The sequence below is a fragment of the Taudactylus pleione genome, unplaced genomic scaffold (assembly GCF_031769625.1).
Source record: "Taudactylus pleione unplaced genomic scaffold, aTauple2 ptg000282l, whole genome shotgun sequence".
Classification (NCBI taxonomy): domain Eukaryota; kingdom Metazoa; phylum Chordata; class Amphibia; order Anura; family Myobatrachidae; genus Taudactylus; species Taudactylus pleione.
This window is the reverse complement of record NW_028284684.1, coordinates 10,817,056-10,889,144: the sequence shown is the minus strand read 5'-3', so window position 1 is coordinate 10,889,144 and position 72,089 is coordinate 10,817,056. Positions and strand designations below refer to the sequence as shown.

The following is a 72,089-nucleotide window of genomic DNA, read 5'->3' as shown; positions in this document are numbered from 1 at the left end:
TAATATGCAAAAATGATGCAAGAGATGAGGCTTTGTTCAATATGTTGGGAATTTAGTATTCTAGCTTGTAGTTATCCGCAGGGGAAGGAACCATCTCATTATTACTACCTTGGTAGAACATTTTCAGAGCTGGAATTCACTCTTAATGAAAGTTAAAAATCAGACTCTGCTACATGTATAATATGTTAAAGATCCATTAATTTCTTACCTAATAAAATCCATCTGCTTTCAAAAGAAAATATCCCGACCTTTGTATATATTATTGTCTTTATGATGTGTTTGCTAATTGATGGTAATTAAATTGAGCAGAAGAGGTAAAGAAGAATGCAAAGTATCATATGCTTCATGAAATATGAAGTGGCTATATTACATTAGTAAATGACTCTTCCTTTTGTTTCTTGTCAGATCTTATTATACCCCATGAAGACTTTGATCAGGTTATCTAATTAGATCAACCTTTTCCCAGTAAGTAACACAAACTCTAAGGCTACAATCATCAGATAACATAGTTAATTCAAGCAATTTCATTGATCTGAAAGTTTCCTTTTAAGTATTCATTATACATTAAAAATAGATGCTTGTGTATGGTGCTGCAGCACACAGAGCACTCCACTATTAGTCTGCAAATGTATGCAGTCCCAATCTAGTTTTGTTGTTCTATCCACTCTGGGAACAGGTTGTAAAACGTGTTACACTTTTAATGAAAGCTAGCTGCCTATACTATATGGTAAAGGGGATATTCAGTACTTAGCTCTCCCCATTTTAGGTACTGATCATTGTTTTGACATTTATAGGCCGTATACTTTTGAAAGAGTCCAGAACTGTATAAGTTGCTTACAATCAATTATATCCTGACTTACAGTAAATGCCTCCCCATAAAGATGTTCGTACTAGCTGCGCATTGATTCTTGAACCAGCTCATCCATGTTCGAGCAGTGATGTCTTATTCATTTAGTTCAAACACTTTAGTTTCAACATAATGTTGATACATTTTTGTGTTTTTTAGGTGTGAATATTGAACCTGGAACACAAAATGAGTAACTCTGAAAGGAAAACTTCTAACAAATTGTATTTGAGCTACATTTTAAATCAAACACTTTAGCAAATACTGATAAATACTGTACTAGTTCAATAGCTAAAACATTTGGAATATTGACATCTTGCAAGAGGCTTTGCACCCTTCTGCCATTCCTAAAGCTGGTATTCAAGGTGGGAAGAAGAAATGGTGTAATGTAGATGTGTTAACTATCAAAGCAAAAAGACCTTATGTAATGTTCTCTTTATCAGCATAAAACTAGCTTGGCTTCACATATCTTAACCATGTTTTAGCTGAAAGTTACTCATTTGGATTATTCACCCCTTTGCATAAACAGTATATGGTGTTCTGCACCAAAGCCCTTTCTGGTTTGATGTCAGTTCTTGTTGGCTATACTGAATCTTTTCTTGTCCTAAAAGGTCATTTATTTCAGGATACACTGAGCCTATTTTGGTGAAAGTGGCTTACATAAGTACTTTGGCCCTCATTCAGAGCTGCTCGTAAGCGGTCGTACGCTCGTAGTCATCCGATGTTGTTAAACCACGCATGCGTCGGTGTAACAGTGCGCATGTGCGTACGGCTGATTGCGATCATTTTTCCAGTCGTTCGTCGAATAGCGAACAGGAAGTGACATGTCAAATGTGATTGACAGAACTCTCCGTTTTGGGGCAGTGACAGGGGTGGAGATGGGAAAACACAGGCGTGTCGAGGCGTTTTTGGGGCGTACATAAATTATCTTATGCGAACGGCCAATGTGAACGAAAAAGTGATACGTCACTGACTGTTCCCCTTTCCATTAAAACTTCTCGCTCAGCTTGTGGTCTGGTATACTCTACCGCAATGACGATGGTCTCTTCGTCCTTCCCGAGGCACATCGATGCTCTTTTGATTTATCAATTGATGCCACCAAAACAATCAGTGTTGAATTTTATAAATGCTTGTAAGGTGTTTAGCAAATTGCTTTATTTTTTGTAGCAAAAAAACTTACGCAGGTGAACTACTCAGCTGCTAATTTCTGGGTTATACAATCAATTAGCTTACAAAATTATTTAAAAATTGCGTGTTTTTGCCACATTTGTTTTTGGAATTTTTTAGGGCAACAATATTGTACGCATGTTTGTTCTTTTTCTTCATTTTTTAGGGGCAAAGAAAACAATCGTCCTTTCGTTTTTTGCTAAGCGTTAATTAAAACTCATAAATTGTTTTTAACCCTTGGCTTTTTATTGCAAAAATAATGTTTAGATTTCCGTTGTATTGTTTGTAATTTTGTTTGCGGGATCACCTTTTAACCAGTTTTTAAAAAAATGACCAATAGAATTGTGCACATTTTAAACAGTATTTATTTTATCCTCACATTTTTTTTTTTTGGTGTTTTTCCATAAATACAAACTGGATAACGTAAAAACAATAAACAAAATATTTTAGAAACACACAAACAAAAAAAGTGGCATTTGAAAAACACAAACAAACAAATTTTAAAAACAATTCACAAGAAAGTAGAGGGAGGTTTTGGGCATTAAGGAATATGGGGCAAACACAGAGAAGAATTGTGGGAAAATTAGCCAGTGCTGTCATCACCTTTTGGCCTGTTTGGCCGGGGTAGGGAGGGAGCCTGAACGGGTCCAGGATGTCCTTCTGCTTGCCTGGCCAGAGGCAGATGTTGTGTCCTCTGGACTAGGCATAGGGGTAGGCACATTTGGAGGGATGGCTGTTGTTGTGCCTGAGGTGGAGGGTCCTGATGTTCCGGCAGGAAGGGAGGCTGGCTCCAACATCTGCTGGCGAACGAGCTGCTCCAGGGCATTTGCTATTCGCACGTTGGCCCCAGTATTTTCCACCAGAGCCTTAGCAATGGTCACATTGGCCACAGCACTTTGCTCCAGGGCGTCCGCCACCCGTAGCAGACAGGCATCCAGCCTCAGCAGAATCTCGGTGTGCTGATCCGTTTTAATATTGAGATCAGTGAGGAGGCCCACTGCCTGCAAGGGGGAATGCCCTGGACTGTCTTCCACAGGGTCCCCAGCTGGATCTACTGCTTCCTCCCCTGCAGAGCCAGCAGAAATTCTGCGGCCAAAGCTCCCCTCTGGAGCAGACTCATCCGCCTGTGTCTCTGTGATAAAAAAGAGAAAAGAGTAACATTAGAATCTAGATATTATCCCAAACACATTTCTGAGTTGTTAACATTACAACATTTACCTTGGCCAACATGAGGAGCCGCAAAGTCTGGCATGTCGGTATCCATGTTCGACATGCCAAACACCTCCTCATCCTGCACACACCCCTGGGCCATCTCCTCCAAATCGTTGAGCTCCAGTGACACAGGGGTGGGACCCCCACCTGTCCCCCCTGCATGCCTAGCCCTATCAGCCAGTTTTTGCTTAAGCCAATATTTGATATAAATTGCATACTATTTAGCGCACTAATGTCTCCTTATGTAACTGTAAAAATTGCGTACTATTTAGCGCACTAATGTCTCCTTATGTAACTGTAATAATTGCGTACTATTTAGCACACTAATGTCTCCTTATGTAACTGTAAAAATTGCATACTATTTAGCGCACTAATGTCTCCTTATGTAACTGTAAAAATTGCGTACTATTTAGCGCATTAATGTGTTTTGATTTTTTCATTGTAAAATCATGTTTTCCCACTAAATGTAGCGTGCGAATTTCCGAACTAATGTGTGCTCCTTTCTCTATTTTTTACCCAAAAAAAATGTGTTTACAATCCAAGTTTTCCAAAAAAAAGCTAAAATATTTTCTACTTTTGAAATGTAGGTTGTTCGACTCATGACAAGTCCCTGGCCTGTAAGCATCTTTGGATTTCTTAGAAAAGATAAGTATATTTTTCTTAACACATTTGTCTAAAACAATAACTACCTGGCTTACCATTTCAGGTTGATGTTGGTCGTATTGTATTGGCCATGGTTCCAGAACCCGACCAACCTCAAATTCATCCCAGGCATAGGCCTCTTAGGCATGCAAGCCCCCAGATATATAGAACACGTGTCACCCTTTTTGGAATGCCAGATGATGAGGTATTAAGACGATATCGTCTTCCTCCCCAAATCATCCTAGACACTCTCTCATTAATACAGAGTGATCTTGAACAGCAAATTGACAGTCCTACAGCAATACCACCACTTACGCAATTAATGTCGGTGTTACATTTCTGTGCCTCAGGATCCTTTCAAACCACTGTGGGAATAGTTGCCGGAATCTCCCAATCCTCCTTTTCAAGGATCCTGAGGGCAGTGATGGAGGCCATTTTTAAACACCTCCATCATATTATTCAAATGCCTTTGGATATGGGTGCCCTTAGTGTGGCGAAGGCCAATTTTTACCAAATAGCTGGCTTCCCACACATCATAGGGGTTGTGGATGGCACTCACATACCACTTCAGCCTCCAGCAAGGCTGGAGGCTATTTTTAGGAACCGCAAGCACTTGAATGTAATGGTGGTATGTGATGCCTCCCTCCAGATCCTGTCCCTGAATGCAAAATTCCCCGGCAGTGCACATGATTCCTTTGTCATCTGGCAATCAGGGATTTGGCACAAATTAGACAATCTACAAGCTGGTGATGCGTGTCTTCTGGGTAAGTTGACACCTTCTGTTGCAACCAATGCAAAGCTTGTTACACAATGGTCCTGATGTTTGTTTTTTCACAGGAGACAGTGGTTACCCTTGCACGCCCTGGCTGCTCACTCCATATTTGGCTCCCACACCAGGGCCACAAAGTGAGTATAATTCTGCACTTACAGCCACCAGGCAGGTGGTGGAGCACTGTATCGGCCTTTTAAAAGGCCGATTCAGATGCCTCCACCGCTCTGGTGGCGAGCTCATGTATTTGCCGGATATGGTTTCGAAATTTGTGGTTCTGTGTGGGATATTTCACAACATCGCCATAAGGAGTGGTGTCCCAATGCAGCCAGAGGATGCCTTGCCTGAGGATGGCCCCCCCGAGGTTGGTCGGAGGTCAGTATGTGGGGGGGGCATATGCGATGATGTGGTGACCAGATTTTTAGGGAATTATTGTGAACAATTTAGTTAATTGACACAATGTAGACATGTAAGATTTTAATGGACAATTTTAATTTGTGCTTTTTTTTTTGTTTGTCGTTTATTCCATAAAATTAACTGAAAAAACGATGCCTACTACCTGATCCAAAAAATTGACTTCATGTGGCCACATTGGATATAACTTCTGGAACAATGATTTCTTCGCCTCATTTGTGGATTCATGTTTGCATGCTACTTCTTCAAACAGTTCTTGATTGTTGTTTTTATTTTGTTATTTTTGGTGTTGGTTGTATTTTTGAGTGTGTTTTCACTGTGTGAATTGATTGTGACAATTCACTTTTTATTATTTGTGTGGAATAAATTTTTGGTTAACGTTAAAAAAACATTTCCTTGGTAAATTACAAGCAAGTGTAACCTGGTCCAAAAAAGGCAAACTTGCTTAATGGCTAATCCTGTAATGTGTTAAATTGTAAAGTATTTTACCATGCTTTGTGGCTAAAAACAAACACCAAAGGTATTATGGTGAATCAGTGTGTTTTCTAATCTAGGCCTAAGCAGGTTTGATTTAATATTTACATTACCCACCAAAAAAAATAAAACAAAATTGCTGGTAATTCTACAAACCTATTGGTATTGTTAGGTGTTTAATGTGCCAGCTTACATACTTACTTGAGCTTTCTACAATCTAATTTGCATTACTTAAAAAAACATGCTCCAATAGTCGACTTATGTAAGGTTAAACAATCTAATATTTACAGACAAGGAATGAGACTTTAATAAATCAAAATATATATATATTTTTTAACAGTTTTAGGGCGAAAAAACAAAAAAATTAGTGGCGCAGGAGCGCCAACATGTGATCCAAGACCACGACCATGCCTACGACATGGCACCTCAACCTGTGCAAGCCATCCTGCATTTCTTGCATCCGCCTCTGGCCCTCTGTGGGTTAAAAAAATGTGTGGATTACTAAAATGACACCTTAATTTATATGTTACCAAACAACTTAAAAATCAGACTGTACTTTAAAAAAAGAGAAACAAAAAAGAAAAAAGTAATGTCAAACGCAAAGATTGTATAAATAAAAACTTTAAAAATTATACATAAAAATACAACAAAAAAAAAGGAGAAGTACGCAAAAATACTACATTTGTTGGTACCGTAAACAAGAAAGACACAAGTATGAGTGTTGGACATGTGTGATATGTGTAAGGGGAAGACATCCTAGACATTGTTTGGCAAAGATATATATCCAAAACATTTGAAATACTTAACAAATTGGAAATGCACAGGCAAAAGGACAACATCAACCAAAATCAAAATAATGCAAAAGCAACCATAGTTTAAAAGGGAAACATACCGGTCAAAATGATGACTGGGCCTGGAGCCCCGACATCGTCCTCGTCAGAGGTGGGCCAGTGCTGGTCGGATGGAGGAGGGGTGATTTGGCTTGATGGGGAGGGTGAGGAAAAGAGAGGGGTGGGTGGAGGGGAGGGTGAGGAAAAGAGACGGGTGGGTGGAGGGGAGGGTGATGAAAAGAGAGGGGGGGTGGAGGGGAGGGTGAATTTTGAGGGATGGGAATATTATGAGGAGGGGCATCACGGTCTGGCCGGTCTGGGGTGGAGGGGGAATTTGGGGAAGGTTGGGGAGAGGAGGTTTGGGTGGGAGTGGGGGATAGGGGATGAGGCCGACGTCGTTGATGTAGTAGACGTCGTAGTCTGCGCTCAGCCCCTAAATGATGGATAAAAATTTTTAATATTATTTTTATTTTTGGATTTATAAAAAATTTACACAACCAAAAAAAAAAAAAGCGCAATACGGAAAACATGCACACGGAGGTATGTCATAAATAAAGAAACAGGGCTAGACGGAAAACATGCACACGCAGGTATGTCATAAATAAAGAAACAGGGCTAGACGGAAAACATGCACACGCAGGTATGCCTACATTTAAAATGTTAAAAAATACACTTACTTTCGCTAATTTGCTGACGCAAATTTGCCAAAAGGCGTGGGGATCTGCGGTGGAGATCTGACCAGCACCTTTCGAGCTGGCCGATATTGCGGCAGTAGCCCAAGGTACGCAGCCGGCGCATAGGCTTGCCGCTTGCGGCGGTTAGTGATGGGGGCCGGATGCAAAGTTATTCTCCGGTCCATCACATCTGTGAGGACCAGGAGTTCTCTGCGACAAAATGCTGCGGCTCTTATGATGGCAATGATTTTTTCCACACAAAACAGTTTTAATAAAGGTCCCAGAAAAAATTTGATTGGCTAATGTACTTTGAAAATTAACAGAAAGCATTGTATTGGTTATTGTATGAGTCATGTGACCTACACCCTCACAAATATAATGTGAGTTATGATAGGCTTGATGCAGTGACATGCGTAAGCTAATTTAAATATTATTAATAAAGATGAAAAATCTGCATATAAACTAACGCAAAACAATAGTAGCATTCAAACAAACTTTAACATTTGAAAAACCATCCCCTTGGTACAAACGTATGTATTCTGCGGAAGAAATGACACACACGAACAATAATAAAGTTTATTGACATTGTAAAAAAAAATAGATTGCAAAGATGTGAATACCAATTAAGCTAATGAATATACTGATTGCTATTAATCGATTCAAGTATGTTTGCAGAATGAAATAGCAGGCAATCGAAAAATGACAGGCCCACTTCCGGATTTGACTTGTGCGAGCGTTCCCTGCAACCAAAGAGGAGATGGACGGTCGCTATTTTGAACGATCGCTAGCTAGAGGAGGGGTTGGGAGTGTATGGGGCGGAAGATTAGCTGCGAGCGAACATACGAGCGAGCGCTTGAATTTACATTTTTTCACTCGTACGCCGAACGAACGGCCACTTGCGTCCGGGTCTGAATCAGGCCCTTTGATCAGAATTCTGCTAGTGCTAATATTTTCCTAACCATTATTTATTTTTTTATTTATTAACAGTTTCTTATATAGCGCAGCATATTCCATTGCGCTTTACAATTGTAAGCATTAATAGAACAAAACTGGGTAATAACAGACAGATATATAGGTAGGAAGGCCCTGCTCGCAAGCTTACAATCTATAGGGAAATAGGCATTGATACACAAGGATAGGTGCTATATATTGCATTTTGGTCCAGCCAGATTGCACAGTTTCTTGGTTGGCTGCATGATCCAGTCACACAAGAATGTCGACCAAATGTCATGAGGATGTGAGAGAAAGACGATGTGTGAAATTGTGTGTGGACTGTAAATGGGGATGTAATTAGATATGGACACTATGAAGGTTATGTGGGAGGTTCTGGAATCTGATAAGCTTGCCTGAAGAGGTGAGCTTTCAGGGAATGCTTGAAGGATTGGAGAATAGAGGAAAGTCTTATTGTGCAAGGTAGTTCATTCCATAGAGTGGGTGCAGCGCGAAGAAAGTCCTGTAACCATGAATGGGAGCAAGTAATGCATGGGGATGAGAGACGCAGATCTTGTGCTAAGCAGAGAGGTCGGGTTGGGAGATATTTTGAGATGAGTGAAGAGATGTATGTTGGTGTGGTTTGGTTAATAGCCTTATGTGTAAGTGAAAGTATTTTGTATTGAATACGGTATAAAACCGGCAACCAATGGAGGGACTGACAGAGCGGGGCAGCAGAAGAAGAACGTTTCGCAAGGAAGATAAGCCTTGCAACTGCATTCATAATGGTAAGTTATCTTCTATATTAAAAACAGCATTTGAAGAAATTCCATGGTGCTGGCTTCACCATGCTTTCCTGCCAGTTACAACTGATTAAATCGTTCCATGTCATCATAGTCCATTATAATGTGATATACTATATTTTATAATATTATTATATTATTTGCTATATTCATAAAATACTAAGTGCATAGCACAATATGGCAACAAAACCAGGAAGGCAGAAGCTGGAAATTGCACCAAATTTTGAAAGTCCAACACTTTACGTTCAGAACCTGGGAGTTGTGTGGTGTGACTAGCCCTTGACCATGTTCTTGAGGTAAGTTTGGTTACTGTTTTGTAGCGGCAAGAGGTATGGAATGGGGAAAATAAAATAATAAAATAATAAGTAAGGAACTACAGTATAGGAAGCCAACAAGTAGAGTACAGAAACAAGGGTCTGTGAGTTATGATATGACCTCTCAGCAGCTATCTGATCCTTCTATAGCAGCACTGCCACCTGGGAGCAATATAGTGGTTTCTTTATTTTTAGCTCATAACTCTTTAGTCAGTGTTACAATGTGTTGAGTTGTCACATTGTGAATGTAACACATTTCTCAGAACTTGACAAGTCAGTTGGTTATGTTGCCAAGAAATAAAAGTGTTTTTATTTTCAATGGAAGACAGAACAAGACTTTTCTTTCAGGTAACTGAAGGGTTACTTATTTACTTTAGCTTTATACTCTCCAAGGACACTTATGTACCTTGTATCATATTGCATGGTGCGAAAAAAGAAAGCAGGCCTGAGTTAGCGAGTGGCCCCTTGGAAGCTAACAGACAGAAGAGGTAAGGGAAATCAATATGTGTGATTGCTATCCTCTATCCAGTGGAAAAGTGTTGGTGAGGGACATTATTCATCTCTGCTGGTGAAAATTGGATTATAAGTGTTGTTGAAGCAGAAAGAGGATTTTGATTGTAAAGTCTCTGTGCTCACTGTTGAGCAGACTACTGAGAGATTTTTAATTTTATACATATGGTCTTGGGCAACACAGGGTGAAGTATTTTAGCTGGAATACAAAAGAAGAACTCCTCACATAATAACCTTTGTATTGGATTTAACACAGAGCTGCAGTTTCTTTAATGATTTGCAGTAACCGTGCGATAGAGCTCTGTGTTGTATTTAATCGGATATAAATGGCTCATTGGATTTTTGTTTTACTTTTGTAAATAGAACAGCCGGGATGATAAACATGTCATGTGGGAGCTGGCTGTCGCCTATGTTTAGACAACCATAAGAAAGTGTTATAGTTTGGTCAATGTCTAGTAGCACAAGCCAGGGGTGACTTTAGAGGAAATAAAAGGTGGTAAAAGCAGTATCATATACAAGTAGGTAGTTTTATATCAGTAACAATGAGAGGCTGGCCCAGATAAGTACCCTTATGTCACTTGAATGGATAAAAATATAAGTTTTGCTCCTTTCTATTGTTACCTGTCTCTCTATATAGGTGTTTCCATAAATCTAAAACATGAATACCAAGCAAGAAAATAGTGCCAGGTCCCACTATTTTCTTTTTAAGTACTCTTATGTAATTGGGGATATAAATATCATCATTCAACATCCTAATATATATTATAATTTTTAATGTTGATAAGGAAAAACAAAATTGTCAGTCTGGTAATGTTTGTTGTAGATTGTATAATGAATAAAACAAAAGGCATAGTAATGGGCATAGAGGAAGCATAATATTGTGCATAGGATGCACTGGCATCACTTAGGGGGTGCGGGGGGTGCGGGCTGCACTGAGTGACACCATCCGAGGGGGTGACACCAAAATAGCAGAGCTGCTCTGCTATTTTGGTGTCACCACATCAGATGGTGTCACCGTGAAGCCAGGAAATTGAGAGAGGCAGGGGAGAGACTGTGGGCTGCCCCAGCAGCTGCAGGAGCACTGGGGAAGTCCACTGTGTGCAGAGAACTGGAGGCGGTAACGCCCCTAAGATCAGCATACCCAAGGGGGTGTGGCTTTGGGGGTCATAGCCATGCCCCTTCAGTGCAGCCACACCCTCTTTCGAGAGTGCGCACCTATGGCCGCACCAGGTGTCATCCAGGTAAGTGACGCCTCTGATAAGATGCAATAGGAAGGGAATATGATAGGTGTAGCAAAAAAAAAGTAAAGGGCAAGTGAAAATCAAATAAAAGTGAAAATCAAATAAATGAAGTAGAAGTAAGCAATAATACAATAAGTAGGATGGTCTTGCAAATGAAATGTTAAAAATCTAATAAAGAGGGGCAAGGTAGATACGGGGATGTAAGGAGGCTGGCATAGTGGGGGTAAATAAAGGAGAAACACTGATAGGCTTTGATGTACAAGTGAGTTTTAAGGAGTGTTTGAAGCAGTGGAGGCTGGAAGAGAGGTTGATTAGATGAGAGAGTTTGTTCCACAGGTGTGGAGCTGCAGTCTTGGAGTGGAGAATGTTTTTGTGATTATCAGTGGGGAGTTGAGGTAGTAGTTGCTGGCAAGGCAAAAATGGCAGAAAGAAATCAAGGGTTAGATGTGGTTTGAATTATTGGCTGGGGAGAGAAGGAATACCCCTTTATAGGGTTTGATTTGGATTCTTTAGGGAATGGGGAGCCAGTTTAATGATTCCCTGGGGAGTGAGGCCAGAGGAGTGGGAACATCTATGTCCCCTCATTCAGTACATTCCTATGGTGGTGAACATGGAGCATGGTCGTGGCATCTTGAGGTTAAGCCTCTCCTGCACTCTCTGGCCTCTACACAGCCCCATGTCTGTGGAAACCATACCTGTTCCCATACCTCTTGGGGCATAAGGAACAGAATAAAGTATAAAATTGCCACAGAAAGGGAGAGGCAAAGATTAGACACTCTGTTTTAGACAAGCACAACATGGTTTAGACATGTTGAGCTTTATATGACATTGGAACAACCAGGAAGTGATAGCTTGAGATACAAGAGTGTAGACAGTGATATTATTTGTTCGAGGAGAGATAGATTGTTTGCCATCAGCATAGAGGTGATAATGGAGACCAAAGGAATCTATTAATTTATGGAAGAGGTGTACAAAGAGAAGATCATATTGTCAATAACTGAGTCTTGTGGAACCAAGTGAAGAGGTGGTGCCAAAGTTGAAAGAAAGAGAAGGAGTGGTTGGACAGATACAGTCGGAGGTAAACCAAGAGAAGGTGGTTAATAGTGTTCAAAGCAAAAGAGAGGTTCAGAAGGATGAAGAGGCGTAAGACTGGGCAGAAAAAAGATAATTGATGACTTTAGTAAGGGCAGTCTATGGATCCAGTGGATGGGATGGATGCTAAATTGAAGTTGGTTGAGGAGGGAATTAGAAGATAAGTTTGTGAGGCAGTTATAGACAAGCTGTTCACCAAATATGAAGTCAAATGGGAAGTAAGAAATTGGAAAGTAATTTGAAACAGGAATAGTCAAAATTAAATTTTCTGAGGATGGGTGAAACATCAACGTGTTTAAGGGTTGAGGGGAAAATTTCAGTAGAGAGGGACAAGATGAAGAGTTGGGATATGTACAGGATGGCATAGGAAATCGGAAGTAGAGAAAGTGAGAAGGCATGGGGTCAAGGGAACAGAGAGGGTGGAGAAGGATTACAGGAGAACCCTTTGTAACATATACAGTAACCCATAGGTGTCATTAAACTGCAGTTTAAAACCCTTCGCCATTGTTATCTGTGGTTCCATTATGTCCCAGTTCTCAATGCCCTATTTTTCCACCCCAAGTCTTTCACTCAAAATCTATATTTTAAAATATTTTAAACTTTTGAGAAAATATATATTAGAATATATTCCTATAACTCTTTTACATTATTTGAGACCTAAGAAAATGGATGCATGTATGAACCAGTTTTTAATTTCAAAGTGGTGGGAACCTAAATAAACTTGTCTTGTTCACAATATCCAGACAATTACATTTAAAAAACTACTTTATGTCAGTAATTAATCAAGAGTACCATAACAAAGTATACAGGCCCTGATTCAGAGCCGGACGCTCTGAAAGAGCGCTCCCTCTGAATCAGGGCAATTTTTTTTTTTGTGGCCACCTGGCCGCTCGCATAGCTGTGGGTGACAGCTTTGCCTGTCGCTATCCGGGTCTCGCGCAAGCGCACGATGAAGCCGGCTCCGTCGTGCGCATGCACTCTGGGCCACCATCGACCTGGTTGCGAGCGCTCAGTGCTTGCGACCGGGTCTGAATCAGGCCCAGAGTCCCCTGAATGTGACAAGAAGGGGAAATATTGTCCAAAACATCCTATCATATAAAATAGTTTGGATGTAGGGTCTGATTTACTAAGGATCACAATATAGTGTAAGCACGCAGTTCAGTGCAATAATATGCTAATTCATTGCGATCACAATGCTGCTGCAGCACTACATAAGGATGCCCACTTTACCTTACATGCACATCCGTAATGGTTAGCAAGATTGCAAAAATATTGGTACAATCGAGTGCTAACGGACCCAAATGCACCGTTATGGCAGGTCAGACCTCACTCAGGAATTGCTTACTTCAGAATATGTTATGAGGCCTCAGGCTGCACATGGTATCGCAGTGGATAATTTATGCACGCCCCTGCAACGTTGTCGAAATGCACTGACACACCTGCATTTTCCCAACCACTCCGTTACCACCCATAAACGGCACTTCCTGTCAATCACTCTGTGATGAGTTCCAATCGCAGCGGCTGGTTCGTGCACTGCAATGCATACGCATGCGCAGAGCCAAACAATTGGCCGATTGCGTGCTTATTAGCAACTGCGATCCAAGCTGAATAAGGCCTGTAGTTTGTGCTCATCATAATAACATATAATGTATTTGCCAACTTTACAATAAAAAGAAGAAAAATCAAATTAACTCGGCCATGACACAAACCACACTGGCTATGCTAGTTATAATAACTTCAAGAAAAAGGACTATTGGTGTATATCAGAGTTTCCCTATCTCAACCATTACAGTGAAGGTATTAAGGATATCCATGCTTGAGCACAGGTGACTTAGGGCCTGATTCAGACCCACTCGCGAGCGGCTGTCCACTCGCAAGTGGGTCGATGGTGTGCACTGAGCATGCGCACGACGGAGGGAGCTCCGTCGTGCGCATGCGAGAGACGCGACGAGCGAAGGACTTTCCTTTGCTCATTGTGTCTGATCAAAGGGGGCTTGCTGTCGATGTTGATTGACAGCACGCCCCCTTTGGTGGGCGTGCCGGGGGCGTGCCTCCCAGACGGGGGCGTTCCCAAGGGAATGCCTACCGTCAGAAGCCGGCCCACTGACATCACTAGTGATGTCAGTGGGAGTGATTTTGGCTCTGATAGAGCCAAAATCACTCCGGGCCTTGCGGTTCAGAAACTCAACCGCAGGCTCCGGCTCGCAGTGGCGATGGTCGCGATGGTCAAGACCATCGCTACCATCAACCTGCACGCTCGTATAGGCTGTGGGTGGTGACCCACAGCTATACGAGCGTCCAGGAGGACACTCCATAATTATGGAGGTGGGCCCTGATTCAGAGCGAGCGCTCTGGTCAGAGCGTCCGGCTCTGAATCAGGGCCTTAATTAGTACCTCAGTCAATTTGATTTAACTATCTGGACTCAAGCATTGATACCCTTAAAACCTGGACTGTAATGACAGAGTTTGAGAAAACCCTGCAATAAATGATTATGGTGGCAATCTTGTTTTTGTGTACTGTTCTCTAAGGACCTGGGGCTATATTTACAAAGGTTCAATCTTGATTTCTGTTCGATTTTGAATTCGATTTTGGTTCAATTTTTTTATGAAGGGATTTACTAAAGCCCAATTCGAATGTCAAATTGAACAGAAAAATGATTTTCAAATGAGATCGAATTTCTGTAAAACATTTAAGTTTTCCCATAGAGGACTAAAGGATCCCTTCATTTACTAACATTCGCTTTGCAAATCGAATTAAAAACAAACTGCAAATCCCAAAATGAATAGAAGAGCTTCATGTTTACGTTTTCAGTATGAGCAGTTCAATTTAACACAGATACATGCATACATCAGTGAGATGCATGCATGTATCTTACTGTAAAAAGATTGTTAAGTGTTCATGTTAAAAAAAAAATTATGTGGGGTCTCCCTCTAATAATTCAACTAGACCCGGACTTTTCATAGCCGGTACTGGTTGTGTAAGTACAGGGGAAAAAATGAGTAGGGTTCCCCTGTACTTAGCACAACCAGCACCAGGCTCTGATCTGGCCCTGGTTCCGGAATTACAGGGGAAAAAATATGTAGGGTTCCCTTGTAATTTCCACAACCAGCACCAAACCCTTTTCTTGCGGGGGAGTAATGTCACAGCCAGGGAAACACTATGACCGGGTTTCCCATCCGAAACATTACTCCTGACCACTAGTTAGCCGAGGCTGGGGATACCTGGGGAGTTGGGGACCCCCAATAAAGGGGTCCTCCTCTCCAGGGCACACCAGGCCTAGGCTGATAGCCCAGGGCTATCCCTGGCACCCATGGGCATTGGGCACTGGGTTGATAGTGTAAAAGTGTAGTGTAAAAAGATAAGTGTAAACATTGTCTTTACGAGTAAAACTGCAGGTCCCAGCAAGAGTCCCCCGCATGCTGGTACTAGGAGCACTACAAGTACCAGCATGCAGGGCATTAAGGGCTTGCTGGTACATGTAGTTCACCTGTAAATAAATGTTTAAATAAAGACAATACACACACACCATGACAGTATAGGTTTAATACATACAAACACACACACTCACACATATTCACCTACATTACCTGGACCGGTCCTCTTCTCCCTGTAGGCATCCTTAGTCTTTGTAAAATAACAAAACAAATAAAACCAACCCACGAACTAGGTATCATCCTTGAAGGATGATACCTCCTGAATGAAGGGCTCAGATGCGGCTTTTCCCTTTGTATTGCTGTGTCTGAGCGTTCATTGGCTGAGAGAGGTCAGCCCCCACCTCTGTCAGCCAATGAACAGCTCCCATCATTGAAGTCAATGACAAGAGCCGCAGGGTTACTAAAGGTGATCCTGCGGTTCTCACCATTGACTGCAGTGTCTGCAGAGACTGGACTTCCGCCAGTCAAAGTTAAGATGCTTTCCGTGGCTGCTGCTGGCCACAGCTGCATAACAACAAAGGTAAGCAGCATAGTTGCTCCTGTGAGGAGGAGGAGGAGGATGGGGTGGGGTGGAGTGGGAGAAGGAATGATGAGGAGGGATGATAGGAAGGCGGTAGAGGGGCTCTAAAATGGTATATGCACTGTATATAAGGGACTCTGCCATGGCATAATGTGTATAAGGGGCTCTACTGTGGTGTAACATACTACTGTGTGATGTAAAGTGAATAATGGATACTACTGTGTGGTGTAATGTGAATAATGGACACTACTGTGTGGTGTAATGTGAATAATGGACACTACTGTGTGATATAATGTGAATAATGGACACTACTGTGTGATATAATGTGAATAATGGACACTACTGTGTGATGTAATGTGAATAATGGACACTACTGTGTGATATAATGTGATTAATGGACACTACTGTGTGGTGTAATGTGAGTAATGGACACTACTGTGTGGTGTAATGTGAATAATGGACACTACTGTGTGATGTAATGTGAATAATGGACACTACTGTGTGGTGTAATGTGAATAATGGACACTACTGTGTGATATAATGTGAATAATGGACACTACTGTGTAGTGTAATGTGACTGACTAACACTACTGTGTGGTGTAATGTAGATTGGTACTATTCTGTGGCCACGCCCCTTCCCACAAAGCCATGCCTCTATATTTTTGGTACACGCCTTTGGCGCCCACTGTCCCTATTTTGAACAGGAAAAGGGGCACCAATTCTCTTTCTGGCACAGGGCAGCAAAATGTCTAGTTACGGCTCTGGCACACTGATGTAGCTATGCATGCAACAGAGCCTCCATACGCAACTATTAATTCAGAGCAGTACACATCTCAGTCACAACAGTGGCTAAATAGGTGTAACTGGGTGGCCACGAGGCATTCTCACATACCATGTGTTCCATGGGCATTGTTGTGAGCGTGTAGATGGAATTGTGGCATATTCAGAGATACAGTAGGCATATGCAGAGAGTCCTCTAATATCAGACTGGCCACTTGCACCAAGAAGAGGGCTGGTGCAAGTACACACTGTTAGTGATGGCAGCTGTACTTACAAGCAGCTAGATAGGAATCATCTGGCCAAATAGTTGCTACCAACTCTGAATACAGGTGAAGATCCCCATTATTTGTCAAACACTCAACGTGGTCGCATTATATGCGGTGCTTTCATATGAAGTACAATGTCCTGCCATACTGTAATTCATTGAATTACTTACTATGAAACTATACACAAATCACCTTTACAAATATGGTACAGTGAAGGAATGACAGCCACGTAGTGTTCCTATTGTTCAGTCAGTGCTAAAAAATGTCTTTAACTCAACCAAGATCCACAACACCAGCATGTTAATGTGTGACTCCTACACTGTTACTGCTGGAATAGGAAATTATATGACCTCTTTACATGACAGCTTACCAGTTCCTAAGCCATCATGATACATTGACTGTTTGCTAAGGCTGGTCTTACACAGTTTCCCTCATACTTTGTAATGGAAGTCATCTTTGCCTTGGTTCTTCAATCTCCACCATTGATTTGGCTACAAGACTCTTCTGAAATGGAATAAGATTTCCCCCTGCTGGACAGAGACACAGTGACATAGTTTTAAACAGAATATTTAGTGAAATCTGCAGCCTTTCACTTATTAGAATGTGTAATTGCTGCAAGCATTATTTCCCCAATGGCATATATGTTTATATGTTAGTAAATGGCATGCTTTACTGTACATGGCAGAGATGTTTTCATACACATTCCAACATTGCTGCTTTTGTGTTATCACCATGGATCTTTCATTTAGAATTTGTAGCTAGGTGTAAGCGCAGTCACAGTACAGTATTTCTACCCAGTGTTTTTAGTAAATGATTGGCTCTAGCACCTTTATTATTCTGTTTAATTATGCAAAAATAAATAAATAAAGTACTAATTTTATTAGGGTAGCAATTCATTTAGTTTACATAAGCTTTCAAGAGTGCAACTCTCTACCTTCGGTATATTTATTTCACATTCAAACATACACCATATTAGGGCATATTTATGAAAAAAAACCATTTGTGGAAAATCTCCCGAAAACACAGGAGCTATCTGCTGTAGAAGCAGCCCCTATACATTTCTATGGGAATACTGAAATATTGAATTTACCGAGCTGCGGAACTTTGCCCCAGGAGCTAACACCATCTTTAGATAACATTAGCTATTGTAGCCTATGTGCTGCATTCCTCACAATTTACTGGGAGAGGGATCCAAAGCCTGATGACTGTACATGCACAGTAGCCGGCCAGGGAGTAAAGCGATGACGTTACTTCTGACACTTCACAGGGGTGGGATCCTATCAGAGCACCCCTCCCTTCATGTGTTTTTTAATACATTGTGGCAATCCTAAATTTGTTACTGTTACAATAAATTGCAAAAATAAATTATAATTATTTCTATATGTAAACATTTTACTCTAAGAGTAAGATTTAAAGAGCCCGGTTCTCTCTCCCCTTATTCGCTCATATGCAATTCCCATAAATGATTTCATCTTTTCCCCCACCCATGCATTACTAACTCCCTCTCTTACTCTATGCATCAACTGCCTCTATCCTAATGTGCTCACTCATCTCTCCCCATCCACATTCCAGTCTCCTTTCTTTCTCCATGCATTTCATTTGCCTGTATTGCATGTGATGCATTGAGACACCAATGGTAATTGGAAGGCACATGAACAATTAGTATCAGAGCTTCAGAATGAAGCGAAGATTGATCACCTGCAATTGTGGCCTCCATGCATCAAGCCCCAACAGGAGTCCACATATTTCAAAATGAATCAATGGGCTCGATTCTATTCAGCGCGATGTAAATAGCTCCGGGAGTTAGCTCCCGGAGCTATTCAATACACCGCGCTGACAAGTCCGACTAATGATTTCTTCTCTCATCCCTCCGGGGATGAGAGAAGAAATCCGACAAAAGTCCCGGCGCGAGGCTGTTTTCTGCCCTTAGCGCCGTGAAAACAGCCTCGCGCCGGGAAGTTAGGTCGGGGAATGCCCGTTATCGCACCTAAACACCCTGTTTAAGGCACGATAACGAGCCTTCCCCGACCTAACTGCACAATGAATTGAATAGCTCCGGGAGCTATCTCCCGGCGCTATTTACATCGCGCTGAATTGAATCGTGCCCAATGAATGTTAACCTGACATTCCTCTACAGATCTGTTAAAAAAGTATATGTTATTCCTTCCCACCACCATAACAGGACGGTAAATCATCCCACATTCTACCATTATCTTAAACAGATAAAAACATCAAAGACAAGCTGCTGTGACATCATTGCCACTGTTTATGCATCAGCCAATAGACCCTGTGCATTTCTGCAAAGCAAGTGTACCTGGCTGTCATTCACTGTCTGCTTGTTACATTAGAAATGCTCCTCGCTGATACCATTATAGCCAGATGCAGATAAGTGAAACATAGTTAAGAATAAACTATTCAGTTATTTTTTATTTACTAGATAATTAATAACCATTTAATCCACTGGCAAAAAAAAAGTATTGTTTTTTTATGTAACTGGTGCTAGTCAGCCATATGAGCTTTTTGTTACAATAGATACTGAAACAAATTCACAGCGTAATTATATTGTCTGCAAGTGAAGTACTGTAATACCCCTTTTACAGGTATACAATCAGGAAGCAGGCTGCCTTAATACCGGCAGCTGGCTTCCCGACTGTCATAGCTGTAGACGCCTGACATTTCCCCGACGCCGGGAGACCGGCGCTCGGCATCCTGATCGAAGGGATGCAGGGCGCTGTGAGCGGACAGCCGCGGGGGGGGAGAGGGTTAGGTTTAGGGCACTCGGGGGGGACAGGGTTAGGCACCCTCCTGGGAGGGTTAGGGTTAGGCTAGGGGGAGGGAGGGTTCGGGTTAGGAACCCCGGGGGGACTTAGGATTAGGAACCCCCCCTGGGGAACGATTTACTTGGCAAACCTACTCGGGTTGAGAGCAGGGTTGACAACGTGTTGGTCCCAGGTCATGCGGCAGTGTAAACGGGTGCTAGCCGGATTATTTTACCTGGCTAGCTCTGAAAGATGCTGATTGAAGCTTCTGGGGCACTGACAGATTATGTAATTTGTCAGTGCCCTGCAGAGAGAGACAGCAAATGCAGCCATCGCTTGCCTGCCTAAGCCCCTTCACCACAGCAGCCTGACCAGCAGCCACAAAAGCAGCGAGACATTGCCCGGCACAGCCAGAACTGCAGCCTGCATCACAGCCTAACCAGCAGCCACAAAAGCAGGCTGTAACACAGCCTCATCTACAGTCAAAACAGCAGCCTGCGCCACAGCCTGACTTCCAGCTTGAGTCTCACCCTCAATCTGACCTGCAGCCTGAACCTGCAGCAGCATGTGTGCTCCCTAGAACTGAACAGATGGTGAGATCCAAGAGCTACTGCTCATCAGGGCGGAGGAAGAAATTAAACGCCAGATGAATAGCACAGTTAAAGATGCGGTCGGGTACCGCAATATCGCCCAGATGCTGGAGTCCCGAGGCATAAATTGCACGCAGCAGCAAGTGGTAAATAAATTGAAAGCCATGCGTAAGCAGTTTAGTAAGGTGCACGATCAGAACCGCAAAAAAAGTAGTCCAGCACGCCAGGAGCGGGTGCATTACAAATTGTGCTACAGCGCTTTTGGAAATACAGCGCTTACAAACCCCCTAGCACTGTCCTCCTCAATCGCACCATCCTGCTCCAGTCAGCGGGAGGATAGTCAAGAGATACCGGCTACACAGGCTACCCTGCCGTACTCGCAATGCAGCCCAACCTCACCGCTCCTACTGACCGATGACCCTGGAGAAGCTAGTGGGATGGATTCATCTGCGAATGCTGACAGTATCAATACCACCATAGATGAGGTAGTTGAGGCAAGCTCGGAGACTGCACACCCCAAAAAGACTCCTCCGCTACGCGCTAAAAGTATAAAAACACACACACATTACACACACTCCATTAATTTAAATCCAAATGGTAACTGTTGAAGAGTGCTTCTAGCATGCAGGTGGATAGAAGGCCACAAGCACATGTACGCAAACAGCAATGCTATCTTTATATCGCCTCCCGCATATTATAATTTGTTTTTTGTTTCTCCCCTTTGCAGTCTACAATGTGCCACCCAAAAAGAAGAAGCTAAACAGGTGGGAGCAAGCAGCTAGAGGGATGACTTCTGTGATCGTGGAGCATCTCCGTGAATTGGATGCCGACATGCAGAGGCAGGAGGATGCTAGAATGGATCGGTTTCTAGAGTCAGAAAGGCAAATGCAGCAGTCATTTATCACGCAATTAATGGATATCAGGACAGACAATTGTATTTTCTTGAGCGCATGTTTGCTCATGGTTTTGCAAACTAAACACAGCCATTACCATAGGCCCCAGTATACCCAGAACGCACATATGGGCAGTACAATAGGGGGCCCAATTATTACAATCCTAGCACTAATACAAACCTAGAGTCACCAGAGTATACAGTGTATAGGCAATTGCCCTAAACATGCCTATCTTAAATAGTTTAGAATTGTACCAACTAGCACCTTTACTATTTTATTATTGTTTTTTATATTGTGTTGGTAAAATTATAATGTTTATTGTGTGAAGGCACTTTTCAATATTTTCATTCGTTACAAAGCAAAATTTTATAGTGTGGCCTAGGATCTCCTCTTAGACTGCTCAGACATTACTTGACACTTGTTTAATACTATTTTTAGACTGTATTTTGTACTTTTGTATAATGTCTAGATTTGTCTGCAGGGATCTGAAAGGCACTTTTTTTTATACCGGCCATACGATACTTGACATCTGTTTTATACTGTTTTTAGACTTTTGCAACATTCTGAGATTGTGTTAAAACTGTTCAATAGAAAAATCAATATATGCACATATTTAAAGTAAAAAAAAAAACACAACTTTGGAACCAAATAAACAAAAAAATTGTTTGGAAAATTAATAAGTTTGCCTTTTATTTTAAACCAATGAGGGAAGGTTTGTTGCAATGGCGACCCGGATGAGCTTGGCGCTGTCCTCATGCTCCCCCACATAGCCTGCTGCATCACTTGTAATGCCCCCCCACCTAAGTTTTCTGCACATTTCACTCTGGAAAGAAGTGGTCCTTTTGGATTTCGCAAATGTTATGAAGTATGCAGCAGGCTGCTACTACATGGGGCATGATGTTTAGGTCCACATCCTTCCTCTTCATGAGGCAGCGCCAACGTCCTTTTAAAAGGCCAAAAGCATTTTCCACATCCATCCAGGCAGAGCTGAGGGTGTGAGTGTAGGTGACCTTTTCCGGGGACAACTGTACATGTTGGGTATAATCCTTCATTAGCCAATGCTTTAAAGGATATGCCGCATCGCCAATGATGTGGACCGGGATCTCCACCCCACCTACGGTCACCGATTTCTGTTAAAAATAAATATTGTCACTATAATGCAGAAGTGGCATAGGTGTATTCACATAGTGGTCATGTAAGTGAGCAAAATTTAATTTACTGCACAATAAATGTGTTTGCAAATAATACTTTGGTCTATCATGCACAATTATTCAGCAGCACTTCACACATAATATTTTGCTATAACACATGAAAATAAGTTTAGTAAACATAAAGAGAAAAAGGACCATATATTCTTATCTCTCTAGGGAAAAGCCATCCACCCCACTTTTCCTCTGCAATGCTGTACAAGTCAGAGTTGGCTAGGACTCTGGCATCATATGCCCATCCAGGCCAGCCTATAAAGACATCTGTAAAACTAAAAAAAATAAAAAAAAAATTTCTAGCTAAGAAACAAAAAAAAAATAGAAATGAAAGAATAATTAGTACAAATGTACTTACCAGTATCGGTGGTCCACAACAGCCTGAAGTATAATGGAATGCCTCCCTTTCCGATTATAATAATACGCGGGGTTGTCACGGGGGGCGATGATGGGAATGTGGGTCCTATCTATGGCACCAGCACACTGCGAATACCCACGCCTGAGGAAGCCATGGATGGTTTCATCTAGGCACTGTCCTTCTGTCAAAGAGAAATAGCGCTTGTATAGGGTATCCACAAATTCCCGCATCACCTGGTAGATGATCTTGCAGACTGTGCCAATCCCAACATCAAATAAATAGGAGAGTGTGCGGTACTTACCAGAGGGCAATAGCTAATCTCCTGATTGGGGTGATGGACTGTTGGTAGTTGGTGGTCATCATCAGTGCTGGATTCAGTAAATCCAATATATAGTAAAAGGTGGCACGCGACATCCAAAAGCGGGGCATCCACTGCTCAACTTGAAAAGCTTCTATAGTTAGCATGAAAGCTTCTCCATGGCGGCGGCCTCTGACCCACATTCTTCAATTTCTCATGGTGCTCAATCTCATAACGGTGGAGATGTTTGCTGATATCAGCGTTCTCCTCCTGCACAAATATTGGCGTAGAGATCTGGCCCTCTCAGCCAAGAATTGCACTCTCCTCCTCGAACCCTGCACAAGGTGCACAGCATAAGAAACTGCATCAAATTCTCTGTAGCTGAAATCAGCCGAAAGTTAATTTTTAATGACATCTATAGGGAAAAGCAGGGATCAGTGTAAACCGGCAAACCTGGGAACAACCCGGGTTGAGTTGCAGTGTAAACGGTGTCTGAAGCTGAGTTCAACCCAGGATTGACCAGTGTTTAAAGTCCCGGGTCGGACCCGGGATTTTGGTGTAAAAGGGGTATAAATGAGGGGCTTTATGATTTACTTCTTGTGCTATTGTGGCTAATGCATGAAATGGAAGACCATATCAAACAAGGGCAACTGGGAGAGCTTTCTGGCCATGATATTAGGGAAAGGCATGGCAAAGCCTTTTGAATTGGAGGTTTCCAAGGGATGCAGTTAGGAAGCCGACGTACGAAATGCAGACCGCCGGCTTCCCGCCTATCAAATCCCGGCAGGAGACTAATGATATGCGTTGAAATTCCGAGGCCTATCATTATCCCTACGCCGGGAGCCTGATGCCTGGCATACCGAATGAAGGTAAGGTAAGGGTGCGGACAGCCGTGGGGGGGGAACGCGAGGTTAGGGGCTCCCATGGGGGACAGGGTTAGGCTTCCCCCCAGGAGGGTTACGGTTAGGCTAGGGGAAGGGGGGGTTAGGGTTAGGCACCCCGGGTGGAGGTTAGGGTTAGGCACACCCGGGGAGGGTTAGGTTTAGGCACCCCCCCGGGAGACTTAGGTATAGGCTGCAGAGATGGGGGGGTTAGGTTTAGGCACTTAGGGGGGGTTAGGGTTAGGCACTATGGGGGGAGGTTAGGGTTAGGCACCCCTAAAGGAGGGTTAGGGTTGGGGGGGGTTAGTTATACTTACCTTTTTAGCTGTCAGGATCTTTATTGCTGCTGGTCTTCCGGCATCGGGATTTGAACCGCTGGACATAAATCCGGTGGTATTTCATACTGATTCCGTTTCCAATTACCTTAATTAGTCCATAAATCCTTACATTATGGCAGCGCCTGTCGTCCTGTTATTTTAAGGAAAAATTGTAGGGACTTGCTTTGAAAACCCTAACACCTCCCCCACCCCCTCATTAATGACTAAACAAACAATGGGAAGTTTCCATGTAGCTTAATAAATCCATCATTTCTTACCTTCTGGTAGTCCTGTCTTCCTCCGCTGCCTCCCCAACATGCTGATGTCTTTCTACATCTTCTTCCTGAGCATCTAGGACTCTGGTAAGTGTGTTGCTGGTGTCAGGGTGCTGCTGGTGTCTGTGTGTGGGGTGCCACTGGTACATGTGGGGCACTACTGGTGTCTGTCTGCTGTGTGTGCAGCTGGTGTCTGTGTGTGGGGGGTGCTGGTGGTGCGCGGGGGGTGCCGCTGATGTCTGTGTGATGTGTCAGGGTGCCGCTAGTGCCTGTGTGCTGTGTGGGGTGCCGTAGGTGTCTGTGTGCCACTTTTGTCTGTGTGCTGTGTGGGGTGCTTTTGATGTATGTAGGCAGTGCCAGATTAAGGTCCACATGGGCCTGGAGCTGAAATTTATGAAGGGCCTACTGTGTGCCTCCACAGGGGGTGTGATCAACGCTGTGGAAGTGTTACTAGTGTATTGGGGGGTGGCATTGTTGAGGGGTATGGTCTGCACAGGGGGTGTGGCCTGTGCCGAGGAGGGTGACTAGCACCTCACTTTAAAACATCAATCTCCCTCCCCTCTTCACTTAATGTGATATTATGCAAAGGGAAAAAAACCCTTGTTAATGTGACCATAATATTACAAAAAAGAAAAATGTTTCTTGTTGATGTAAATGTGTAACCCCTCTACTATATAACATACAGGTAACTTAGTGATGTAATGAATGGGAAATCTCTCTATACAAAAAAAAGAGAGACCATACCTTAGGGGCATATCTTTTAAATTATGTGGTCTGTCCCCGCAAATGAAGAATCCTAATCGCTGCAAATCGCAGCATTAAGGATTCTTGTTCCGCTCGGATGTATCCATTTTAATCGCTGGGACAAGGGCTCTGACAAGAGCCTGTCCAGGCGATTAGGAACAATTAAAGTTAACGTATCCGCGATCACTTTGCTTCTATCTATAGACCGCCTTACGGCTACTGAAAAGCTGCACATGCGCAGTAGCTGCAAGGGTGCCGTAGTAGGAAGCAAATCGTGGATGTGACACCCTTCGGGATGTCCTGCAGCCCACGAAAGATGAATTACAAAATCCCTCTCCAGCAGGGCAGCCCCATAGCAGGTGAAGAAGTTGTTATGACGCGATTAAACAGAGCAATTTAACGATAACGACATCATAGAAAACTATGGGGATGGATGCTATGTGAGCAGGAGGATGGAAAGCTGAATATATCTCTGATATCTCTTGCTTTGCTCTTTTGTCAAAAGCCACAAAGCATTTTTGGCAATCCTGCAGCAACCAGAGAGGGTATGCAAGATCCCTCTATGGCAGGACGGGAAGTCCACAGGACACCTAATCAGCTGCATTATATTCACACACATTATATATATACAGTATATATATATATATATATATATTAGGGGTGAGCGGGTTCGGATTTCTGAAATCCGAACCCCCCCGAGCCCCCCCGATCCGAGTCCGATCCGAGTCAGGCTCGACTTTTCCCGCCTGACTCGGATCTGAAATCGAGGCAAAACGTCATCTTCCCGCCTTCCGAGTCTCGCGGGTTTTGGATCCTATATAAGGTACACACGTCGGCGCCATTTTCTCACTCGGCTGTGGACAGTGAAGAGGGAGGGTGGGAGTTAGGGCTGTGTAGTGTAGTGTAGTGCTGCTGTTGTCCACTACTTCAAAGTCCATAGGGGCTGGCTGTGTTGTGCTGTGCTGCTGTTGTTAATAGGGGCTGTGTCCACTACTTCAAAGTCCATAGGGGCTGGCTGGACTGTGTTGTGCAGTCAGTTCTCCATAGGGGCTGTGTCCACTCCAAAGTCCTGTGCAGTGTCCCAGTCCTAAAGGAGTGCTGTAGTGTTGTCCAGGGGGTGCTCTGTCCATCAGGGGTGCTCCCCCCAAGTGCTAAAAAAATAATATATTTTCTGTGTTTGTGAATTGTGTGCGCAGTAGCCGCACGTGCATCAACAAAGTAGTGCCAAGCGTGCGCCTGTGTCATAAGTAAAGGGCCGGCTGGCTTGACCGTTAAGGGTGCTGTAACCCCCGAAAGTACACTCCAGTCCAAACCAAAAAAAAAATTATTTTCTGTGTTTGTGAATTGTGTGCGCAGTAGCCGCACGTGCATCAACAAAGTAGTGCCAAGCGTGCGCCTGTGTCATAAGTAAAGGGCCGGCTGGCTTGACCGTTAAGGGTGCTGTAACCCCCGAAAGTACACTCCAGTCCAAACCAAAAAAAAAATTATTTTCTGTGTTTGTGAATTGTGTGCGCAGTAGCCGCACGTGCATCAACAAAGTAGTGCCAAGCGTGCGCCTGTGTCATAAGTAAAGGGCCGGCTGGCTTGACCGTTAAGGGTGCTGTAACCCCCGAAAGTACACTCCAGTCCAAACCAAAAAAAAAATTATTTTCTGTGTTTGTGAATTGTGTGCGCAGTAGCCGCACGTGCATCAACAAAGTAGTGCCAAGCGTGCGCCTGTGTCATAAGTAAAGGGCCGGCTGGCTTGACCGTTAAGGGTGCTGTAACCCCCGAAAGTACACTCCAGTCCAAACCAAAAAAAAAATTATTTTCTGTGTTTGTGAATTGTGTGCGCAGTAGCCGCACGTGCATCAACAAAGTAGTGCCAAGCGTGCGCCTGTGTCATAAGTAAAGGGCCGGCTGGCTTGACCGTTAAGGGTGCTGTAACCCCCAAAAGTACACTCCAGTCCAAACCAAAAAAAAAATTATTTTCTGTGTTTGTGAATTGTGTGCGCAGTAGCCGCACGTGCATCAACAAAGTAGTGCCAAGCGTGCGCCTGTGTCATAAGTAAAGGGCCGGCTGGCTTGACCGTTAAGGGTGCTGTAACCCCCGAAAGTACACTCCAGTCCAAACCAAAAAAAAAATTATTTTCTGTGTTTGTGAATTGTGTGCGCAGTAGCCGCACGTGCATCAACAAAGTAGTGCCAAGCGTGCGCCTGTGTCATAAGTAAAGGGCCGGCTGGCTTGACCGTTAAGGGTGCTGTAACCCCCGAAAGTACACTCCAGTCCAAACCAAAAAAAAAATTATTTTCTGTGTTTGTGAATTGTGTGCGCAGTAGCCGCACGTGCATCAACAAAGTAGTGCCAAGCGTGCGCCTGTGTCATAAGTAAAGGGCCGGCTGGCTTGACCGTTAAAGGGTGCTGTAACCCCCGAAAGTACACTCCAGTCCTAACCAAAAAAAAATTATTTTCTGTGTTTGTGAATTGTGTGCGCAGTAGCCGCACGTGCATCAACAAAGTAGTGCCAAGAGTGCGCCTGTGTCATAAGTAAAGGGCCGGCTGGCTTGACCGTTAAGGGTGCTGTAACCCCCGAAAGTACACTCCAGTTCAAACCAAAAAAAAAATTATTTTCTGTTTGTGAATTGTGTGCGCAGTAGCCGCACGTGCATCAACAAAGTAGTGCCAAGCGTGCGCCTGTGTCATAAGTAAAGGGCCGGCTGGCTTGACCGTTAAGGGTGCTGTAACCCCCGAAAGTACACTCCAGTCCAAACCAAAAAAAAAATTATTTTCTGTGTTTGTGAATTGTGTGCGCAGTAGCCGCACGTGCATCAACAAAGTAGTGCCAAGCGTGCGCCTGTGTCATAAGTAAAGGGCCGGCTGGCTTGACCATTAAAGGGTTCTGTAACCCCCAAAGTACACTCCAAACCAAAAAAATATATATTTTCTGTGTTTGTGACTTGTGTGCACTGTGGCTGCACGTGCATCAACAAAGGAGCAGCGCCAAGCGTGCGCCTGTGTCCCATAAGTAAAGAGCCGGCTGGCTCATTTCTTAAAGGGTGGTGTAACCCACAAAGTGCACTACTCTCCTGCAAAAATAAAAAAATATTTTCTGTGTTTGTGTGCGCTTTAGCCGCACGTATATTATATATCAATATAACATAAATGGAGGACCAAACTTTCTCCGATAAAAATAAAATAGGGAAAGATCAAGAACCACTTCCTCCTAGTGCTGTTGCTGCTGCTGGGAGTTGTTCATCATCCCAGAGAGGAAGTAGGAACATCACTACTTTTACTAAACAATTGACCCTCCAACAGTCCCTAGCGATGAGGATGAAGTACGACAGCAGTCATCCTGAAGCAAAACGTATAACTGAGGCCTTGACTGCTATGTTGGTGTTAGACGTGCGTCTGGTATCCGACATTAGTGCAGTGGGATTTAGACAATTGATGGAGGTAGTGTGTCCTCGGTTCCAAATCCCGTCTAGATTCCACCTGCATCCTCAAAGCAGCAGCGACAAGCGTGCGTCTGTCTGTTAAAGGGTGGTGACACCCTCAAAGTGTGCTACACAAACAATTAAAATATTGTTCTTTTTTTTTCTGTCTTTGTGAATTGTGTGGGCTGTAGCCGCACTTGCATCCTCAAAGCAGCAGCGACAAGCGTGCGTCTGTCTGTTAAAGGGTGTTGTAACTCTCAAAGTGCTCCAAAAAATCAAAAAAATTTTTTAATGTGTTTGTGACTTGTGTGCGATGTAGCCACACTTGCATCCTCAAAGCAGCAGCGACAAGCGTGCGTCTGTCTGTTAAAGGGTGGTGACACCCTCAAAGTGTGCTACACAAACAATAAAAATATTCTTCTTCTTTTTTCTGTCTTTGTGAATTGTGTGGGCTGTAGCCGCACCTGCATCCTTAAAGCAGCAGCGACAAGCGTGCGTCTGTCTGTTAAAGGGTGGTGACACCCTCACAGTGTGCTACACAAACAATTAAAATATTGTTCTTTTTTTTTCGGTCTTTGTGAAATGTGTGGGCTGTAGCCGCACCTGCATCCTTAAAACAGCAGCGACAAGCGTGCGTCTGTCTGTTAAAGGGTGGTGTAACTCTCAAAGTGCTCCAAAAAATAAAAAACTATTTTTTTAATGTGTTTGTGACTTGTGTGCGATGTAGCCGCACTTGCATCCTCAAAGCAGCAGCGACAAGCGTGCGTCTGTCTGTTAAAGAGTGGTGACACCCTCAAAGTGTGCTACACAAACAATAAAAATATTCTTCTTCTTTTTTCTGTCTTTGTGAATTGTGTGGGCTGTAGCCGCACCTGCATCCTTAAAGCAGCAGCGACAAGCGTGCGTCTGTCTGTTAAAGGGTGGTGACACCCTCAAAGTGTGCTACACAAACAATTAAAATATTGTTCTTTTTTTTTCGGTCTTTGTGAAATGTGTGGGCTGTAGCCGCACCTGCATCCTTAAAGCAGCAGCGACAAGCGTGCGTCTGTCTGTTAAAGGGTGGTGACACCCTCAAAGTGTGCTACACAAACAATAAAAATATTCTTCTTCTTTTTTCTGTCTTTGTGAATTGTGTGGGCTGTAGCCGCACTTGAATCCTCAAAGCAGCAGCGACAAGCGTGCGTCTGTCTGTTAAAGGATTACATCGGTGACAGCATCCAAGTAGGCATGTCAGACAGTCCGTACCTGTACTGGCAGGAAAAAGAAGCAATTTGGAGGTCCCTGTACAAACTGGCTCTATTTTACCTGAGTTGCCCCCCCTCCAGTGTGTACTCCGAAAGAGTGTTTAGTGCAGCCGGGAACCTTGTCAGCGAAAGGCGTAGGAGGTTGCTTCCACAAAATGTGGAGAAGATGATGTTCATAAAATGAATTATCAACTCTTCCAGGCAGACCAGCCTCCAGAACGTACAGAGGGACCTGTGGTTCCAGCAGGGACGAATTAATACTCTGTGAGGATGAGGATGTACACACTGAAGAGGGTGAGGAATCGGTGGATGAGGAGGATGAGGATGACATCTTGCCTCCGTAGAGCCAGTTTGTGCAGGGACACATTAATTGCCAGCTTGTTTTGTGGGGGCCCAAACGAACCAATCATTTCAGCCACAGTTGTGTGGCAGACCCTGGCGCTGAAATGATTGGTTTGTTAAAGTGTGCATGTCCTGTTTATACAACATAAGGGTGGGTGGGAGGGCCCAAGGACAATTCCATCTTGCACCTCTTTTTTTTCTTTGCATTATGTACAGTTTGGGGCCTAGTTTTTCAATGCCATCCTGTCTGCCACTGCAGTTTCACGCCTAGATGGGTCACGTGTTTGTGCCGCCCACTCGTGTCGCTTAGCATAGTCATCCAGCTACCTCGGTGCAACCTTTTGGACATAAAAACACTATTGTGAGGTGTGAGGTATTCAGAATAGACTGGAAATGAGTGGAAATTAAGGTTATTGAGGTTAATAATAGCATAGGAGCAGAAAAACCTACAAATTCTGTGATTTTAGCTGTTTTTATGCTTTTTTTCAAAAAAATACAGATCCAAAACACAAAACCCAGAACCCAAAACACGGAAGGGTGGTTTTGGCAAAACGAATCCAGATCCAAAACACGAAGAAAGATCCAGATCCAAAACCAAAACACAAAACACGAAAAGTGGCCGGTGCACACCCCTAATATATATATATATATACCAGAGGGTGCGGCACTCCGGGCATATCCAAGAAATTTCTTGGATATGCCCTGAGTGCTGCACCCTCTGGTATGCCTATTTGTTGGTATTTGCGGTGGCACCGGGCAAAGATATAGATTTTTTATGAGTGCCGGGCCATATTTGATCATATATGTATATGTATATATATATATATATATATATATACACATACATACATACATACATATATTTACACATATACAGTATAAACACATTTACATTTTATATACATACTATAAAATACTGTGTATATTTAGATATAGTATATATTTATACATATATTTACACATATACAGTATACACACATATTTATATATATATATATATATATACATATATATATACACATACACTATATACATATGTCTGTATATACTTTATATGTATGTAAATATATGTGTTTATACTGTATATGTGTAAATATATGTATATATATATATATGCACACATTTACATACATATATTGTATGGACAGCAGATGCTGTGGACCTATTTTGATTATGAGGCCTGGAGCTACAGCTCCTTCAGCCCCATTGTTAATCCGGCCCTGTATGTGCTGTGTCAGGATGCCGCTGGTATCTGTGTTCTGTGTGGGGTGCTGCTGGTGCATGTGGTGTGCCGCTGGTGTCTGTGTGCTTTGTCAGGGTGCCGCTAGTGTTTGTGTGTTTTGTGTGGGATTCTTCTGGTGTGAAAAACTGTGAAAAATCTGCTGGTGTGTGTGAGTGCAACATGTCTGCAGAAGGTGAGGAGGGGTGATGGGCGGCAGGGAACTGGGTCACTGCACTATGAAGGTGACATACCTTTTGAAGGTGGAAGAAGGTACAATCAACAGGTCATATAACTTTGCAGATCACTGAATCTAAAATATTTCCTGCAATGTGGATAATGCAAGTCACATATCACTATGAGAAGAGTTATGTTGTAAATCCTATAGGCTCTTCTAGTTGACAGGTAGAACTTGTTTTGAGGAGGAAACAAAGAGAGTTGGATGTCCATAAAAAGACATGCCATCCTGCAATTAATGTCCATTAATGTCCATTCCAGCAGAAGTGCTGTGGATGAACCAAAGCCTCTTACTTGTGAAACCCCCACAACAGAAGTCCTAAGGTCACTGTATTATTCTTTTTTTTATTTCTGAAATGTTTGCATGTTAATCTGTATGTCATTTTATTAATAACTTTTATAATAAAGCCTTGGAAATAATTTTTTGGATTAAACACATTTAATCAAGCATATTCTCCGTGATTCTTATGGAACCTATGAGCCTGTGAGGCCCATGCTACATGCCTATGTGTAATTGAGGGAGAATTATTAATATCTGTTCGGTACAATGCAAAGATCCAGTAACTCTCTATCGTGGTGGCAGTAAAATTGTGTGGTTTATAGGTAAGTGAAGGAGGTGTGCACTGTCACGACCCAATACTTGGACTCAGGCCCAGATTCAGAGCCGGACGCTCTGACCAGAGCGCTCGCTCTGACTCAGGGCCGTCCTATTTAAATTTGGAGCAGCTTATGCGAGCGTCCATGATGATATTCGCGATGGTCAAGACTTGCGACGAGACCCTGCGTTAGGGTCTTGCTGCTGCAAGCCCTGGAGTGATTTTGGCTCTATCAGAGCCAAAATCACTCCCACTGACATCACTAGTGATGTCAGTGGGGCCGGCCCCAGACGGGAACGCCTTTGTCTGGGCAGCCACGTCCCGGCACGCCCACCAAAGGGGGCATGCTGTCAATCACCATAGACAGCACGCCCCCTTTGGTGCGAGACCCGGAGCGACAGCTTGGCTGTCGCTATCCGGGTCTCGCGCATGCCCATGATGGAGCTCCCTCCGTCGTGCGCATGCGCATTTGGGTACCATCGACCCGCTTGCAAGCGTCCTGCGCTCGCGAGCGGGTCTGAGTGAGACCCTCAGTGTTTTAGGGGACAAATTGAGAACCAGACAACAGGATCAACATCTTTTATAACAAGAAAAGGGAGAAGAAAAGAAAACGAGAAAGAACGGAAAGAAGAACGAGCAGAGACTAGAGGGATAATATAGAGAAAATATGGAGAACAAAAGAAGAGAGTGAAGAGAATATGAACCATGGAGGAAAGAAAGGGGAGAGGGGATTCAAAGAGATAAAGCTAAGCCAAGTGTCATGACCTTTGAGTAGAAGAGAATAGGCAGGAGTCTCATTATGTATAAACCAGGGTCCCTAATGGCACTGAACTCACAAAATGTATGGGCTCCGGATAATATAAATGGGGCAGGTTAATGAAATAGTTTTTGCATAGCAGAGAGTCTATTTCAGCAATTCATAAACATGTTTGTAATTCACAAATTATACCTGACACCAACTAGAGAATTAGGCAAAAATATTTAAAAGCAGCAGTGACTGGTGATAGGTTATCACTGTAACACTGCTGCTCTACAATTAAAGCTTCCACTGCCAGGATTAATGGGACTGACCCGCTCCCCATTCCCCAATATATCCTCATCCTAACTCTCTGCTACATGCTCCTTCCTCCCTGTTTACCTCATCTGTGTCACTCCTGTTTGTCTGCCTCTCCCCATTACAATGTAAGCTCTCATGAACAGGGCCCTCTTCCCTCTTGTGCTTCTCCTTACTTTCATCTACTCCTTACTCCCCACTAGGGCACCTAACACTTACGCCCTGTTGCTTATTTGGGCATTATGATCACTAATGCAGCAATGTATATAAAGCTTGTCCTTGTCCTGCATTGTATTGTACTGTAAGTCACTGGTTTCTTGTTCACTTATTTTTTTATGTACTTTGTAAGGAACACTTGTGGCGCTATATAAATAAAGGATAATAATTATATACCCCAGGACCAGTTCCGCTTTCAAGCTCACAGTACCAACAGTGAGATAGCGAACTTAATTTGATAATTTTCTAATGAAATTCTTCTAAATCATGTTAAGATAATTTTCTGGGTTTCAATATACCTCAAATATGTAGTGTGTAAAATAAGGTTTGTCAGAGCAAGTTCTTTGTAAATCTGAGAGTCCTGAAACTGCTTACGGGTTCTGTGATGTAAGGTAAGTGGTGAACAATAGATACTGTAGCAGTGATCTGTCCAGCTATGCAATTTCCCATTGCTGATTTACTCTATGCTGACTCAGGAACCAACTCAATTTTGTCATTAATGGTTTGAATAAAATATAAAATAATTTTATTGATCTTTCTTTAGAAATAACAGCTTAAAACAAATGTGAATAGTACTATTGTATTATGTATACCTTGCATGCTGAATTGTACAATACTTTTGTGTGAGTTTGTCCCAAAAACCAAAGTCACTGTCTTAGATGACTAATTTACCATTCTTTTAACAGCCATTTTCCTAATGCTTTCCTATGTCTTTATACAATAAATATTAATACTAAACATAGAATGTCTGTTGAGCTTAGGATATACTGCATAGAACAGTGTCTCTGAACAGGAATTCAATTATCATGGGAGCTACAAATAATGAACACTGGTTTTATGCTTGATGTAAAATCAAACTAGTAAATATATACTTCTACATTATATTTGCTTTATTTACATTTTTATCTTGAAAAATATATATAATTATATAATATTGAGTATTCAGTGACTCAGGTAGACATAAAGTAATTTGACCTTCCCTATATCGTAAAGTCGTATAGTTATTTTCTTATATTTTTGAAATGTAATAGCACCACTCACTGTGAAATTACATTTCCTCAGTCCATAAATCCCCTCCCCCTCCTGCAAGAACCTGTTTCAACAAATAAAGGGGCTGATTGGGAGTCAAGGCTGCTTTTTTTTCCGCAGTCGCATCTGCATTTTTATGCTAATGTTGGAACAAGCCCTTCCCTGGTGTACATCTTTGTGGCCGAATGTGCTAGGACCGAGACGCCGACTGTCAGCTTTCATAGACCTGGAAATACCACTTGGTACGTCTTTAGATTATCAGTCGCACCATCAAAACTTCCACCTGCCCTTTGGCAGGCACGATTTATCCATCCGAGCATGTGAGCAGTTCTGCTTCTCTGAATGCAGCCTGTTTCCCCCGACATGTCCAAGACACAGCTCTGATACTCTCATAAGACACAACCTATCTGTCCATCTATTTTTGCCGCCCTCCCCGTTATATCCCAGTCACCGGTCCAGGAAAGCCCCTCACATTTCTACTACCATGTATCCAGATCGGAATTGTGAATCTGGGCCTAATTCAGACCCGCTCGTGAGCGCTGAGCGCTCGCAAGCGGGTCGATGTTAGCCCAGTGCATATGTGCACGACGGAGGCGGCTCCATCGTGCGCATGCGCGAGACCCGGATAGCGAAGGGCAAGCCGTCGCTATGGGTCTCGCTACAAAGGGAGCGTGCTGTCGATGGTGAGTGACAGCACGCCCCCTTTAGTGGGCATGCCGGGGGCGTGGCTGGCCAGACGGAGGCGTTCCCATGGGAACGCCTACCGTCTGGGGCCGGTCCCACTGACATCACAAGTGATGTCAGTGGGAGTGCTTTCGGATCTGATAGAGCCAAAAGCACTCCAGGGCTTGCGGCAACGAGACCCTACCACAAGAGTCTCGACGCAAGGCCGATGGTCGCGATGGTATTGACCATTGCGACCATCTTCTTGGCCGCTCGCTATACCTGTGGGTGGTCACCCACAGCTATACGAGCGGCCAGGAGACCGCTCTAAAAATTCAGAGGGACGGCCCTGATTCAGAGCGAGCGCTCTGTCAGAGCGTCCGGCTCTGAATCAGGGCCTCTGTACGTACAAATTCATGACGCAAGCTTGGTGCGACTCAGATGCATGAGCAGACAAAAAACATCACTACACTGCATCCAATATCACTGCTGAAACAGCCCCAAGATGTTGTATAGCGGCCAGACTTATGACATTCAGGAAAATACATTTTCCAAAAATAAAGATTGGCGCATTTTGGAAAGTAAAGACTCATGGGGCAAAAAGTATGCTTAAAATATCTGCTCAAAAAATATCATCAGTATCACAATAAGAAAAAAACAAAATGAAATGTAGCATTCAAATCATACCCTATAGTTAAAACTGAATACAATAAAGGTTTCAATAGTACTGTATATGCTACAATGACATTGTAGTAGTCTTGCATCTAACTAGGATGTTGAGAGATTGCAAAATTGCTAAGATATGGGTTTTCCCATGCACGAAAGCCTATTTTATATCAAAGGAGATATTAAGGTGTAACAGACGAGTAATGCAATTAGGGGATTTGCTGACTTAGCTGGAACTAAACAGAATCAAAAGTGAATATGAAAATTTGTGGGAAAATCAATGTAGAATGCGCTGTAGATGTTAAAGGCTGGAAGGAAGGATTTCCAGAGCTTACAGTTCAGCTTTTCATTCTCATTCCACTCATTTTATTGTTTGATTCAGCAGCTTCTGATTCTCAACTAGGATTATATTTGGCCAAGTGCATGTTTTGTCACAAATGTGTTTAAAAAAAATCAGACCTGTAACATTGTGAAGCTACAGAGCTACACATCTTTGTGGCAATAGTGTGACGGTCTAAACAGTATGTTTTACATTTATGCTATGCTATGCTATGCTATGGTAAGAAAGAATATTCCTTGGCTTTTAGGATTAACCCTCCAGCCAGAAACATCCATTGATGGTGCTGAAGAGGAGTCACTAGCAGAGCTCCTACATTGTTTTTGGGAGTTACAGATCAGGATTTGAGCACAGTGATGTCTACCATAATCACTAAGTAACTTGCACTTAAAATAGTGCCGTAATGAAATAACTCTATGCTAAAAACATTCATAACCTGTAGTAACCAGTAATAATGTCACTATTATCCAGTTCCTCCGCCCCCCTCCAAATGCATTACCAAAAGGTAACTCCTCTATAATTGTTGCCTTGTTTAGGGGTGTGAATCAGTGCATTCTATAGAATGTAGACTACAGTTGATAACATATATGTACACTAAACCTAGTAACGGCTGATGTTTTGCCCAGTGTATGTGATCATTAACCATAACATATAACACTTCAAACTTATCTAATAATAAAGACACGGAGACAGTAATGGATTTAAAAAACAGGTCAGCTATTTATTTAAGAAAGTTAATTTAATTATTTAAATACTTTAAATATTTTAAATATTGTATGGTGGCTGGAAGGACGGCACTTACACAGAGCAGCCCAACAATGCTCACTCAACAAAAACACAGCATTGCAGGCGTATATCCGCCCTATGGATGTCAAACCCTGCACTTGGGTATTAATCATAGAACTTCTAACACACACAAAACCATCCTTAGATGGCTGTACTGCCCCCGTAGAGGTGGTACAGTACTTCTCAACTTAATAGAAGGTAAGCACACCCAATGCACACACACTACACCCGGGCTGATGATAAGCCGTACTTCTCGCCAAAGCAAGGATCTACCTAAGAGAACCGCAGCCCGCCACCATACGCACTAGACCACCTGACTTATACCATCAAACAAACTCCCAACAAACAAAACTAAACCAGCCTCCGTTAGATGCACCCCATCAGGCCTATAGAGATGTTTATCTCAAGCACCCATAATGAGGAGGAGGTCGGACACTATGTCAAGCCTTAAATCAAGGGAAATCCTGGAACCAATGTCGTTCCCACCCAGATGTATAACCAGCACTTTGGGGACACCAAACTGCCGTACTGCGACCATCAATCTTGTCTTAAGAGACCCCCAACGCAGACCCCTAAACCCTAACCAGCGAATCCTCGCGGACTCAGGCCGTAACAGTTGGTCACTGGCATGGGAGGCCCTAGCGGCCCAAAAAACAAATGAATGGCCCACGATCCAAACATCCCTAACATCAAATATCGGACCTATAAGGGGCAGGAAAGGAATGTAAATAGAATTAGTAAATGAAAACAGAGTAACAGGAGAGAGACAGACAGGACGTAAAACAAATATTTTAGCAGCCGTAAGAAACCGACTATAACTAGATTGGGACTTAAGCACAATTAAGGTTTAGTTTGAAGAGACTAATCAAAATAACAAACTTTACTTAAATTTACAGTAACTAATTTTATAACGATTTTAAATTTGGCTGCCTAATAACACGTAGAACAAACAAGTTTAAGTTTAAGTTTAGAATCTAAATTAGCATTGGACAACAATAGAGAACGATAGGGGAAAACCAGGGAGGGAAGGGGAGGGGGGGGTGGGTGGAAACAGGAAAAAACAAAGCAACTCGACGAGAGGTAAACCAAAAACCTGCTGAGGGACTGTATGTTTGGCCGAATTAGTCCGTCTAGCAAGGTAAAATAAAATCCCTCAAGACCCCCACTTGTTTAAAGCAACAAGTGGCAAGTATTACTCGAGTAGGATAGACAGGGGAGACATAAGAAGACAAACATAACAAACATGAAGAAAAGTCGAACGAAGACATGAGACATAGGCAGACATAACATCAACAGAAAAAACAACAGCAATTTAATCAGCGACCGCCGGCCTAACATAACGCTTATAGCAAGCCGATTTCCAACGTCCTAGAGCCATGATCTGCGGAACCGACAAGCCAGCCGCGGCGGCCGATGTAGCTGCGCCAATTCTAAAGGAATGGGTACCGAAATCTCCGGGGGAGAGGCCAATGTGAACCAAACAGCGTCTAAAAATGAACTGAAACTGATACTTAGTAAGAGGCGAACCGTCAGCATGAAGCAACCATGCGCCGCCAACTACAGGCCGTAATGGCACGAAAAGCTTAGCCAAATGTACCGGGCAAACACGGTGATCCACGCAGGACTTAAGGGAGACCCAACGACCGCGACCCAGTTGATCAGTTTTAGATCGCCGTATTTTGCACATCAAAGCCCCCTCCCCAATACTGATATCGGAACGGGACATGGGCGAAAGCGCTAATCTAGAAGGGGCAACAAGCTCCGAAATACGGAAGGCACCATGAAATGCCATAGAAAAAGCCAAACAAAAAAGATTAGCCTCGAAAGGAGAAATCACCACATGAGGAACCGCAGGTAGCAACTTAATCAAAAGGGGAATATCAATCGGTCTTCGCTTATCAACCGGCCGAGGCGAGGCACGAACCCAACCCTTAAGGGCCTTGATAACTGCAAAGCTCTTCGTAAGGTCTGTGTGCCCTTTCAGTCTGGAATAAAAGGAAATGCCAGCCAGCATGCGCAAAACTACCGCACGGGACCGACCAGAGACATACATGCTCCAAACAAAAGAAAGCATTGAGCACTGCGCGCTCTCACCTTGGCTTCCACGATGACGTAGGTAACTTTCCCATTCGGACCAAGCCTTCTGATAGGCCCGCAATGTAGTTGGGGCAAGGGATTGCTCCGCTAGACCCTCCATGCCGGCTCGATGACCTGCCAAACATATGGGGGGCAAGGCTCACCAACTAAACAAGCCTCCGGAGCAAGCGACCTAAACCGATCCCACTGAAAACGGGAGAGCGCGTCAGCAATGTTATTGTCCAAGCCTGAAATGTGACGTGCCTTAAACAAAATGTTAAATTGCAAACAACGCAGCACTAGCTGCGAAAGCAAGCGCAAAGCAGGCAAGGAAGAAGCGCGCTGTCCATTAACAGCGTGAACAACGCCTAGGTTGTCGCATCTAAAAACAATGTTCCTATCGCGCAACTCAGGAGCCCACAGTTCCAGCGCCACCATAATGGGAAACAATTCCAGAAGGATTAGATCTTTAGTTAAACCCCTGGAAAACCACTCCGCAGGCCAGGGGGCAGCGCACCATGACCCACGGAGGTAACACCCAAAACCCGACGAGCCGGCCGCGTCCGTGAACAACTGCAACTGACCGCTGGGAACAGGAGGAGGCAGCCACAGGAGAACACCATTAAAGTCGGCTAAAAACAAGAGCCAAATAGCTAGATCCCTTTTTATTTCGGCTTAAAGCCGAATAAAATGGTGCGCCCAGCGGACACCTGCAGTGGCTCGCTGTAGTTTCCTAGAAAATACCCTACCCATGGGGATCACCCGGCAAGAGAAATTGAGCAAACCCAGGAGAGATTGAGCTTGCCGCAATGTCACCTTACCCGCAGCCAGGCAACCCTGAATGGCATGCTTCAATTTGAGAAGTTTCTCAGCTGGAAGCCTGCAGCAGCCTTCCAAGGTATTAATTTCAATGCCCAGATAGGACAGCCGGGAGACGGGGCCCAAGGTTTTATCGCTGGCAATAGGAATCCCAAAAAATGAAAAAAGTGCCTGAATGGACTCTAACAAAAAACGGCAACGGGGGGAATCAGCAGGGCCGACGCACAGGAAGTCATCCAGGTAATGGGCCACGCCCTGACCGCCGGTACCAGCCTCGACGCACCAATGCAGAAAGGTACTAAACCTTTCGAAATAGGCACAGGACATGGAACACCCCATAGGCAAGCACTTGTCTATGTAGTATCCATCATCCAAACGAAAACCCATGTACCTGAACGAGTCCGGGTGCAAGGGCAACAAGCGAAAAGCTGATTCCACATCCACCTTTCCCATCAAAGTGCCGGGTCCGTGAGCCCTGACTAGCTCTAGCGCCTCATCAAAAGACTGATAAGAGACCGAGCACAGCTCCTGCGGAATGGCGTCATTAACTGATCGGCCAGATGGGAAAGATAGGTGCTGAATGAGCCTAAAAGCATCGGGCGTCTTCTTAGGGACCACCCCAACAGGGGACAGCACCAAGTCAGCTAAAGGGGGCACAATAAAAGGACCAATGATGCGACCAAGCCGCACCTCCTTAAGGACTTTTTCCCTAACGATGTGCGGCAGCTCTATAGCAGATCGAAGATTCCTTGGAGAACCCGCAGGCACCACTGAAGCTACCGGCAAACGAAAACCAAACTGAAAGCCATCACTTAAAAACTGCGCCGCAACTGTGTCAGGGTACCAATCGAGCCATTTTGCCATGGCGCCAAGGTCACAGGGGAGAAAGCTTTAACTAGCAGGCCCGGGGCCAGCAGGCTTTCTGGGAGCTGGGGAAGTGATAGATTTCGAGCAGCCAGAAGCTGGGTGGGCATCGCCGCATTTGCTACAGAGGTGGCGAAAACGACACCGCTGACCAAATGAACACTGTGTCGAGTTAAATGCTAAGCACTTACCCTTTCTATGGTTGGATGGGCCCGACCGGCTAGCGCCGAACTTTCTCCGTTGGCCAACTGCAGCCGGAGAAGATTTGGCACCCTGAGTGACATCGAGCCAGACCTCGACATCCTTGCAGCCAAAATCAATAATGTGCAACCGGTCCTGCTTACGACAAAATTCTTCGTCGTAAACGCGCCAAGCAGTCCCTCGGCCTGACCTCTGCATATTATGAATTAGTTGAAAGTACCTAATGATATTGGGGTGTTCTGCAGGGCGGGTTTCCAAATAGCATGCCGAGAAGACGAATATCCCAGCCTGCCAATTAGAATACGTCTGGAAGGCGTCCAAACCAATACCGCCTTTACGCTTGGCGGCTCGCAACTCCTTGTGCATGGTATCTGTAAGGGCGAATACGTCCACATAACGACCCTTCCTTATCCTGTCTTTAACGCACGGACGGAGACCCCGCAGCACCGCGGTGTTTGCGCAACGCACCACAACCCGGCGTCAGCACTATCCGCGGGCGCCTTGTCATCACGTGGGGCGTGACGCTTATGGCGAGTCTTATGCAAGCGCCTGTCAGCCTCAATCCTAGCAAACTTAGCCGCACGCTTACGCGCCTTGCGAGCTTTCTGGGAGGGGCTATTATCACTGGAGTCGTCAGAGGTAGAATAACTTACGTCACTAAATGTAGAATAGGAACTGGCCGAACACTCACCAACCGTCCCAGCTATAGGATCAGCACGGCTACCGGATTGATGCGAACCAGAAGCCGCCTCGTCACCAGCTTCCCAGGAGGGGTCCATGGAACCTGTAATAGATGTTGAAAGACCGTCCGGAGCCAGGGAAGGCTGTGGGACCCCAACTGACGGAAGACCACCATTAGGACCCGCACCTGAAGCGCTGTCAGGCATACGTACGTCTGAAACGCAATTTATCTGTGACGCGGCTGGAGCAACGGGGGGCGCAACAGGGGTGCTTGGCCCTGCTTGCACAGTAGCAGGCATCGAGGCCGCAAACATTGGCGCAAAGGTGGTGGCCATATTAACAAAAAGCCCCATAATAGCAGTGGGGTCAAATGCCTGCTGGCCAGCTGATGGCAGGGGGGAGGGAGCAACAGGCAGAGGGCCAGGAATAGCGGCAGGCAAAGAGGGCATAGCAGCAGCCCCAGGCAGTACCAGTGGGGCTGCAGCATTAACGGACCTAAGCCCCGCCCCTCGCCGAGTCCCAAGATGGCGGCCGCTAACAGCAGAGGCAGCGTCATCCGCGCCACCTCCGCTAGCAGCCTGGGACCGTCCGGCAGCACGGGGGGAGGGTGTACGTGAGGAGGCACAGCTCCCACTCGCAGAGCGCCGGGTGCGGTGCCGGCTAACTCCCGCACTGCGGGCGCGGCAGAGTGAGCCCCGCGACGCCCGCCGTCCGGCGGGAGTAGAGGAAGGCCTCACAAGAGCGGAGGTGGCCAGGGCATCAGCCGCTGGAGCGGGAGAGAAGCGGGCAGGAGGGTGAGTAGAGCGGCGCGGGCGGTCCATGGAGCAGCTGGCCCAGCAGGTGACACGGGGAAGCTGCACAGGGTAGCAGGCACAGCCACAGGGACACAGGGAGAGAAGAGCAGGTAGAGGAGCTATAGGAAGAGAGGGACAGAGACAGCACAAAGGGAAACAGGGATTAAAAACTAAGATAAAGTGGAAAAAAGAAAAGTATAGAAAAGAAAAGTCTGCTTGTGCACACTGTACCTGACCCAAATGAAACAGGAAAGAGGCCACAGGCTTGCAAGCCTGGCCTTATATAAGCTCTGTCCCACTCCGCCCAATAATGATTTAATAGGCTGTAACCTAACCCCATGATCACTACCCCAGGCAAAAGCCCAGCCTCCTGGTTTAAGACACTCCTGTCTTATTCAAGCCCTCCGTTATTCTTTTATGGCAGGCAGTCACATTTCTATATATTTTATTGGTGAAAATGTATTTTTGCAGCAATAATTCAGATTCTTAATGTCTGAAAAATCTTAAATTGAAAATCAGCTGGAGGAGAGGAGCACACTGACTCATGTGGGAGGACTGTAAGGAAAATAGCAAGGACAAGGCCTAAAAGCTAAACATATGGGCATATTCAAATAGGTGTGGGATTTACATGCAAAAATTTCACGCACCTAGTCCCCAACTTTGAATTACCGCTGGTGTACGCGCGCCTGATACCTGCGGTATTCAATTAAAATATAAAAAGGTTGTGAAAATTTTTGCAACCAAACTACTGCGGAGAAAAAAAAAAGTAAAGTCAGCCTGCTGCAAGGATTACTGACTGCACATCCCCGCTCCCTGCCGCCCATCACCTCTCGTCACTCCCACAGACATGCTGCACTTACACACACCAGCAGATTTTTCACAGTTTTTCACACCAGCAGCACCCCACACAGCACACAGAAACCAGCGGCACCCCACGCACACAGACACCAGCAACACACTCAGCACACAGAGACCAGCAGCACCCCACGCACACCAGAGGCACCTCATACACACAGACACCAGCAACACACAGCACACAGAGACCAGCGGCACCCCATGCACACCAGAGGCACCTCACACACACAGACCCCAGCAACACACACAGCACACAGAAACCAGCGGCACCCCACGCACACCAGAGGCACCTCACACACACAGACACCAGCAACACACACAGCACACAGAGATCAGCGGCACCCCACGCACACCAGAGGCACCTCACACACAGACACCAGCAACACACTCAGCACACAGAGACCAGCAGCACCCCCGCACACCAGAGGCACCTCACACACACAGACACCAGCAACACACAACACACAGAGACCAGCGGTACCCCTTGCACACCAGAGGCACCTCACACACACAGACACCAGCAACACACACAGCACACAGAAACCAGCGACACCCCACGCACACCAGAGGCACCTCACACACACAGACACCAGCAACACACACAGCACACAGAGATCAGCGGCACCCCACGCACACCAGAGGCACCTCACATACACCAGCAACACACACAGAACACAGAGACCAGCGGCACCCCACGCACACCAGAGGCACCCCCACACACACACAGACACCAGCAACACACACAGCACACAGACACCAGCAACACACACAGCACACAGAGACCAGTGGCACCCCCCACACACAGACACCAGCAACACACATAGCACACAGAGACCAGTGGCACCCTGACACCAGCAACACACTTACCATAGTCCTGGGTGCTCAGGAATAGACAGAGGAAGACTTCAGCATTTCGGGGGCGGCAGTGGGGGAGGCTGACACTGCCAGAAGGTAAGAAATAATGGACTAATTAAGCTAATTGGAATCTTCCAATTGTTTAATTAATCATTAAAGGGGGCGGTGTTAGAGGTTTCAGAGCAAGTCCCTACAACATTTCCTTGAAATAACAATTTATAGAATATTAGGCTTTGGGGCTGTGAAAAAAAAGACACTGCAAAGTTTTTCTACTATTTTGCCTCCAATCGAGTATACCCCTTAGGCTATTTCATTTGTTTGTTTGTTTTTTTAAAAAGTAAAATAAAAAAATACTGTCAAAACCTCACAGAAATAAGCTTAGACTACAGCACTGGTCTAAAACATGCTGCATATTATACATAAATAAAGTAATCAAATCTTCCAGGGTCTGTTCAAATTAATAGTTTGTCAAATGCATGAAAACATCATGGAAATTGTGGTTATTCTATCGCGCCTTCCAGTATTTTTTTTATGTCTAATTGCTCTGTCAGTTTAGCAAGCTCCTTGATCTATCTGTCATAAATGCCAAATGTCAGGCATCTAAATATCTGCCCTTTGTGTCAAGACAATCACAGCCCCTTTCCAATGCTTAGTCCTTGACAGTTGAACTAACAGAAATGTGCGATGCCCAAAGATGCTAATAAGTTGCAGTAACATATATTTATTATTTCTACAAACCAATGGTAAATGATGGCACCGCACAAATAAAACTGATAAACATTTTAGTGTATACACTACATCCAGCAAAGCAGTTCCTAGCAGAGAACAGGTTAAATGATGCCTCACACTGGAGTATTCACTAATGCCGGGGCAATCTATCACGGGGATACGGCAGAAGGATAAACACAGGCTGTAAACAGATTTGCACACACATGACTGCTGAGCACAGAATAAAATACCCTTTGGTTCCATTTCTGGATGATACAATCATATTTCATGAAGCTGATGTGAAATACAGGACCGTTCTTTCTTTTCCACACTATCTTTTGCTGCTGGACCAGAAGCTGTTTTCAATTCCCCAGTCTTTGCTTGACTGATCAAATAAAAGTAAAGTGTTATGCAATGAATTAATATCTCAATTATTCATCTACTTATGAGTATTTCTTCAATGGAATACCAAATGTGCAGGGACATTTTCCCTAGGCAGAAGACTGTATTTTCTGTGGCATATGATATGTTACTACCTACGATTCGTTGCTTGGGCACCAGCCAATTCCACAAAGGTCTCCTGGTTACCTTATGGCAGAGCACAGATAAAGCGAAATAGTCGGGTTTTGTCAGCCTGTTTCTGACACTTAACATTTTCTTTCCTATCCAAGTAACGTATTTTTATCTCTTTCCTATTCATCATTTTTCCTGAGTACAATGTCACACTACATTGTGTTCTGTGCTTTCCAATAAAATGTGTTTATGTAAGAAAAGAATAAGCTTGCCCAATTCTGCATTTTTAAATGACAAACATTCAATAAATGCTCACATCAAAAGTAATGAACGAGTTTCTAAATGTTAAGTTGTTCTATATTTTCTTGATGCTAGTTCAATAGCTCTCACTTTTAAACAGTAGAAAATTCGACGTTGACTTAAAACAGGAGGAAAAGATGAAAATATTAGTGCTGGCTACTTCTCTCATTTGTAGTCCTCTGCTGTCTCTGTCAAAGCTGAGGTGAGTTACTACAACTAACTGGATCTAAGAAAGTTTTAACTAAACCAGTGGCTCCCAAACTGAGGGGCTAATTCAGTAGTAGATAGAATTGCAAAGCTATATAAGTATTAAAAGTAGATAAGAGGTGCTGTCTAGAGTAACTTCAGTTTGATATTTGTATAAAATTGTATCTAAAAATACATATATATCAATAACACACTTTTGTTAAGTGCTGCCTTATGTTTTCTCTTCCATATATGGCTTAAGCTTCTCATTTTATGAGCATTATATGAAGAAAGAATGGAAGAGTATCTTTGATGTTTGATACATCCTGAGAAGGAAGCATCTTTTATAAAGAGTATTCATTACTGAACAATCACCAGAAGTGAGACTATATATAAGAAGAATTATTGAAACCTATCAGGGTGATTTATATTATATTAAATTCTTAATATATCAGGACTTGGTAATGGTCATCTTTTGCGCAGTGACTGCATTTTATTATTTTTACAAGTGCTGCCGTATGACCGAGGTAGTCACCCAAGGAGAATACTAAGGCGCACAAAGTGTATGGTAGTGAAAGAGTAAAACTCATGATGGGGTTATAGGTTGTATAGGTAGATATATATATATATATATATATATTTCATATATATATATGTATATATATATATATATATTATTATCGTTTATTTATATGGCGCCACAAGGGTTCCGCAGCGACTTACAAAGTACATAAACAAGTGAGCACACAAGAAAAACAGTTATTCACAGTACAAACAATGTAGGAGAAATACCCTATTTATACATTGCTTCATAACATTTAAATAAGCAGCATGGCGTCAGCAACCAAGGGTTAGGTGCTGTTGTAAATTAAAGTAGGAGTAAGTGAGGGAGAATCACATGAGGGAAGAGGGCCCTGCTCGTGAGAGCTTACATTCTAAAGGGGAGAGGGCAGAAAAACAGGGGTCACAGATGGGCTGGATTGTGAGGAAGGAACATGGAGTAGTGGGTTAGGATGAGAGCTGGAAAGCTTTGAGGAAGAAAGGGGTCTTGAGAGCCCATTTCAAGGTTAGGAGCCAAGAAGCAAAGTTAACATGTAATTTTGAGTTAAGGCAAGGGGGACGAGAAAAGGCAGCTACTCGAGGAAGTTGGAAAAGGCAACTGATATGAGCATTGAATGCAAATAATGAAGTGGAGAGTTTAGAAGGTAAGAGTTGGTGGGAGTGACCAGATGATAGAAGTACCCCAAAACAAACACTGTGGCAGCCTCCAGGCCAGGGAGTGTGAAAGAATGTGATGCTCCCAAGGGAGCTAGCTGCAGGAGAAGTGTCAGAAGGGTAAGTCCAGGATTTGGTGATGGCTAGGAGATTGAAGGAGTTGAGTATGAAGCTGTAATGGAGAGGGACCAGTAGATTATAGACAGTACTGGCATTCCAGAGGAGACAGGAGAGAGGGACAGAGTTGGGAGGAGAGAGACAGAGATTGTTAGGGTTGCTGTAGTGTGGGGTTGAGATTGATTTAGAGCAGGGGGATAAGGAGAATCTGAGTATGTGGTGGGCTTCTGAATGAGGAAGGGTGACAGCAGGTGGTGGGCAAGGTGGAGGTTTAGTGTGGTGTCGGTTGAGAAGAAGAGGTGTAACTTGGAGAAAAGGAAGGGTGCAGGGCTTATGAGTTATGGGAGATGCGGTGGAGAGTACTAGATGGGATGAAGGGAGACAGAGGAGAGGAGGGAGGGATAGGAGAAAATGGAGGAAACTATGGAGGGAGAAAATAAATGGGAACTGGTGGTAGAGGAAAGTATTATGTAGCTTCTGAGTGAGGAGGGGAGTAGAAGAAAAGAGAGACATTGCGTAGATGAGGGATTAGGGGGGAGGAAAAAGCAGTAGTAGTGATGAGAGTGAGATACAGGAACAGTAAAGTTAAAATGTCTAAAAATCAGATAAAAGAAAAAACAGTGTTAGATGTAAAGGCACAACTACAAGAGTATATAATAAAGTGAGTTTTAAGCTGTTAAAGTTGCTGGACTTTAAATTAAGGATAAAGCATTCCTATAGATGAGGTGTTTAAAAATGGTAGATACTTCAGTGGTGTAGAGATAAATTGATAGTGGTATAGGAATAACATACAGTGTAGGGTCAAACAAACATACATTCAAAAATTAAAAATGCAGCAATCCACCTGGTAGTTGCTTGCAATGCTGAAGCAGGATGTTGGCAAAAGGTGTCTTCAGGTTATAATGAAAGCTGGTAGCTGAGTTACAGGGTATCCAGAAGCTCAGAAGATCCTTTTTAAGTTGTAAAGTGTTCTTTTTTAAATGATGTCCTCCTGTTTAACTCTTGTCTAACTCTTTAAATTATGCTGTGCATATAAAACCACTTAGAAAAAAAAACACTTTGAAATGAAAACCAATGCAGCCTTCTAACAGGCCTACAGCCTAAAACCTACTGAGCATATAGTGAAGCATACATGTGTAGTCACTGATTACACCCCAACCCCCAATAACCTCACCCACACCAGATACAAGTCATAAAATTCTAATACAAACAGACAGACCCTAAACAGCATCCCATGTAACTAGGAGTTAAAAAATAGTTAAATTGCAAGACCTTAAGTCACTCTGGTTTTTGCAGATAATAATTAATAACAAAATACCTATGAAATCAGTATAATCATACAGGACTGCTATTTCTATGTCAGATGACTGGTCCCAATAGATTACCTATGAAATCAGTATAATCATACAGGACTGCTATTTCTATGTCAGATGACTGGTCCCAATATATATATATATATATATATATATATATATATATATATATATATATATATATATATACAGTACTTGTCAAAAGTCTGAGCAGACCCCCTGAAATTGAAAAGAAGCTTGTTTATCATACATTCTGCTACTTGTGTATGAATGGAGTATGATAAAAATAACAAAATATAACATATGTCCGTATGTGACACAGTGACAGATGTCAAATATTGGATCCACCTTTTAACCTCGCATATTAGACACTATTTGTTTCTATATTTTATGCCTGTCTATCACTGACGACTGCACAGCGGTCTCCTGGGGAACATATGGTATAATCTTTAGCAGAGACCATACGGAGAGCTGATCCCTCAAAGAGAAGCTGACCCCCCGCAGTGATTTTTTGTGACAGAAATCATTCATTGAAATATTCATTTCATTTTATATAACTGTTTTCATATACTTAAGAGACATACTATGACTACGAGTGGAGTGTGCCTAAGAATTGGATCATATATACAGTCGATGATCATATATTTAATAAATAAATTAGTTATTAGCTTTACAAACGTTTTTTAGTATTCATTATTTTGATTCACTTTACGACTAGTTTAATTATAGATTGACCATTATTGAGCACACCTCATTTTCATTTTTTAAAAACTTAATTGTGACTACTAGCAAGCGTAACAGATGTTTGACTGCCCCGGAAATAGGAAGGGAGTTGCGGAAAAGTCGTTCCCAGCCTGTGTCCGATAGGACGGAGTCCAGGCGCTTGCAGGAATATGGCCTTAGTGGTAGGGTTGCGTTAAGAATACCACTTCTACGTGCTACAAATGTAGCAAAAAGGTATGCATGCACTAAGAAGCATAAGGATTGGACTGAGAAACAGTGGAAGAGAATGCTTTCAACCGACAAATTGAAATTTGTACTTTTTGTCTATCATCGCCGGGCTTTTGTGTGTCGTCGGCCAGTTGAGCGCTTCTCCCAGACTGTGTAGCGCAACAGTTAAGCATGGAGGAGGCAATGGGATGGTTTGGGGATATTTCGCGGGCAACCAAGTTGGATGACTTATACCCCTTTCAGACTTGTCGAGAATCCCGGGAATTGAGGAAATAAAAGCTCAAATCACAGGCACTGTTAAAGATGCCATGATCTATTGCAACATTGCCAAAATCCTGGCCAACCGGGGTACTGTGAAGACAGAGCAGCAAGTCCGTAATAAGCTGAAGAGCCTAAAGAAACAATACACAAAGGTCCATGACCACAATCGTAATAGCAGTGGTGTGGGAAGGATGGAGTGGGCCTTTTACGATTTATGCACTTCGGCTTTTGGGCATACAGCACTATGCAACCCCATTGCTCTATCTTCTTCAAGTGATGCTGGCACATTGTCTGCAACAATGACATGCACGCCTTCAACAACTCCTGAGAGCAGTCAGCAGAGCCCGGCATTATCGCAGGTCCTATTTGATGACCCAGATGAGGACTCATCTAATACCATCATCATTGAACCAAGCAATGGCACAGATGTGATCTCTCCAATGCAAAGGCAAGATTCTGAGTCTGAGCCACAGACCCAGGGAGACAAGCCCACCCTACGCAGTATCAGTAAGTTTAAATCAAATAACTTATGTTCTGCTGCATTAATCTACGTCACAGGTTCTCAAACTTGGTCCTCAGGACCCCAAACAGTGCATGTTTTCCCAGTCTCCTCACAGAATTTCAAGTGAAATAATTAGCTCTACCTGTGGATCTTTTAAAATGTGTCAGTGAGTAATGAACACACCTGTGCACCTGCTGGGTGACCGTGAAAAAGCGACCTGTGTGGGGTCCTGAGGACCGAGTTTGAGAATCACTGATCTATGTAATGTTGTCATTAAATTTCTAGCATATAGTATTGTTTCTGCGTTTATCTTGTAGTGGAGGATGGGCACCGCATGCAAACAGACGTGCTGCTTTTTGAATTGGGACCATTTATTGTTTTGTGTTTTAAATATTTTTTACATCTGTTGCTCAATGTTTTCTCGATTTTACTTTCAGTTTTCACAGTGCCAACACGTAAAAAGAAGAGCAAAATTGATGTTGCTACCAAAGCCATGACAAATATTCTTTGTGAACAACTACGCGACCTAGATTCAGAATGGCAGACACAAGAGGATGCCAGACTGCAGTGGTTTATGGCCAATGAGAGAGAAATGCAGAGTAATTTGCTAAAGGAAATAATGGCTATGCAGGAAAGGCTTAGTCGCGATAACAGCAAATTTTTTACTCAAATCTTGAGCACAATCCACTACAAACCAAAACATGTTCCACCACCCACCCATTTTGGGCAACAAGCTAATTATCCAAACTCATTTGGGGAACCATCCCAGTATGTGCAGCGACCTCAGTCTCACACCTCATTTGAGCATACATCACAGTATGGCCAGCACGCTAATTTCCCCACAGCATTTGGGCAAACTACATACAAGTATGTTCAACAAGCAAAGCCCCCCCCAGCATTTGGCCAAACATCCCAGTATGCGCAACAAGTAAAGTCCCCCCCAGCATTTAACTAAACATCCCAGTATGCGCAACAAGTAAAGTCGCCCCCAGCATTTGGTCTAAATACATCCCATATTTCCAAACATCCGCAAACACCTCTGTCATCCTCAACATTTACAGATAGTACATTAGATAATGTACTTGAAGGTCAATTTAAAGATACTTTGCCAGCTAATATTCTGTCACAGGAACGTACTCCTGACAAAAACCCAGAGTTTACAGTTTATAGAAATATTTAACTGTGGTGATCAAATATATCTAGTGATGTTAACTAGACATATTTCATATGACGATGTTGAAAATATTATGGTTACTGCTTTTGTCATAGGATATTGAGTTGGTGTAAACAAGGATCTACCAAAAAATTATGGTCCTATTTGTTTTATTTTAAAGGCTTGTTTAATGCCTCATAGCTATATACGCACTTAACAATGTTCTGAAGTAAATGTGCACTTTACTGTTATTTTTTTTGATACTATTGTTTGGTTTTGAATTGTGTTGTATTTTGTAAGAAATATGGAAGTAAGGCTTTCAAACTTTGTATGCAAAACAAAGAGCTTTATTAAAATAAAAGATTTTTTGAACCTTTCAAATATTACGTCTTTGTATTTATTTCAATAACAATAACTCCCAGTCCCCTTATACCACATCCCCACCTTTGCATGACCTCATTAATGTGTGCCAGTATAGCATCCACTTATAATGACAAAACTCTGTTTTTCTATGTAAAACTCTGAAAAACCCTGCTCTTGTCTGAAAGGGGTCTACCCGGGAATTTCCCGGGTAGACACTGTAGTGTGAAAGGGGGGTCTTGGCCAAATACCCGGGATTTTGCACAGGAGAAATACCCAGGTCTGAGCAGGAAATTTCCCAGGTCGTATGTCTGAAAGGGGTATAAGTCAGAATCGATGGAATAATGGATCAAAAGGTGTACCACAACATATTAGTGCGTCATGCGATTCCCTCCGGAAGGCGACTTGTGGGTCAGAATTTCGTTTTCCAACAAGATAACGATCTAAAACATACGTCCAAGTTGTGTACTGATTATTTGCAAAAGAAAAAAGATGTATATATGTAGTGATAGTCCGGCACTCAATCATCCAGTGTAATGTAATAAGCTCTGGTGCCCGTCCAAATAATGTGTAAATAGCAAGGGGCAAAGGACGACACTCAAGGAGACTCTCATAAAAGATCACACAACTACAGTCATGTAGTCAGTGTTCGAAGGACAGACCTTCTTTATCAAGACTGAAAAAACAACATAGCAAAAAGTACATATATAAATACTTTGTCAAATCACCAACATCTCGTGTGCAGCCTGCTCCAACGCCCAGCAGAGGCCCGGTGACATCACCGATGCACCACGTCGATGGCCAGGGACTTCCTGGGGGGAGTGGTCTGACGTACAATCCCATCACCATAACAGCCATGTGTAAACAATGGCATATACCGATCCATGCACACTGAAACGAATATATAAAAATGATGTCAAACAGCTAAATGTTCTGGAAAAGCAAAATAGCCTTGGCACAACGCAAAATAAGATAAACTGTATCAGGCAAATAAATGCACAACATCAACATAATCAGAACAGATGATCATCCACAACTAAATAATGGAAACTAAACGGTGAACACTGAAGTATCAGGGCACTAAATATATCTACTTATAGGAAGCAAGAAAAAGGCAATGTCTCATTGAGACCCCTCAGGTGTACTGTTTGCAACCTATGGATCCACTTGGCTTATTTTTGAAGAAGGGTGCGATCGCGGTTTCCTCCTCTTGGATCAGGAGGTACCCAGTCTATCATTTTATATCGTATTGTGGATAAATTGTGGTGGTGCTCTTTGAAATGTCTTGGTACTGATAAGTCCGAGCTTTTTCCCTCCGAGGCTGCTCTAATGCTTGACCTGTGCAGAGCCATTCTTTCTTTCATTTGGCGGGTGGTCTTGCCAATGTACAAAAGGCCACATGGGCATCTAATGAAATACACGATTAATCGACTAGAGCACGTCAAAACATGTTTAATGCAGTAAATCTTGCCCGACCTGGGATGTGTAAAGGTATCATCAGCCTCTAGGAAACTTCACATAGTACAGCCTGTGCATTTATAGCTACCTGGATTCCAGGTTAGGAAATTAGTAGGTTGAATAGTACCCAGGGAACTGATGTCATTTTTGACTATCATGTCTTTAATGTTTCTACCTCTGCGATATGAGGGGAGAATGGAGCTTCCGTATAAGGCATGGATTTGAGGATTATCGGCTTCAATGGGCCAAACATTTCTAGCCTTCTTTACAAAATGAGTGTTGGCCGTAGTATAGTTCTGAGTCCAAATGATGACATTCTTATGTTGTTGTTTGGGCTTACTTTGTAGGGCAATGGTCCTCTGTACCTATAGTGCCCTTTCCTTTGCTTTATTGAGCAATTTGTGGATATATCCCTGTTAAGAAAACTTGTTAATCATCAAATTAACTTGTGTCACTGTATCCACCGGATCACTGCAAATACATACACTCTGTAGAAATTGGGAGAAAGGTAACCCTTGCTTGTAAGCCAGGGTATGATGACCCAAAGATAGCAACATGGTGTTGCGATCTGTGCTTTTATAGTAAATGGATGTTTGAATTGCACCTGGGTTGTTTTGTTTGACCAGTACATCTAGAAAATGTATAGCTTCATAAATACATTCAAAAGTCAACTTGATGGTCGATTCCTGTCTGTTGATCTCATCCATATGCAAGGCAAAGAACTCCTCTGTCCCAGTCCACAGGAAAGATGTCATCTACATAACGAAAAAAGCAAGTCATCTGTGCAGCAAATTCCAGGTTGGAGAAGAAAAAAGCCTGTTCGATGAAGAACATGTAAATATTAGCAAAGCTCGGGGCCACACAGGACCCCATAGCACATCCTGACAGTTGTTTGTAATATGCAATGTCAAACATAAAATAGTTGCGTTTCAGAGTCAACTGTAAAAGTTGAATAAAGAAGTCCACTTGAGTACCCAAGTACTCAGGATGGTTGGCAATGAATGTGCTCACTGTTTCTATACCTTGATCTTGGGGGATACTGGTGTACAGGCTACACACATCGACCATACACAACAAGTATTTCTCTGAGCTTAATGGTAAATCACGTAATTTACATAGGAAATCTGTAGTGTCATGGAGAAATTTCTTCTGGTTACAAATAAGAGGCTGCAGAAAAAATCCAGATATTGTGATATACCATAATATAATGAATCACGTGTGGCAATAATCGGTTGCCCAGGCGGTTTCTCAGAGTCTTTGTGCAGTTTGGGAATGGTGTATATCACAGGGACTTTGGGATAATTCACCAATATGTGCTGAAATGACATTGTTAGTTATGGCTTGATCTAGAACTAATTGTAGTTCTGTCTTATAATGGTGTGGGATCAGAATCTAATTTTAGATAGACCTCATTGTTGGATAATTGGTGATACAGTTCAGCCTTATACGTGGAAAGATCTTGAACCACAACGCCACCACCTTTATCCGCAGTGCGGATGACTATGTCTTTGTAACCACTTAGATGTTTAAGTGCCTTCTGTTCCATTGCAGTCATATTGCTGGTATGTTGTAATGGATTGCAATGATCTTTCTCTATAATGGTGTCCAGATGATAAATGAAACTTTTAATATTAATGTTATTGGAGACGGGCATAAAACTGGATTTATAGATGGGTGCTGTGGTGGGATCTAGATTGGAGAATCCGAAGTGTTCTCATAATTTGATCCTTCTATCAAACTTGAACAGGTCCACCCTTTCTTGAAATGCATCTGGTTTATGAGATGGGACAAAAGACAGACCTTTGTGTAACACATTTAATTCATCTTTGCTGAAAATGAGTGAAGACAAATTGAAAACTATTTCCTCTTGTTGTATGCTTTTTTTGGCTTATCGCACCCACTTACCCCCGCGCCTGGTGTTGGTTCTCTGATAAGGTCTAGAGTGGCATGAGTAGCTACCCCTAAAGGGGGTTTAGCTGCTGAGACTTTGATGTTTTTGTTGGTGTTTTCTGCCTCGCTAGAAGAGGCAGCTGCACTAGAATTGTCAGAAGCAAGGGGATGTTTCCTAGCTCGGCAAAATCTGGATCGTTTATCCCTGTACGTACCTCTATTGTATGCCCAGCTGTACACCTTGAACTCAGCGTAATCTCTGGTAACAGTGTTGAACTTGGCTTTCTTAAATTCAACTAAGTCACTGCGATATTTTTCAATTTGTTTAGATAGATTAGTTAACCAATCTTGTGTTGAATCATCTTTTATTTTCTGTAAATGTGTACTTTCAAAGGTGGTGATTTTTTCTTTTACTAACACCAATTCCCTTCTAGATTCCTCAATCACCAATAAAATGAGGTAGAAGGAACACTTATTCAACACAGCCGCCCACCGCCTGCAGAATTCAGGATTATACCGTCCTATAGTAGGAATGTTTTTTATCCAAAATCCTTTTGGGGTTTTCTTCTCCTTGTAATAATCCGATAAAGAAACCCCATGCAACAAAAAGTCAACTTCACGTTTTTTAAGTCCTCTCCTGTAGTGTCCATAAGATTAATGTCATATAGAATGTTTTCCACCTCCGTATCAGTTAAACTGAGCTGTTCACCCAAGGGTAAATGTGCATGGCTATATCCAGATACTTCCTCTTCTCTGGACATCACAGAGACAATGCAGTACAAAATCTGCACACAGGACAGTCCGATCAATGAAGTAGGTAAATCTGTGGGTGCCTTAACAGTGTAGTCCAGTTCACTGGGCTACCAGGAATATAAGTAGTGATAGTCCAGCACTCAATCATCCAGTGTAATGTAATAAGCTCCAATGCCCGTCCAAATAGTGTGTAAATAGCAAGGGGTAAGGGAAGGCACTCAAGGATACTCTCATAAAAGATCACACAACTACAGTCATGTAGTCAACATTTCAAAGGACAGACCTTCTTTATCAAGACTGAAAAAACAACATAGCAAAAAGTACATATATAAATACCTTGACAAATCACCAACATCTCGTATGCAGCCTGCTCCAACATTGTTTACGCATGATTATTATGGTGATGGGATTGAACGTCAGACCACTCCCACCAGGGAGTCCCCGGCCGTCGACGTGTTGCTTCGGTGACGTGACCGGGCCCCTGCTGGGCGTTGGAGCAGGCTTCACACGAGATGTTGGTGATTTGACAAGGTATTATGTATATATGTACTTTTTGCTATGTTGCTGTTTCAGTCTTGATAAAGAAGGTCTGTTTTTCGAAACATTGACTACATGACTGTAGTTGTGTGATCTTTTATGAGAGTCTCCTTGAGTGCTGTCCGTTGCCCCTTGCTATATAGATATATATATATATATATATATGAAATGTATCCTTATTAAGTACATACAAAACAAGGTATTTATAAATATTGTTTTTTAGAATTAAATTATTTTTGGCCCTAACTGTCACTAGGAGTTTGAACCGTATGAATTCTTTATAAATTTCTTAGCACTAATTTGCTGATTTCCAATCAGCTACTTCAGGTGAATTGCATTTATCTCAAATGAAAGAGGGTATATATGTCAGTGGGGACTACAACTTATACTGCCTCTGAGGAAGCTGTCAGCCGACAGGAAAACGCATTAGGCCAAACCACCAGAGTTCCTTTATCAATGAATGTAATTACTATTGGATTACCATCTGCCACATTAGAAAACAGGACTATTTGATTACAAGTCCACTCCGGATACACAACTTGTGGGAATCTGATAACAGCAAAAGGACTGCATGAGCTGCAGGCTATTCTACACCCTGCTGGAATTGCTTTTCCTTCTTCCCTATAGAACTGAGTGGTAATGGTAACTATGGGCCAGATGTACTAAGCTCTGAAAAGTGATAAACTAGAGAGTGATAAACCACCAGCCAATCAGCTCCCAAATGTCATTTTTCAAACACAGCCTATAACATGACAGTTGGGAGCTGAGTGGCTGGTCATTTATCACTCTCCAGTTTAGCACTTTTCAGAGCTTAGTACATATGTGCTATTTGGAACTTGATTGCATTCTTCCAGTGACTTATGGAGGGTACGGGAAGCAATCGGGAAGCCGACTGCCTAAATACCGGCAGCCGGCTTCCCGACTGTCATATACCGGCAAGGGTGGAATGCCGGGCGTCTAGATGTAGACGCCCACATTTCCCCGATGCCGGGAGACTGGCGCCCGGCATCCCGATCATAGTGATGCCGGGTGCCGCGAGCGGACAGCCGCAGGGGGAGCGGGTTAGGTTTAGGGCTCCTGGGGGGGATATAGGGTTAGGCACCCCCCCGGGAGGGTTAGGGTTAGGCTAGGGGGAGGGAGGGTTAGGGTTAGGCACCCCCGGGGGGGACTTAGGGTTAGGCACCCCCCCGGGTGACAGGTTTAGGCAGTGGGGAAGGGGGTGGTAAGGGTTAGGCACTTAGAGGGGGGATTAGGGTTAGGGACTTGGGGGGAAGTTAGGGGTAGGCACCCCTAAGGAGGGTTAGGGTTAGGGGGGTTAGGTTAGGTTAGTAGATACTTACCTATCCACGATAGGGATTTCCAGCGCTGTCTGGCTTCCGCTGCTTCTAACTCTGCTCTTGTCGGGCTGCCGCTGACGGGAATCGAACCGCCGGCCGCATATTTCATACCCATTCCGAGGGTACACATGGTCAGATATTCTTGATGATATGAACGATAATGATGGAAAAAATTGTTAAATCGTTCATATCGTTGACATGTTTGACATGCATCGACCAACGATGCGCGTGCCCGCATGTCAGATAACGATATCTGAAGTCTTCTGTGTTTGCAGTCCAACTTGGATGACTTCATCATTTAAATACTGTCAGAAATCGTTCATCGTTCATCGTTAATGAGATCATTGGTAAAATCGTTCAAATCATTCAACATTCATCATTGATCTTGCAAGTCTGACCGTGTGTATGCACCTTAAGACTTCCTAGATATTTATTATTTCCTGGTGGATGTATTTTGTCCCACAGATAAAAGCTACAGTAGTATTTAGTAACTGATTGACTAGTTTTTACTATGTAACTATTTTATATTATGATTTTTTTCTTGACTGCGTTTTTTGTGTTTATTAACTTGCATTTTTATTTTAAATATTCACACGGTTCTCTGCATATATCTACCTATACAACTTACAACTCCATTGTGAGTTTTACTCTTTCTTATTGTGCTCTGGAATTGCAAAGCTACACACAAGCAGCTTTGCAATTCAATCCTTTCAAATATATACAAATTCAGCAGAACCTGTGTGTCACCCCTTGCTGCATTTGCGAACCCAGCACTGCGACCGAGGTCACAGGCTGGGGGAACTATTGCGACCTTGGTGTAGAGGGGCACTTGCAGGGGTGACACGGGTTGGTAGTCCAGGACCAAATCAAATTATTTATGGATATTGTCATAGGCAAAACCAGTGCTGGAGGCTGCCCAACATAAAATATGTGGACAAACAGAAGCGCAACCCTGCCCACCACCACATAACTAATTAGATTATAAATACATTATAAATAGATGGATTTAAGTATATAGCAATGGCAAAATGCATACAGGAGGTTATTGTTCACCTCAGTATACTGACCATGTGACTTGTAACATCATAAGCAGCCTTTGTGATGTCACTCAGTTTTGAAGAAAGTACACTATTTTGTAGAGAACTGTCAGTTATCAACTGTATATGCTGATATGACCTGTCACAATGTAAGGTATGCTTATTTTATCCTAAATGTTATATATGAACATAACATTATATGATAGAACGATAGATAGATAGATAGATAGATAGATAGATAGATAGATAGATAGATAGATAGATAGATAGATAGATAGTATTGGTGAAATGCAGGCATGATGTTATTTTATAACCTAAATAGGCTGATCATGTGACTCCCTATAGAAATTTCAGTTATCAACTGTACCTGCTAATATGCCTATTGATCTTGTAATGTAAACTTAATGATAGATAGATAGATAGATAGATAGATAGATAGATAGATAGATAGATAGATAGATAGATAGATAGATAGATAGATTATATACATTAATCAATTATAAATAGGCAGATTTAAATATATAGCAATGGCAAAATGCATACAGGCTATTGTTCACCTCAGTGTACCGACCATGTGACTTGTTACATCATAAACAGACTTTGTAATGTAACTCAGCTTTGGTAGAAAGTACACCATATTGTAGAGAATTGTCAGCTATCAACTATATCTGCTGATATGACCTGTCACAATGTAAGGTATGGTTATTTTAACCTACAGTAAATGCTTAAATGTTATATATGAAAATAATGTTACAATGTTACAGTATATGATAGATAGATAGATAGATAGATAGATAGATAGATAGATAGATAGATAGATAGAATTGGTGAAATGCAGGCATGATGTTATTTTATAACCTCATTAGACTGATCATGTGCCTTGCTATAAAACTATCAGTTATCAACTGTATCTGTTAATTTGCTAATGATTGTGTATTATAAGCTTAATGATATATTATAAATACATTATAAATAGGTAGGCATATATAGATAGCTAGCAACAGCAAAAATGCATGCGGGAGGTTATTTTTCACCTCAGTATACTGACCATTTGACTTATTAGATAATAAACAGCCTTTGTGATAATGTAAGGTATGCTTATTTTAACCTAAATGTTATATATGAAAATAATGTTATTAGATAGATAGATAGATAGATAGATAGATAGATAGATAGATAGATAGATAGATAGAATTGGTGAAATGCAGGCATGATGTTATTTTATAATCTTGTTAGGCTGATCATATGACTTTCTATAGAACTGTCAGTCATCAACTTTATTTGCTAATATGTCTACAGACCTTATAATATGCACAGGCACAAATGGCGACTTTTTGCAAGCAGCGTATGTACAGATGTGACATTATGCACTTATGCATGTCTCTGTCCTATTCTGGTTTGTATGGAACTCAGATGGATTTGTCTTTCATGGTGGCAACTAGGCAGCAACAATACAAGCACATGGAACTGCCCAGTCTTGTGAGAGAATCATGGGCGTGTTATAGTAGTTTTGCGGGTAATGTATCAAAAGCTCTGTGTGATTTTGAGTAGGGGAATGGAAGCCTGTTTGTACTTAGCAGGGGGCTGGTGCAAATGCCAATACTAACTGTGGCAGCTGGGGTAAAATCAATGAGCGGCATGGCTCTCTGCTTGCCGCTGCTTGTACCATCATATTAGCCCTATTGATTGCCGCATTAGCATAAGGTAGTAAATCTGGCTTCTGTGGCTGCCAGCAACTATAGCCACTTTATGTGTGACTTAGAATAAGCCCTATTGTCCCCAGTCTGAAATGTAAGGAAATTAACAAAAAGTACTTAGTATTTCATAAACTAATGTTAAAACTGTTATTTTTTCACACCATACCCAGATGGGATTTAAGACTTTCTTTTATTTTTGTTCTATACAGAAGGTTATCGAGCTGTAGAGGGTATATGTTCAGGTTTAGTTTCATTATGATATGCCTTTTATTTCCACACTATGTTCTTTGCTCTGTTAATAAGTCCCAGGAGGTACATATTTTTGACATTCTAAAGCAGTTTAAAGCTGCCTACAGTATGTTTATTTATTTATTCTCTATGTCTGTTTTTATATGCTGGTTCCTTGTAGTCTGTCCCAGCATCCTATTTCCAGGCTTTGGCCTCTACTCTTGTTTATCACATGGCTGTGTCTCTTGGTGTCTTGTTGTTCTTAGGTTTTTGTTTATTTGTATTCTCTTTGTGACTCTTAGCATTCTTGTTTGTCTTTATCATGTTTGTCTTGTTAGCGTATATGTTATCTCTGTTCTTTTTACATGGCTCTATGCCTTCTGATTTCCCTGCTCTTCTTTGTATTATTGCCTTGAGCCTTAGTTGCCCTGTTGAGTTATTTTGTTATTGTCCCTTTAGTCTTCTCAGTTGTTACTTGTTATACAGTATATCTGATCTCTGGTAAACGCTGGTAGCCATGGAAAATACTGATGCGCATCGAAGAGTTAAAATGCACTGACTTACGAAGAATACCTCTTGGTTAGCTTTTTCATTTATAGACAAGTTTTGGGTATATTCTTCTGTTAAACATTTCTGTGTTGATTTTGTTATCTTTATTCTAAATATTCCTTGTTCATTTATATGTTTATTACTTGGTTGTAGCATACTTACCTACTTTTTTAAATCCCTTTCAAACGAGTTCCTAGAGAGAAAAGTCAGGTGGTCACTGTGGGGGTAAGGTAATGCATAATGTAGGCCTTGTCCCACATGGTGCAGTGATGCATAGCCATGATGACACTATTTGCTGAAAACTGTGCCATTACGTCTCCCATCCCATCTATTTGACTAGGAAGAGGGTATGGAAACAGGAGAGTTACCTGCTCAACAGGGAGTCTGTTGAATTTGTAGTATTATATTCATATGCTCCCTGGAGAAGAATAAAATCCAGATAACCAGTATTTAGAGCATTATGGCAATTCTATTATTTACATTTAATTAAATTAGAAAATAAAAATGTACTTGTATCTACATATTATTATTGGCAAAACATAGTCGCATGTTTCATTTATTGTTTGCAATAGCCACACAGTTTGTTTAATGTTCCCATAAAAGGAAGGTGCTCACAGTATAGTAATTGAATAACCACTAATTGGTAAAATATAAGGTAAGTATTATGCATACTTAAAAGTACAATTTGTAAAGCTCATCTGAATCAAATGAAAATAATGGTGTAGTCCTCTCTCAGGATTCAAATTCACCAATACAGGACTTAGCCCAATCTGGAATATAGCCTGGCACCAGATACACCAAAAAGACTCAACATGTAGGGATAAATGTAACAGCTTGCGAAGTAGCAGTAATTTAAAAGGCAATATCAGCCTGGTTTTGCCTTTTAAATCACTGCTACTTTAAAATAGCAGGCAGTCTCGCACGGAACCTGCCGATGCCTGCAGTCTGCAGGTTATTACATTTACCCCGTAGTATTAAAATCATTTTATATAGAAAATAAATGGATTAAAAACACATACAATAACAAAAACTTGACACAAAGCATATCATTAAAACAGAGTGGTTTCTCCAGGTCATTACCGTAAACATCCAATAGTCAACTGGAACCATGGTGTAGATTCTTCTTTGGTGAGCAAAACAGGATCATCAAATGTGTTTCATTTGGAAACAAACTTCCTCAGGGATACAATACTCAATACATATTGTATGAGTTTTAATCAGGATGTGTGTGAGTAAGCCATGTGCCAACAAGAGCTTTTTCACTGCTCCCATGATGTTTAGGACATGACCAAATTAAAGGATTTATTCCAGTTCAAAGCAATAATTTCTGATTGCATTGTCTCTGAATAAACATATTTACATTAAAACAACAGCTAATTTACTTTATTACTAAGACAAAATACCAGAAAGTTGTTGAAAGGCTAGCTCACAATTTAGTTATTTTCTCAAGAATTGTATGTGTATTAATAACATTCAGGCTATACTATTTAAGGGGCAATATACTATTTGAGGGGGAATATGTAATATGTAATAGATATACCACTCTTGGGTATATACCTTGGTGGGCATTCAACTACCCAAGGCATGCGTATATCAAAGTACAACCGCACACCCAAAAGTGGTATATCTATCATATAAAATGCCCCCTGTTGTGGCAAACTAGGTGATGTAGGGTCAAAAAATACAGAAAAGGACATAAACATAGTACAGAATAGGCTGTTTAATCTGAATTATTTTTAATGAATAAACATTTAACTGGATAACATAGTAAGTTAATAAAATAGTTAAACATTTAGAATAGGTTGTATAAACAGTTGAACATTAATCACTACTGTCACTGTAATGGTGCTTACAATACAATAAAAATGCACGATATGAACGATATAACGATATCGATCATATTGTTATCATTCATATCATGCATTTTTGGTACCTTCCAACCCACAAATGACCAGCGATGCACAGGCATGTATGGACGATAACGATATCAACCATCGCCCGTGCATGCAGGCCAACATGGTCGATATCGACCAGGTTACATAGGGATCCACGATCGTTGATCGCAGGTTGCTGGCCCATCGTTAGTGGGTTGGTGGTGTGCTGGATGATCAATACCAATCATCCAGCACTCTGGGAAGGTGCAGGGAGATCATTCAGCAATATCATTGTCATTGACGCTCGTCCCGTGTGTATGCACCATAAGAATGATTCATTTTGGAAAGAAAACATGTGTAGAACAGTGAATTGTACTGGCAGGAAGTGCTTAATGCTTCTTCAGGATCAAAGCTGGCATGTTTACTCACTGTTTACTGTGCTGGATTCTGAAGTGGCTGTTTGGGTAAGTCCTGTTCAAATTATTTCAATAGATCACCATTGTCAGGTCATTTGAGTTTTGTAGTCATTTTGACATTTTTTTCTGTCAGAAATGTTTATATCTCTCAGTGAGGCAGTGATGTGCTGCTTTTCTGTGAGCAGTGTCTCTGTGACAGATGTTATTGTTTACACTTGTGGAGTAATAAAATTGTGGCTTTGTGATGAGGTTTTGATAACAGGTGTGCAGTCATTGTGAAATACTTTTAGGTTCTGAGTAGAACTGAGGGCCTGATTCAGAGCCGGACGCTCTGACCAGAGCGCTCGCTCTGAATCAGGGCCCTCCTCCCTCAACTTGGAGCGGCCTCATGGACGCTCGCATAGCTGTGGGTTACCACCCACAGCTATAGCGAGCGTCCATGATGATGGTCACAATGGTCAAGACCATCGCAACCATCGGGCTTGCGACGAAGACCCTGCGGTAGGGTCTTGCTGCCGCAAGCCCTGGAGTGATTTTGGCTCTATCAGAGCCAAAATCACTCTCACTGACATTACTACTGATGTCAGTGGGGCCAGCTTCAGATGGTAGGCGTTCCCATGGGAACGCCTCCGTCTGGCAGCCACACCCCCGGCACACCCACCAAAGGGGACGTGCTGTCAATCAACATCGACAGCACGCCCCCTTTGGTACGAGACCCGGAGCGACGGCTATCCTGTCGCTAGCCTGGTCTTGCGCATGCATATGACGGAGCTCCCTCCGTCATGCGCATGCGTAGTAGGGCACCATCGACCCACTTGCGAGCGTCCTGCGCTCGCGAGCGGGTCTGAATGACCTCCTGAGTCCAGACTTGAGTCTTCTCTGCAAGTTTGGATCTTTTGTATTTTTGATTGCATTTAAGTCCCTCCCTGGTGATTTCAGGTGCTGTAAGGTGGGCAAAATTGATTGGAAATGAATGTTATTGATGTTATTAATGCTGTAGGAACAAAAACATGTCCAAATTACATAATTTTGGTTTAAACATATTTTAAGAAATCCGAAACTGAAACAAAACACTTGAGGGTGGTTTTTCCAAAATAAAAATACAACGATGATTTAGAAGAAGTGTCAAACCCAAACTTCGGGGGTCTTAAATACAGATATTATAAGAACGTTGTGTATGTCTGTTTGTTCCAGGTTGGTGCAAAAACTACTGAACCAATTGCTTGAAAATTGGCTCATTTTGTAGTGGAAACTCCTAAAAACAACCTGCACTTTCATATTGATCCGTGAAGTTCAAGCTGAGCAATTACTGTACAAAAACAAATTTTTTCGACATCAGCAATGTAAGAGATAAGTGTGGCACCATGCTCATGGATGGAGAGAGAGGTGCATTGGGCGCACATTGACGTTAGTGTGAGTTGTGGGTGAAGGCACCACTGCCACCAAACTGTATAGCACTGCTGGTCATGTGGGCCTCTCCCCTGACAGAGCCCTTATGCAAAGCAACACAACTATAACACCTCAAATAAATAAAAAAGTTGGCAGAAGCAATGGGAGGAGCTGCTGCACATGACATCGGCAGCAGTTTCCCCTTGACCATCTCCTTGTGTACTCATGCTGTGAGAGGAGATGCCACGCATGCACACTACCTCCAGTCTCAGCTAGGAGTGTAGATGGAGACTTACCTCTCTATCTCAAAATAACCCCAAATGTAGGTTTATACTGTGCAATATAAAAGGTAATTTTGAAACATCTACAGGCAGTATGTAAAAGTTGCCATCATTTCTAGAACATATGTTGATTGCATTTATACAGGCTTTGCAGTTAAGTTAAAGTTGTTTTACTTCATAATCAATTTTTGACTGGGCGGCTCATGATAATGCAGTTCAATATACTTTTTGGCACTTTACTCAACAGTGTTTACTGATGGTTAGTAAAACCAGCAGCAGGTGGTGGGGTATATATTGCCCCACCTTAGCTAAGGTCTGGTTAGTATTTCGGGCAATCTATTTAGGTAATCTGTGCAGGTCCTGTGTGCTGCTGCATGTAGTTCTGTAATTTCCACAATGTCTTCGCTGTTACATGAAGCATGTATGTACTGTAGGAGCATGTAATGTGCTATAGTACTCTCTCCCCCCATCAGTATAGTCTATAGTGTCATCACTATGGGTGGTGATACCCAGTGCGCCATCTATGGGCTCTTAGTGCAAAATGGCACCATGACCTCTGAGGTGTGCAATTTTGGGGGCGTGGCTGCATGTCAAACCACCGTTTTCATCACAATGAGGGCTTGCTCGGTGCTTTGGTAGTTGCTGGCTAGCCCATAGCCTCTCCTAGCACAGTGGATGATGAGCACATGCACGCACTACTCATCACCACTGCAGCACTGCTCGGTGTCACCATCCGAGGGTGCTACACTAAATAGCAAAGCAACCCCTAGAATGGTGTCATCCGATGCAACCCATCCTACCTCACCCACTAGTGATGCTGCTGATAGCCTGCAATGTGCCTCGCCCCTAAACATCAGTATAGTTGCAATGTGGTTCCTCATTTCCCCATCACTATAGCTGAAATGTGCCTCCTCACCTCCTTATCAGCTGCAATGTGCCTACTGTCCTCCTATCAGTATAGCTGAAATGTGCCTCCTCACCTCCCCATCAGTGTAGCTGCAATGTGCATCCTCTCCTCCCATCAGTATAGTTGAAATGTTCCTCCTCACCTCCTCATCAGTATAGTTACAATGTGTCTCCCTCCCTCCCTCCCTATCAGTATAGCAGCAATGTGCCTCCCCCCTCCGCAGTGGGTAACTTACTTGGCTTCTTCTTGTTCCCTTGTCTTAGCAGCTGTGCTGGCTGGATCCTGCACATAACTGTCCAGTGGCATCAACAGTGATAGTGTTGCATCACCTGTGCGACATTGCCTGAATCGAGTGCCGCAGCACTGGTGGCTGGCAAGGAGTGGGGAGCCTGCATGCAGGGGCTCTTCCAGATACAGGGATCCTGTTGTCAGCTACTGAACAACTGTAGCATTGGGTGAGAGAAATACTTTTATTCCACATGCTTTAATTAACAAAAAAGGTAGCACGCGGCATTTAATCACTTAACTGGCTAATTAAAAAATAAATAAATAAATTGTCAGGTGTGTTTTTTTATGTATTCATTTTAGAACTTATTTTTTTTAAATATATTGGGAAAAAACAAAATTTTCAGGGGTGTCACACACCCACTGAGTCCATATGCCCCCATTGTAAAATGACTCCCCCCAGTGTTAATAGATCCTGCAGCAGTAATAGACCCCAAGTGGCATTACCCCCACCCTCTAGTGGTAATAGATTCCAAGTAGCACAAACTCTTCAACCACCAGTGTCCATTGTGTTTTTGCACCACCCTCCCATGTGTACTATACCACCCCCCATGGTCAACAAACTTTTTGTGGGACATCAATCCCTTACTTACCCCTCCTTCTTTGCCTGCCACCCCTATAGCATTTACCCACTCCCCCGCCCACATGCAGAATGTATTAAAGGGGATTGATGTTATGTCCCCCCTCTTGTGGCTGGTCTCTGCACTCACAGAGATCAGGATATTAGTGATCTTCACTTTTGTTCCCAATGCACAACATTCTGGGGCACAATTTTGGCAGTGATAACTATAGTTATAGTCTGCTATATCACTACTGGTGGGCCAGGCCAGCAGGACGAAATCCGTTCTGTACAAATGCAGAACAGATTCCCTCATTTACAGGCAGGGGATGGACGCAGGCGGCATGGTCGAATGTGACGGGATGATACTTTGTCAGTGAATCCCAGCTGGTTGCAGTCACATCCCATGGTAAGGTAAGAGGTTACTAGGCTAAATTCCAGTTCAGTTTCAAAATTGTGGGAACTTCATGCAAGGAAGCGTTGATGTAAAGATGTATATTTAAGTACAGTAAATGCTCTGATTGGCTGGCAATTAAAAAAATTGTTTCATTTAATGCAATAATAGTAAAAATGTGCGCCTTTTGACATTACCAAGTATTAGTTTTTTAAACAGTCTCTTTTCTTGCAAAACAAATTAGGTGTATAGGAGGAACTAGTTAAAACTGGATCATAGATCATGACAGTTCTTTCCCTTTCTGTCACAAAGACTCACTGCAGAAATACATCAGACATTATAACAATTATTTCACTACTAATAAAAGTAGTAATGTCCTTGTTCTCCATTACAAAAGCCATTCTGGACAGAGTAAAGACTTTTACCAAGCATGTCGTGTTTACCTTGGTCTTAATGATTGGATGCAATAGAGTTACAATGCAAAGATATTTAGCTAATTTATCCCTTTTAATGCTATCTGGATTGCAGAGCCGGCACAACCAGCCTTAAAGGTCAGGTGTGGACAAATAAGATGGATGACAGCTGGGAATGCTGTTGAGAACCTCTGACAGCCTATGTTTGCAGGGTTTTTGAGCTTCATCCATCATACTTTGTGAGCAGATGAAGCAGATACCTCGCCCAGGTGCTTTATAAATAACTCAGTAACTAGAATGACAGGAACCAAGATGGGAGAGGTTATTCCTGACAGTGCTTCCATGAACAAATCCACTTAGTGCTAGAAGCCTCTTGTGTAGTGCTTCATAAAACTCATAAAGTGAGAACCTCATCCCCAAATTCTCAGCAATAAGACACATAAATCGCACAATATATTATCATTTACTTTGCTTCATCAATTTGCCAAAGCCTGATTTGACTTTAGCTGTAAATGTTTGTTCGGAGGTAATTGTCTGTCTAGCAGAGACATACCGCAATGTGATTGTCATATTGGTTGTAGCCAGTGATACCTCCAATATACCCAACATATTAAAGGAAAACTTGTTGGGATATTCTCGGCAGATATTTTTGCAGTGTATTAATTAACTCTTTGGCCCGTATTCAATTAGTTTCGCATACTCGATAAAGTTTCGCCTGCCGGAGTTTTTGCCTACATCGCGTATTTTAGCCATAGAAACTTATCGTGCACGTACCCGCAATTAGCCCTATTCAATTCCAAAAGACACGAAAACAGAGACACACAAAGTCAGAACAGGCGAAAAGTGGTGTCTGAATTGGGGAAATCATCCTGAACCCCCCAAAAAGATCCGGAAACATTGGGGATCAATGTAGTAGTGCCCGATTAGCCCTAATGAAACAGCTTGGGGTACTTAAGTTTGCACAATTGCCACTAATTAATATTTGCACAAGTGGTAAAGAATGGCATAAAGCAGTATTTTTTGGAGAAAATAAGTAGTCCTGTCAAATTTGGGGTACTTGAAAATGGGTGCAAGCATATTTAAAGTTCCTAAAGTGAAGTTATAAGAAACGTAAAAACACACAATTCAGCAAACACCAGCAATCAAAGAAACACCTCACCCATACTTGCAGACCCATAAAAGTCTATTTCGCTAGTTTTTACGTTTGTACGGAGATAAGTTGCAATCGGCGATACTTTTTTGCGGATCTCGGCTTTTTTGCTCCAAATTGAATACAGTCCTTTGTTGGAATACAGATAAACATGAAAATTAACTTTAGCACCTAGGACCTCATTCAGAGTCGGTCGTTGCAGCCGCTCGGTCGTACGCAACTGATGTTCGCTAAACTGCACATGCGTAAAATTCGCAATGCGCATGCGCAAACTAGCTATTATGATCAGAAATTGCTCTCTCCTTGAACACAGCCAGGTCGTTAGTTTGAGTGACAGAATGAGCCATTTGTGAGTGGTAACAGGGGAAGGTGCTTGTGAACGGGGGTGTGGAGATCCGAACGCAGGAGTGCCTGACTATGCGAGGGGAGTTTAATGGGAGTGCATAATTAACAAAGTAGTGTCATGGCACACGTGACATTTGTGGTTATTACACTGAATAGATCGTAGTGCTTAATAGATGGTATGGTCAACCTTTAGCTCTGCGATCAGCTCTGATGGTTCCCGATGGTCTCGATTAATCCTTATATGCCAGGATATGACGTGTATTGCAAATGAGAAAGGTGCGTATTTTTAGTCTTACGGCCGCATCCTCCCATCGCTCGTCCAACTAACGATCCCATCTTAACGACTCAACTTGCGAGCGCTTCATTTGCATATCCGGCCCCTTTTACCTTACGACCGAGCGGCCGCAACGACCGACTCTGAATGAGTTCCCTAGTGTGTGTGACAGGTAAATGCATTGGGGGTAATGCAGAGTTGCAGTAATTGCACCACAAATTGCATGCATTAAATTAAATGCACTCACTAAAACTTTTCACTTGCAAAGCTGGTACTGTTACATGCTGCATGCATATTAACACCAGTAACTTATGTGTCCATCTTACACCAGGCATACAGCACATACATTTACATTCATGTTTTTCATTTGTTTGGCTAGCAAAATATGCTTTTACTATTAGGTATCAATAAAACGTCAAAGTCCTCTCTAATACAGCAGAAATAACTCTGTCTTATATTATGTACCATAAAAAGAAACTTCTAAACTTGCATACAAAAATATACATGGGCTTATCTATAATGGGTGCATGGTGTGTGTTGCGTGCCGCTGGTTTCCAGTGAGACCCACACTACTCACCCTGCAACCGGACTACTGTACATACCTCTTTGCCCAGTTATCCGCTGCCACTGATATCTTCAGTCGCCATCTTTCTCAAGATCTGTGCATGTTCAGTGGAGAATCACCAGGAAAATGGCATGGCCTCAGTGCTATAGTCTACTTATAGAATGCACAGCCAAGAGAGGAGGAGCCCAGCACAGAGGCTCTTTTAAACTGTATAATAGATGTCATGTCCAGGGGCGTATTTATAATGGGTGCAGGGTGTGCGGGGCACACTGGCCCCTGGGTCCAGGGGGGGCCCGCATCACACACCCTGGACTCATAAAACTTCTCCGGAGTCCTATGTTGGGTCCGGTGTCTGCGCCTGTAAAAACAGCTGGAAAGCGGCCGCGGCGGCCATTTTCTCTGCGTTTGCGCATGCGCAGTACAGTGAAAGTAGCCGTTGCGCCCATTTTCCTGGTGACCTGTGCATGCGCTATAGTCTCTGGGCTCTAGTGCCCAAAGTCTATAAGTGCAGTGCTGGCCGCGCAACGCTCAGTGCGCAGCCGGCCGCCGGACGGAGAGGAAGGGACCCATGTCAGAGACTGCACTCGAGCCCTCTCCTCTCGAGAAATGCCCCTGGACATGTCTGAAATAAAGTATCTATCAGTATAAAAACATGGGGGCTTTATTGCCGATATTAATATCATAATCTTAATTCAAATATGCTATTTTGGTGATTTAATCACTAATCATAATAGCTCATAATTATTAAACCTTTAATAATCCTCTCACATACTATAGTTATATGCAAAAAAAATACCTGTTCAAATTCCACAAAGCCAATTATATTTATATCTAGAAAACTTGTATACAAGAATGATCAAAGCCATTTTGAGAACTATTGTAAAATGCAGATATACACACTGCAGCGAGCATGCTCTATAGATGACTATAGAACACAACTGGAATATAAATTACAGTGATATATTTCTATTTAAGACACATAACTCCATTAGCTAAAACATTAACTAGTCAGTTCATTACACTAGTAATCCAAGTCAACTACACATTCCAGGTCTAATCCATGACTACAGAAAATAACAAAGCACTATATAATCCAGGACACTTTAAAGCTACGATAAACGCTGTATTAATTATCATCACTATCTACAACAATACAATTCTAATACGAGACTCATAGAATATAAGTGATGTGCGGTGAGGTCAATGGCTGGGGAGGCACACATGGAGCTGGGTCTGAATGTTGGGAGCCTGTTTCACCCCCTACTCACTGTAACTCTCCCCTCATTACACTAAGCTTCAGTGACCATTTATTCTCCTACCTGCATCACTGTGTCTTCTCTTGCTGTTGCTGACTGAGCTCCAATCTCTAAAATCTGCAGTGCACTTCCTGGTCACATGACACATCTAAGGTGTCCATCAGTTCTCAGGGCACGACCCCATACTCAGAGGCATTCCTCTATTAGCTCTCTTTCTGTGCAGTTTACTGCCCGTGGTGTGGCTCCGTCCCCTGCTCTGCAAGCAGTGTCTGACTATACAGAAGAGAGGCTGAGCTGTTGCTGCCTCATCTCTTGTCTCCCTGCAGTCCCAGTGAGCTCCACAAAGCTGGTGAGTGTTAACTATAAAAATGATTACAATAAACAAAGATGTTTAAAAGTTCTAAATATAATTTTTGTATTATTATAATTATTTTTACATCAAATCTCAGGAGTATGACTGGGGAGGCTCTATAATGCCAACCCTAGGCATAGGCATTATAGGGAAATGCATAGGGGCTTCCTAAGACCAGGTCTGGTGGATTGGTGCAGCAAACACCTGGCCGGCAGCCGGCAGCGACCTCTGGGCTTCACATCCTAATCTTAAACATACAGTAATAAGAGGTGCTACCATGCTGACATCTGTAGTTCTAATGCAGGAAAAGGATTAGGATGTGCAGCCAAGCCCCCCATTTTTCCTCTATGTATGTGTGTATTTAAGGTAGAGATGTGCGCCG

At 42.8% G+C, this 72,089-nt stretch overlaps 2 pseudogenes; one reads left to right on the top strand and one right to left on the bottom strand.

Moving 5' to 3' along the window:
- The first annotated feature begins 20,322 nt into the window (after positions 1–20,322).
- Positions 20,323–21,243, top strand: LOC148512126 (uncharacterized; annotated as a pseudogene).
- A 17,106-nt stretch (positions 21,244–38,349) lies between these two features.
- LOC148512125 (uncharacterized) lies at positions 38,350–40,796 on the bottom strand (annotated as a pseudogene).
- Between the last annotated feature and the right edge of the window lie 31,293 nt (positions 40,797–72,089).